This window comes from Sorex fumeus, unplaced genomic scaffold (genome assembly GCF_029834395.1).
Source record: "Sorex fumeus unplaced genomic scaffold, SorFum_2.1 ptg000014l, whole genome shotgun sequence".
In the NCBI taxonomy this organism is placed as follows: domain Eukaryota; kingdom Metazoa; phylum Chordata; class Mammalia; order Eulipotyphla; family Soricidae; genus Sorex; species Sorex fumeus.
The window spans coordinates 37,107,900-37,177,888 of record NW_026606071.1 but is presented as its reverse complement, the minus strand read 5'-3'; the positions used below and the strand labels follow the sequence as shown (position 1 = coordinate 37,177,888).

Here is a 69,989-nt window from a genome sequence, read left to right as displayed (position 1 = left end):
CGGACCTTCCAGGGCAAAATAGTAGAGCTGGTGTGCTACGTCGGACACCTGGTCCCCCGTGGCGCTGTCCACCCGCAACTGGCCCAGCCGCACCATGAAGTCGTCGATGACCTCGTTCAGTGCGTCCGTGTAGAGCGCGGCCTCTCCGGGCTTCAGGAGCCGCTGGTTCAGGGCTTGCCGCAGCTGGTGCCACTCGTGGCCCTCCCTGAGTCACACAGATGGAAGGATGCAAGGGGGTGGGAGTGGGAGGGGTCAAGCCAAACTCCAGAGCCACCATCCTGACGAGGCCACAGGACCCAGAATCAGTCTAATGCTGTTCCCCTCAAGGACAGCTTATCGGAAAGTAAATGAGTAAATGAAGCCGTGATTGAGACTTGTCTTTTGTGTGTGTGTGTGGGGGGGACTCTCCTAGGAGTGCTCAGGGCTTACTCCCAGCTCTGTGCCTAGGGAGCACTCCTGGCTGGTCCAGGAGACCACGGATGCAAAGGTTCGAACCCAGGTCAGTCAGTCATATGCAAGGCCAGCACCCTACCAAATTGTTCTATTGCTCTGCCCCCTCCCCCAAGTCTTTTTTTTTTTTTTTGCTTTTGGGTCACACCCCGCGATGCACAGGGGTTACTCCTGGCTCATGCACTCAGCAATTACTCCTGGCAGTGCTCGGGGAGACCATATGGGATGCTGGGAATCAAACTCGGGTCGGCTTTGTGCAAGGCAAATGCCCTGCCCGCTGTGCTATCGCTACAGCCCCGCCATCCAAGTCTTGAGATTTTTTCAAAAAGAAATCAATGGGAGAGATCAGCCTGACCCCTAGCAGCTCCTAAAGACAGAGTTGTCATTGTTAAATGCCTGACCCGCTACTTGGTGGCCCAGGACCAATATTACTGCCTCCCCGCCTCCCCCCCACCACCACCAAAAAGTGACCAAAATACAGATTCTAAATAAGGAAGAAAAAAACAAAGCCACTCATTGTTTGGGGGATTCAGTCACATGCTACAGCAAAAGAGACCAGAGCCAGACCCCCTGGGGAGAGCATGCCCAGGAGCTGGGGTTAATTCCCTCTGCTTGTGTGTTGACGGGCTTGAGCGATAGCACAGCGGGTAGGGCATTTGCCTTTCATGCAGCCAACATGGCCAACCTGAGTTCGATTCCTCTGCCCCTCTCGGAGAGCCTGGCAAGCTACTGAGAGTATCTCGCCCGCACGGCAAAGTCTGGCAAGCTCCCAGTGATGTATTCGATATGCCAAAAAACAGTAACAACAAGTCTCACAATTTGTTGTGAGATGTTACTAGTGCCTGCTCAAGCAAATCAATGAACAACAGGAGGACAGTGTGTGTGTTGACATACTCAACTGTGTGTGTGTGATATACTCAGCCCATCCTTCAATTCGCACAATATCACCTTGGTCTCGAGGCCAGCCTTCGGGGCTGAAGCCTCCACGTGTCTCTGGCCACAGCACATACATGAGAGTCCTATGGGACAACATGTGCTCAACAAAGAATCTGAGAGAGATTTTTTTTTCCCAGCACGGTGGCAATGTTGCTTCCATCAGAAATAGGTATGTCCCCTTATGATTCAAGTTGGGATCTTTGCAACCAGGATGTAGAAAAATGGACTTGGAAAGATCCTAGAGGAAGCCTTGGAGATACTCCAGTCTAAACTTTCTGTCTCCCATGTGATAGACACAAGGCGCAGAGGGTAAATATTCTTTTGTCTGAAGCTGTACAGTCTAGGGACTGGAGTGCTAGCACAGCAGGTAGGGAATTTGCCTTGCACGCAGCCGACCCCGGGTTCGATTCCCAGCATCCCCTATGGTCCCCGGAGCAACGCCGGGAATAATTCCTGAGTGCAGAGCCACGAGTAACCCCTGAGCATCGTTGGGTGTGACCCCCCACCAAAAAAAAGAAAAAAAAAGCTGTACAGTCTATGCTGGGGAAAGTCCATGAACAGACTCTGGGCTTCCCCCCAGCCCCACCTTCATCGTCTAGACTGAAAATCAGGCTCGGGGCTGGAGTGATAGCACAGCAGGTAGGGCGTTTGCCTTGCATGGGGCCGACCCAGGTTTGATTCCCAGCATCCCATATGGTTCCCTGACACTGCCAGGGATAATTCCTGAGTGCAGAGCCAGGAGTGACCCCTGTGCATCGCCGGGTGTGACCCAAAAAGCAAATAAGTAAATAAATAAATAAATAAATGCCTGATATTAAAAAAGAAAGAAAGAAAGAAAGAAAGAAAAGAAAATCAGGCTCAGAGGAAATCTAAGAGATTTTTCTCTACCATGACCCCCAGGAGGCACCACCCCTCCCCCCCCGGCTGATCTCTGGGGGTCCCTGGTCCTGACCATCCACGCCCAGCTCACGTGGTGAAAGGCCCGTAGGCCAGGCCATTCAGGTTGCGATGTTCCTTCCACAGCTCCATGTCATTTCGCACTGGGTACTTGCCCTCCTGCCGCATCACCTGCTCCACGAGCGGAGCGCTGGCCAGGTTCACGTGGACCTGAGGGCCGACCTGAGTCAGCCACATTGGGCCATACTCAGCCTTGTTCAGCACCTGTGAAGTTCAACCAAAGGAGAATGATTAAGGCCCAGCCAGGCCAGCAACTTCCGGGGAGGAGGTGGGAGCAAGTGGGATCTGCTTGGCCATATTCTTGTAGGTGGGATGTGTGGGAGGGTGTTGACAGGGTGGTCCTGTGTTCACAAAGGAGAACAGACTCAAAATGACACAAGGAGCGAGACTTCTGAGAGCAAAGGGGAAACTGAAGCTGGGAGGAAATGCGTTTGTGGAAAGATGAGATGTGTGGCTGGTTGAGATAAAGCTTTCTGGGGTCCAGGGGGTTCTTTTAATTTTTTTGGAGAAATCATGGTTTAGCAGAGCCCTGGAAACTGAAGACCTCTGGTTCCAGCCACAACCATGCTTAAGACCACTCTCCACACGTTTGGACAAGTCCCACGCATGAAGGAACCGGCAGAGGAACTCAGGTGTGCGGGACCCGGGGCATAGATCTCCAAGCCTGCTCGGATTGGGACTGGGCCTCCTCCACTCAGATCCCCCATCTTCCAGTATGTAGGCGTTACACCCACCAACTGCCCCCGGCGCCGTGTAATCCCATCAATGGCCAAGACCCAGAGACTATGAAACCCAGCTCCTGGAAGGGCGCTAGTTCTTACTCTGGAGAACTTGGCAGGCTACCAAAAGTATCCTGCCCACATGGCAGAGTCTGGCAAACTCCCTGTGGCGTATTCAATATGCCAAAAACCAGTAACAATGATGGGTCTCATTCTCCTGACCCTGAAAGAGACTCGAATGTAGCACTTTCTAAAGTCTCAGGGCTAGGACGAAGGTTACTGGTGCCTGCTCAAGGAAACTGATGAACAGGATGACAGTGACAGTGATACAGAGATACATAGTTTAGAACAGTACTGATACTATTGTTTTACACACACACACACACACACACACACACACACACACACACACACACTATAGCAATGATCTATGCCCTACCCAATGCCAGAGTGCCAAGATCCCTCTGCATTACCTGCATTTCTTTCCCGGAAGTCTCTTAGCATTCTCAGATCAAAGTTCTATTTGTTTTGTACCCAGCAGGACTCAAGGCTTGCTCCTGGCTCTGCATTCAGGAATCACTCCTGGTGGTACTCAGATGACCATGTGGGATGCCTGGCATTGAATGCAGGTGAGCTGCATGCAAGGCAAGTGTACTACCCGCTATACTATCTCTTCGGCCCCCGGATCATGGTTCTTTTGACCGCATCTCAGAGTCGTTTCCACTGAGCATGGTCTAATCTCTTGCTTGGTTTCTGTACATTCCCCAAACAAGCGAGATCATCTGGTGTCCGTCTTTCTCTTTCTGACTCACTCTACTCAGCATGACACCCTCCCAATCCGCTCAAGTTGTAACGCAGAACAAGATTTCATCTTTTCTACAGATGAGTAGTATGGCATAGTACAGTGCGTAAGGAACTTTGCTTGTATGTGATCAGCCTGGGTTTGATCTCCGGCACCCTATAGGGTCCCCTGAGTCCACCAGGAGTGATCCCAGAGCGCAGAACCAGGAGTAAGTCCTGAACACCACTGTGTGTGGCAAGGTAAGGCAGAAGAAAAGAAAAACATCTGTATCACTTTGCGGGGGAGAAAGATGTAGAGAAACAGAAGAGTGGGTTTGCCTTGCTTATGGCTGACCCAGTTTCAATCCCTGACACGCCATACAGTTCCTCACCGGGTGTGATCCCAGAGAACTGGTGGTTGTGGCCCAAAAACAAAACAAAACAAGACAAAAAAAAAAAAACCCTCATAACTCCTAGGAGAATACAACAAAACTGCCTCAATATATTACCCACTGTCACAGTCTCTGTCCTCCTGTTGTTCATTGATTTGTTCGAGCGGGCTCAGTAATATTGTTACTGTGTTTGGCATATCGAATACGCCATGGGGAGCTTGCCAGGCTTTGCCGTGTGGGCGAGATACTCTCAGTAGCTTGCCGGGCTCTCCGAGAGGGGTGAAGGAATTGAACCCGGGTCAGCCATGTTGGCTGCGCGCAAGGCAAATGCTTTACCCGCTGTGCTATCATATTACCCAAATGCTTAGAATCCACCTTGAGTGAATTCTACCTCTTCCTAAAAGACAGCCTGGAAGCCCATTTCCACAGGATCTGCACTTTGACCTGCAGAAAATGAAAACTGAGGGTGTGGAGTGATAGGACAGTGAGTAGAGCACTTACCTTGCAGGCAGCCTACCTGGGTTCAATTCCGGCACCCCATCTGATTCCCCCAGGCACCATCAGGAGTGATGCCTGAGTGCCTCTACTCAGGCATCATTCCTGACAGGGCTCAGGGGACCATCTGGGGTACCAGGGATCAAACCTAGGACGGCCGTGTGCAAGGCAAGTGCCCTGCCCTATTTCCTGATGCTTCTAAGAAGATAAGTGTAGACTTTGGTAATGGTTTGGGGATCAGGACGCGCACCTTGCAGTCACAAGGACCCTGGTTCCAACCCCAGTGCCACATGACCCTCCAAATACCACTCAGGGGGCTGAGTTTTGCTGGGCATGATCCCCCAGCCCCCTGAGACTTACTTGAGAGCCCCCATCTCCCCTCCAGGTATATCAGCATTTGCCATTTGCTTTCCTAGAGAACTGCTGATCAGATACTCCTGCGAGTTCCCTGTGAGCTGGTGACCAAGACGGATGGCGGGGCGGGGGGGGGGGGGGACGATACCACAGGACAATCCTGCCCCAATGTGCTGAGGTTTAACTGAGAGGATGCAGTAAGTGGTTTCTGTCTGAAGGCAGGGAGAGATGGGGCCAGAGAGAGAGTCCAGTGGGTAGGTCGCTTGCCTTGCACATGGCTAACCATGCACGGGTTTGATCTCCAGTACCCCAGATGGTCCCCTGAGCCCTGTCAGGAGTGATGTGTGAGTACAGTGTAGAGCCAGGAGTAAAGTATCAGGAAAGAAAGAAAGAAAGAAATAAAGAAAGAAAGAAAGAAAGAAAGAAGAAAGAAAGAAGAAAGAAGAAAAGAAAGGAAGGAAGAAGAAAAAGAAGGAAGAAAGGAAGGAAGAAAGGAGGGAGGGAGGGAGGGAGGAAGGAAGGAAGGAAGGAAGGATGGAAGGAAGGACGGACCTGAGGGAAGGAGGGAAGGGATGGGAAGGGAAGGGAAAGAGGGAGGGAGAAAAAAAGGAAGGAAGGCAAGCAGGAAGGAAGGAAAGAAGGAAGAAAAGAAGGAAGGAAGAAGGAAGGAAACAGGCAGGTAGAGGAAAGTTATTCTGAAACACAAGCCATCTGCCGCTGCTCAGGAGCGTTGGGACGGCGGGTGAGCCTTCCCGAATGTCAGGGTTCATGCACACTCACATCAGTGGTCCCTTGCCATCTGATTTCATTGTTCCTAAAACTTCCATGAAGGAAGGAAGACTAGAGAGAAATAAGGCACTCGGCTTGCATGCGGCCCACCCAGTTCAAACCTACCCACCAAACGGTTCCCCAAGCTTTAAATAGTGAATATTTTACTGGGCGTGTATTATGTTACCTTCACTTTTTTCAGGACTGGGGGTGGCCGGGGGGGGGGGGGGGGGAGGCTCTCATCAGCAATTCTCCACCAACCAGGTCAGCAGTTCAATACAAGGGTCCGAGGATGCTGCATTGTCACCAATGGTGCCCCCCCCCCCGGGGCCTTGCTGATGCTCTGGGCTCCCTGTGGTGTGGGGACTGCACCCGGGCGAGGCGTATAACCACTCTCCTCTCCTTCTGAGAACAGACTCAGAAGGGACCAAGCAGCTAGACTCCTGAGTGCAAGGAGTATCTGGAGGAAACTGAGGCTGCAGGAATGCGTTTGTGGAAAGATGGGTGTATAACTGGCTGAGATATAGCTACTTGGGGTCCAGGGGGGTTCTTTTTGAGGGATTATAGCTTAGAACAGTACTGATATTATTGTTTTACACACATACATACACACATACACACACACAAGTGATTTTTGAAACATAGAACCACCACTGAGCACTGCCAGGTGTGGACACCCCAAAATTTTTCATTAACAGGCCTTACTTACTTAAGGGCTGGAGTGATAGTACAGAGGATAAGGGCATCTACTCTACATGCCGCCAATGTGGGTTGGATCCCCAATATTTTACATGGTCCCCGAGTACCATCAGGAGTGATCCGAGTGGGATCCGGGGTGGGTCGGGTGTAAGCTTGGGGGTGGCCCCCACAAAAGGCTCTCCTCCAATGTCTGACTTCTCTGCTGTGTCCGACGGGCTTCAGGAGCCCCGAGACCTGGCAGAAACCAGAGGCTGGTTCTTCCCTCATTCAGTCCTCACTGCTGTTGCCGGAGGTATTTTGAGGGTCCCCCTGGGCCCCCCGGTATTTCAGGCAGTACAGCATCCTCAGACTCTCGTATTGAACTTCTGGCCTGCTTGGCGAAAAATCACTGGTGAGAGACACCGCCCTCCCCCCTCTAAAAACAACAACAACAACAACAAAGGTAACACACACATGCCCAGTAAAACATTCACTATTTAAAGCTGCCACTGCCATGCAGTTGGCCAGGACTACTCCCAGCTCTGCTGACATTGGGGGCTGGATAATTCTTTGTTGTGATAACTGCTCCGTGCACTGTTGGCTCTTTCTCAGCAGCCCTGGACTCTCCCCATGGGCACCTTCTCTGAATTGTGACAATGAAACTTTAAAAAAAAAAAATCTTTAGGGGCCAGAGCGATAGTACAGCAGGTAGGGCACCTGCCCTATACAGCAGGTAGGGCACCTGACCTGGGTTTGATCCCAGGCATCCCATAGGGTCCTCAGAGCACCATCAAGAGTGATTCCTGAGTGCAGAGCCAGGAGTAATCCTGAATAGCACCGGGTGTGGTTCAAGAAACCAAAAGTAAATAGTTAAATTATAACTCACTGGACACACAAACGAATCTCAGACCCAAGCAACTTGCTGCAGAGACGAACCGGGACTTTGCAATAGGCCTTTTCTGCTGGCTGCTCCGGACGGGGCAGGTGTTGTCCCTCCACCTTCCCTCTAGGGGCTCCAGATCCCACACAGCCATGATCCAGAGACACACAAACGAATCTCAGACCTGAGCAACTTGCTGCAGCGATTCCTTCAGACCCTAATTATGAAAATCTTAGAATTCCTAGAGTGCGGCCGCAATAGCACAGCGGTAGGGCGTTTGCCTTGCGCGCAGCCAGCCCGGCCGATCTGGGTTCGATTCCTCTGCCCCTCTTGGAGAGCCCAGCAAGCTACCGAGAGTATCTCGCCCACACGGCAAAGCCTGGCAAGCTACCTGTGACGTATTCGATATGCCAAACACAGTAACAAGAAGTCTCACAATGAAGACGTTACTGGGCCCGCTCAAGCAAATATTATATCCACACAGCGGTAGGGCGTTTGCCTTGCGTGCAGCCATCCCGGCTGAGCCGGGTTCGATTCCTCCACCCTTCTCGGAGAGCCCGGCAAGCTACTGAGAGTATCTCACCCATATGGCCATACCTGTGACCTATTCAATATGCCAAACATAGTAACAACAAGTCTCAAAATGGAGATGTTACTGGGCCTGCTCGAGCAAAAAATCGATGAACAACGGGAGGGCAGTGCCAGAGGACAACAAGCAATACAAAACACATTGTCTAGCATTGCATTTTCGGCAGGTATGAGGGGTGGTAGGACTGGTTTCGAAATATTGAAGATAACTAAAGCAGGAAAGAGTGTTTTGCAAATTCTCACACAGGCAGGGGGAGGCGTGGAATGGGGCGGGGCGGGGGGAGATACTGGGGATTTCGGTGGTGGCAAATGTGCACTGGTGAAGGGATGGGTGTTTAATGACCATATGATCGAAGCTCAAATATGAAAGTTTTGTTACCGGGCTGAAGAGACAGCACAGAGGGTAGGGCATTTGCCTTGCACGCGGATGACCCGGATTTGATTTCCAGCATCCCATATGGTCCCCTGAGCATCGCCACGAGTAACTCCTGAGTGCAGAGCCAGGAGTAACCCCTGTGCATTGCCAGGTGTGACCCAAAAAGCAAAAAAAAAAAAAGTTTTGTTACTGTACCTCATGGTGAATTAATTAAAAAATAAATAAATTTAAAAAATTATAACTCACAAAGGTGAGTCACTAAAAAGAAAAGGAAGGGGGCTGGAGAGATAGCATAGCGGGTAGGGCGTTTGCCTTGCATGCGGCCAACCCGGGTTCAATTCCCAGCATCCCATATGGTTCCCTGAGCACCGCCAGGAGTAACTCCTGAGTGCAGAGCCAGGAGTAACCCCTGTGCATCGCCAGGTGTGACCCAAAAAGCAAAAAAATTAAAAAAATTAAAAATAAAATAAAAAGAAAAGGAAGGAAGGAAGGAAGGAAGGAAGGAAAGAAGGAGGAAGGAAGGAGAGAAAGAAAGGAAGAATACAGACAGACAGACAGACAGAAAGAAAGAAAGAAAGAAAGAAGACAGGAAGGAAGGAAGGAAGGAAGGAAGGAAGGAAGGAAGGAAGGAAGGAAGAGCCCTTAGGCATTTCCAAAAGGCACCCTGGGGGGTGGGGGGGACCCAACTCACCCCAAGTTGAGAAACTTGGCTATAACCCCACTCTTTTTTTTCCTAATTGTGTTTTATTGACTCACCTTGAGATACAGTTACAAAGTTGTTCATGATTGGGTTTCAGTTTATACAATGTTCCAGCCCCGGCCCTTCACCAGATACATTTCCTGCCACCAATGTCCCAAGTTTCCCTCCTGCCCCCATCAGTCTTCCTCTGTGGCAGCTACTTTTCTCTTTTCGTCTCTCTCTCATTTTCTTTCTACCTTATTTTCCTTTCAGGTACTGTGATAACAACAGCCTCTCAGTTTATGTCTTAATTCTTTCATTTTAAAGAATTCTTTATAAGAAATTATACCTTACTTCAGAGTTTGGTTTAATTTCTCCCTCATTAAGTTCAAATTCCTTTGTAATGTGACCTAAAAAAAAAAAACCCACAAAACTGCAAAGTCATAGTTTATAGAGTTCACTTTCTTCTTTACACAGAAATCGGCTTGTTAGATGTTCCAGGGAACAGAAAAACAGTGTCACACTGTAGCATTCCTGGAATCTGGGACTTCTTGGAACCTGAAAGAAAATTCAGACTCCAGCCAAGCTGGTGCTGGTGGGAGCCCCTGGGGTGGGTCCTTGGGGCGACCCTCACTTCAGCCCTCTCCTCCCATTCCCCATCTCCGTCCGTTCTCTTGGTGGGACTTACCAGGCATCTATTTATGTCAGAACTTATTTTAGAAGGACACCAGAACCCTCGCTGGGAAATGTATAGCGTCTCCGAGCCGCCCATTGAGGCTGTAACCTGAGTTGCACGGAGAGCCCCAGGTTCCTGGCTGAGGTTCCTGGGTGTCACAGCAGAACCGAGCCTGCTGGAGGATGGAGGGGACAGTGGCCTCCGCCAGCTGACTCTGTCCTGAGGAGACATGGCACTGCATTCATTCACCTGCCACCCAAGAGCACTCCTATTGTGTTCTTCCCCACCCCCCGAGGGCCCCCTCCCCACCCCCCCAGGATTAATCTAGGATTGGGGAGTATCTCCCAGAGCACAGCAGGAAAGATCTTTCTGGGAGACTTCTTGGGTTCAGAGACACCGGAGAGAATTTATAACACAGGCTCTAAGTCACTGCGGCATTGTTGGGTGAACGGACATGTCCTCCCCGCTCTGGTGGGCTCCTCATCACCTCCGCCAGGGATCGGATGCACGCCTGAGTGACACAGAGCAGCTCTCAGTCACTGTGAGGGTTGGGGGGCGGGTGGTAAAGGATCGGAGAGCCAGGGACACAACCGACTCTCAAAACTGGGCAGCGTGCAGCCACCGGCACAGACAACAGTCTTCACAAGCCTAGATTAAAGGGCTGGGAAACAACTCCGCGGCCAAGACGTGTGAGGCTTGGTAAGTTCGATCCCCCCCGCCCCATTTCCATGGCAAGCACCAACTAAATAAGAGTCTGGTAACTCTGCTGTGTGTGGTCCCCAGGGCTGCCAACCGTGTCCGGTCACACTGCAGCTACGGGTGCATGAGCTGCACAGCTAAAGGCTGCCACCCCCCGGTGCTCACTGACATTTGCAAAAAAAAAAAAAAATGCAAGCACGGAAGTCGGGGCTGACGCTCAGCAAACACAAGGGCGTGAGTTTGTGGGTGTAGGCTTTGGCGAGCACTGAGTTACGAGCACCACCAGCAGCCCTGTGTGTGACCCTGGTCATCAAAACAACATCGAGAGAAGGAGAGATATGGAGGAATAAAAAATAACCCCTTAAAAAATAATAAGGGCGGGGCGCTGGAGTGATAGCACAGCGGGTAGGGTGTTTGCCTTGCAGGCGGCCCGATCCGGGTTCGATTCCCAGCATCCCATATGGTTCCCCAAACAAGGCCAGGAGTAATTCCTGAGTGCATGAACCAGGAGTAATCCCTGTGCATCGCTGGGTGTGACCCAAAAAGCAAAAAAAAAAATAAATAAAATAAAATAAGGGCATGGGCCGGAGTGATGGTACAACGGGTAGGGTGTTTGCCTTGCACATGACTGATGCAGGTTCGATCCCCAGCATCCCATATGGTCCCCAAGCACTGCCAGGAGTAATTGCTGAATGCAGAGCCAGCAGTAACACCTGTGCATCGCCAGGTGTGACCCAAAAAGCAAAATAAATAAATAATAAAAATCTGGGAAATCTGTTTCACAAATGAAAGTAAGGAGCAGGCTCATTCACAGCAGCATCTGTAGTGAGCTGGCCGTTTGTGCTAGCCAGCGTGTCTAAACGCAAGCCTCTGGGATAGCCGTTAAGATGAAAGGAGTGATTAAGAGGGACTCAGAGTGGAACCCTGATCTGATAGGATGAGTGTCCTTACATGGGCATGTGCAGCCATGTGGTGGCTGTGACGAAGAATCCCATCCAAAACCCAGAAAATCACGAGCTGCAGGAGAGCAGGAGAAGACACTGATTTGGTCATTGCTGGGGATGTGTGGACAGCAGCTGCAGTGGACATTCAGGAGAGTTCCCCAAGGAATGAGACAGAGAATCCCCAGGGACACACCATCGCCACTCCCACGGAGCGATCCCAGAGAGATGGAAGTGTGGGCCACACTGAGAAGGCTCAGGTGTGATGAACAAGACTCCCCCTAACAGGCAGAAGTGGAAACAGCCCAAATGTTCCCAGACGATGAATGGGCAGAGGTAGGGTTAGTATGTACAATAACAGGATAGTATTCAGCCAGGAAAAGGCACAAAGGGAGTGCAGGAGTGACAGCACAGCGGGTAGGGTGTTTGCCTTGCATGCAGCCCACCAGGGTTCAATCCCCATCATCCCATCTGGTCCCCCGAGCACCGCCAGGAGTAATTCCTGAGTGCAGAGCCAGAACTAACCCCTGAGTATCGCCAATGTAACCCAAAAAGCCAAAAAATTGGAGGATATATAAAATAAAAATTATCCTCTCTTGAAAACAAAAAGGCACAAAGGGGACTCGAAAGAGGATAGCAGGTAAGAGACTTGCCTTGCACACGTCTGACCCAAGTTCCATCCCCAGCATCCCGTAGGGTCCCTTGAGACCACCAGGAGTGATCCCTGAGCATAGAGCCAGGAGTAAGCTCTGAGTATCGACAGATGTAGCCCCAAAACAAAAATAAGCAAAGGAAAGGAAAGAATCGTAAGGCAGGACCTTTTGTGTCTGGTCTCCATGTATTTTCAAATCATCCAATTGGGGGGGTTAGAGTGATAGCACAGAGGTAAGGAACAGGGTAACCCTGATTCTATGCCTGGCAGAGTCCCCCAAGCACCACCAGATGATTCTAGAGCACTGAGTAAGGAGTAAGTCCTGAGTGCCACTGGGAGTGTCCCCCCCCCCAACCCAAGACAAAGAAGAAAAGAAAATCTAAAAGAAAAAAGGCACTACACCATGCTCACGTCTGCTGTTCACATGCTTGAATGAGCCTCATCAACCACAAGTGAATCTGCAGGAAAAACCCAGGTATGCGGGACTGGTGACTGAAAACTCCAGGCTCAATGGAACCAGGAATGGGTGACCTCTCCCCCATCTCTCACTATTTCCACTAGCTTGGCAGTCAGGCCCACAAGCTGCCACTGGCACCAGAAAATCTCATTAACAGCCATGATCCAGAGACTCAATATAAATCCCTTGGAAGAGAGCATAGAACGATATGCTATAGCCATGCTGCTGGACCCTGTGCCAGGCGGTTTCATTCTGGGAAACCCGGAGGGGGGCGGGTGAGACCTCTCCTGCCCCAACGGACCCAACCCCAGCAGCCGAAACCTCCAGAACTCAACCGCTGCCCTGCTCACAGCCGCTCTCCACACGCCTCACCCACGAATGAATCTATTCCTGGACAGCTCATACTTGAGTAAAGTAAAAGTAAAGGCCCTCCCGTTGATCATCGATTTGCTCGAGCGGGCCCAGTAACGTCTCCATTGGAGACTTTGTTGTTACTGTGTCTGGCATATCGAATACTCTCGGTAGCTTGCCGGGCTCTCCGAGAGGGGTGGAGGAATCGAACTCGGGTCGGCCATGTTGGCTGCGTGCAAGGCAAACGCCCTACCCGCTGTGCTATCGATACCAAGAGTAGCGCACCACATTTGAGGGTTTTAAAGTAGAAAGCAACCAATCTTAGGAGGAAGTATATTTATACAGATACAGATAAAAATATAGAGATAAGCACACAGGCTCAACCTTTAACAACAAGCTGCTAATCTCTTATCGCACTGTCTTCCCATTGTTCATTGATTTGCTCGAGCGGGCACCAGTAACGTCTCCATTGTGAGACTTGTTGTTGCTGTTCTTGGCATATCGAATACGTCGCGGGTAGCTTGCCAGGCTTTGCCGTGGGGGGCAAATACTCTTGGTAGCTTGCTGGGCTCTCCGAGAGGGCGGAGAAATCAAACCTCAGTCGGCTGTGTTAAGGCAAACGCCCTACCCGTTGTGCGATTGCTCCAGCCAAACCATCATTTATATACATATAAATGTGTATAAATGAATATTAAAAGAAAGAGCTTCTATATTTCAATTATTAGCAATAGCACCTTTATTATTTGTTAGTGGTAAAGGGGGGGTTGGGCGAGCAGCATTCCTGGAGGTGCTGAAGAACTACTGCTGGTTCAGTGCTCAGGAGACCTCAGGGTGCTGGATTTTGAATCAAGGCATCCTGCCTGCATTGCATGTACTGAGTCAGCAATATGCATCCTTTCATTCTGTTTTTTTTTGGGGGGGGGGAGCAGGGCACACCAAAGTGATGCTAAGGGACTACCTAGGCTCTGTATTCCTGGCAGTGTTGGGACTTGAAGCAGGAATAAAAGGCAAGAGCCTTAACACCTCTACTACCTCTCGACTCCAGCAAGACATAGCTCTTAGCAAAAACAAATAAACAAAAAATTCTTGGAAACCAAGAAGCTCAAATGGTTTATGTGGGCCAGTGTGGGTAAGGTAGGACATCTGCCTTGCATGCAGCTGACTCAGGTTCAATCCCTGACCCAGGTTCAATCCCCGGCATCCCATGTGGTCCTCCAAGTACTGCTAGGAGTACTTCCTTAGAGCAGAGCCAGGAGTACTAATCTCTTATAGAAGGGCTTAGTGAGTCCTGCGTCAGGGCTGGAGCAATAGCACAGTGGGTAGGGCCTTTGCCTTGCACGTGGCCAACCCGGGTTCGATTCCCAGCATCCCATATGGTCCCCTAAGCACTTCCAGGGGTAATTCCTGAGCGCAGAGCCAGGAGTAACCCCTGTGCATCACACTCGATGATTGTGACCCAAAAAAAGCAAAAAAAAAAAAGGCTTCTGCGTGAAATACAATACTCTTCACATACTTAACTCTAAGAAACTTTTTTTTTTGGTCTCATTTTTAATGGATTATTCATAACAAGCAATACAAAATAAATTATTTAGGTTCTACTTTTGGGGCAGGGTTTGGGGTTTGGGATGGAAACATGCAAAATATGTACTGGTAGCATTGGTGTTTGAATATTTAATGTAATGTCATCAAAGATTGTGAGCAACTTTATAAAAATAAAACTTTAAAAAGAAAGGAAAAAAGGCACTCAAAATCTAGGAACAGCCCAAGTGTCCAAGAACAGATGGCTGGATAAAGAAATTATGGTGCAGGGTTAGAACAACAGTACAGCTGCCAGGGCTCTTGCCTTGCGTACGGCTGACTTGGGTTCGATCCCCCACATTCCCTATGGTTCCCCAAGCACCACAAACAGTGTTGATCCCGGGTGCAGAGCCAGGAGTAACCCTGGAGCACTGTTGGGTGTAGCCCAAAAACAAAAATTGAAAAACAGAAATGATGGCACATATACACAGTGGAATATTACTCAGCTATAAGAAAAGACAGAGTCGTGCAATTTGCAGCTGCCTGAGAGACTGGAGAGTATCCTGATGAGTGAAGTTAACTCAGAGGGAGACAGACTGACACTGGAGGAGTTCTCATCCACAGCATACAGAGAAACACAGCAGCGGAAGAACAGACACCCAAAGACAGGGGGAGCACAGGACAGGAGAAGTGGTCTTCAGTAGGAAACACACAGCTTGATGGGTTGGAGAAACAGGACGGGGGCAGGGGGGGCAACATCTATGGTGGAGGGATGCGTTCAGCTGGGCGTTGGTGGTGGTGGGTGCATGGTAAAATGTTATGTGTGAAAGCCCATCGGCAACAGTACTGCAAACCACAGTGCAAATGTCATAAAACAAACAACAAAAGCCCTTATCATAGGTAGGAGGCAAATGGCATGAACCCAAGCCACTGACCCAGGCTATGAACACCCACTTCTGGGAACCCACGGTCCAGCACCCAGGACATGCACAAATGCCTCCACTGACCACAGGACAGAGGGGAAGAGTGGGGATGATGCCCAAGGCAGCTGGCACAGGGGAGCTTGACATGGGCAAAGCAAGGGGGTGCCCTGAGGGGCTGGAGTGATAGCACAGTGGGTAGGTCACTTTCCTTGCATGCAGCCAACCTGGGTTCAATTCCTTCCCAGCATCCCATATGGTCCCCTGAGCACTGGCAGGAGTGATTCCTGAGTGCAAAGCCAGGAGTAACCCCTGAGCATCACCAGGTGTGACCCAAAAAGCAAAAAGAAAAAAAAAAACAAAAGGGGGGGAGTGCCCTGAAAGGAGGTGCCCCCTGCTGAGAAACACCCCCCCACACACACACACACACACATGCCAGGAGGGGAAACTGTCCTCCCTGTGAGGTCACTGCATCCAGGCTGGGGCTGTCTGGGGGACCGGACGGCCCAGCGTGGGTGACACAGAGGTCAGCGCGGCCAATGCATTGCCCCAGGTTCTGCGGGGCACTCCAGGCCTCTCCTGCACTGGGCGACTCCAGGAGACCTTTTAGCTCTGGGCCGCAAACACCCCCCAGTGGAAAACCGGACACCAGGCAAGATAAACCCGATGGGCAAAAGGGCATGTCAGAGGCCCAGGGATGGCTCTCCAAATCCAGCAACTGAGCCCCAGAACCCCAGAGCGGGATCTTAGAGACTTATTCATTTGTTTTGTTCGGGGGGGTTGCTCACACCGGCAGTGCTCAGGGGCTACTTCTCACTCTTGGTGGTCCTCGGGGTACCATATGGGATTTCCGGGGATGGAACCCAGGTGTGTTGTGTGAAAGGCAAGTGCTCTCCCCATTGTCCTATTGTTCTGGTCCCTTATTAATTATTGCTCAAAAGGCTCAAAGCCATGCTCATCAAGACCCGGCTTAAGCAGACTGACTCCTGGTTCTGTGCTCAGGGATCCTTGGCCCTCTCTGAAGAATACAGGGACCCTATTTGGTGTTGGAGGTTGGGTCTGTTTTTTTTTAATTTTGTTGAAAAAATAGTAGGTAGGGCATTTGCCTTGCATGCAGCTGACCCAGGTTTGATCCCTGGCATCCCATATTACCCCTCCCCCACCCCACCAGCAGGGATCCCTGAGTGCAGAACCAGAAGTAACCCCTGAGCATCACCAGATATAGCCCCAAACCCTCTGCCTCCCCCCAAAAAAACCCTGTCTTCTGGGACAATGGAGGAGGGAAGTGGACCCTCTTGTGGAGGGTAGGGGACTGGAATGTTTTACGCATTAACAACCCTGACATTAATAGCATTGGAAAACATGAGACCTAAAATAATTTTTTTTTTTACTTTTTCAGGTCACACCCGGTGATGCACAGGGGTTATTCCTGGTTCTGCACTCAGGAATTACTCTTGGCGGTACTTGAGGGACCATATGGGATGCTGAGAATTGAACCTGGGTGGGCTGCGTGCAAGGCAAACACCCTGCCCGCTGTGCTATCGCTCCAGCCCCTAAAATAATTTTTGGGGGTCACACCTGGCAATACACAGGGGTTACTCCTGGCTCTGCACTCAGGAGTTACTCCTGGTGGTGCTCAGGGGACCATATGGGATGCTGGGAATCGAACCCTGGTCAGCCGCGTGCAAGGCAAACGCCCTACCCGCTGTGCTATCTCTCCAGTCCCCCTAAAATAAATTTCTTAAAAAAACTTTTTGTCTTCCATCATGAGCATATCCAGTGGTGCTGGGAGCCTGTTAGGTTTTTAAAATGAACTTGGTCAAGTGTTTGTTTATTGAATAGATCTTGATACCTAGGCTCAAATGTCTCATCCATGTGGCATACAGGCAAGTACGCCCAGTTCTGTCTCGGACAGTGGACAATCTGTACATGCCCACTGACAGAGACTGAGAAAGCTCCAGGCCAGCCCGGTAATGGGAGGCTAAGCTCTAGAAGGCTTTATGGTAACATGAGCACTGCGGATGCAGAATCTACTTCTCAGTGGTATTAGTTAAACTGAAGGAAGAATGTGTTGACAAGAACGAGAGTGGCCCAATGCCTCTTTTGCAGACCGCAACACCCAAAAGGAGAGAGAAAACAAAAGGGAATGCCCTACCACAGAGGCAGGGTGGAATGGGGGGGGGGGGGCGGGAGGGATACTGGGACCCATGGTGGTGGAAAATGGGCACTGGTGGAGGGATGGGTACTTGATCATTGTATAACTGAAACCCAAGCACAAAAATTTGTAAGTCTACAACTGTACCTCATGGTGTCTCACTAATAAAAATAAAAAAATAAAAAATAAAAAGAACGAGAGTGGCTGTTACAAAACACAGGAGGACGTTTTGTTTGTTTTGGTTTTGGTATTTGTTTTGTTTTGGAACCACACCTGACAGTGCTCAGGGGTTAGTCCTGATTCTGCACTCAGGGATCACTCCTGGCAGGGTTTGGGGGGAGGGGATCCTAGGGGGTACCAGGAATTGAACCCAGGTCGGCTACAGGCAAGGAAAGTGTCCTACTTGCTGTTTCCTCTCCCTGGCTCTGAAAGAAGTTAATGAAAAGACAGCTCCTGTTCATGGCTTCGGAAGAATTGTTATCGGTTCCATCACCATACTGCCCCAAGTGACGCACAGTTCAGGGCAATCCCTACCAATATTCCAACAGCAAGGAAAACACAAGTTTAAAAAAAAAAAGGAGACATCCAATGAAAAAGCAACTGTACTGTGAAAGAACCCCCAGTCCACACCCACACTTGTGTCACCCCGACAACATAAAGGCAGCCTGGGGACTGGAAGAGGTACCCGAACATCCAAATCTGACCAGGTTACTATCCCAAATACATCAAGAAGGGCCAGCAACAAAGTAGGTAAAGGGATATTCCTGATAACCTTCCAGAATCTGTACTGCAAACCACAATGCCCAAACGGAGAGAGGAAGGAGAAAGGGAGGGAGGGGGAGAGAGAGAGAGAGAGAGAGAGAAGAAAATCATCTGCCATAGAGGCAGGGGTGGGGGGTGGGGGGTCATGGAGGGAACCTGGGGACACCAGTGCTGGGAAATGTACACTGGTGGAGGGATGGGTGTTGGAACACTATGTGACTGAAACCCAATCATGAACTGCTTTATAAGGGTCTATCGCACAGTGATTCAATTTAAAAAAAAATTAACAACAACAACAAAAAAGAGGGGCTGGAGAGATAGGACAGTGGGTAAGGTTGAGAGTGCTTGCCTTGTAGGCAGCAGACCAAGGTCCGAACCCCAGGATCCCACATGGTCACCAGAGAAACACCAGGAGTGGCCCTGGACCATCTTCAGGTATGGGACACTTACCCAAAATTAATTCTTCTCTTTAAGAATAAATTCAGGTTTTGTCCGGAGCAATAGTACAATAGGTAGGGTTTTTGCTTTGCACACAGCCAACCCAGGTTCGATCCCTGACATCTCATATCGTCTCCCCAATCCTGCCAGGAGTAAGCCCTGAGCATCACCATGTGTGGCCAAGGAAGGAAGGAAGAAATGAAAGGAAGGAGGAAGAAAGGGAGGGAGGGAGGGAGGGAGGGAGGGAGGGACGGATGGACGGAGGGAGGGAGGGAAGGAAGGAAGGAAGGAAGGAAGGAAGGAAGGAAGGGAGGGAGGGAGGGAGGGACGGAGGAAGAATGGGAGGGAGGGAAGAAGGGATGGAGGAAGGAAGGGAGGAAGGAAGGAGGGAAGGAAGGGAGGAAGGAAGGAAGGAAGGAAGAAAGGCAGGCAGAGAAGTGCTTTGAAAAATTAAGAATATGTCCTCTAGCACCACCAGGGGTCACTCCTGAGCACTGAGCCAGGAATAAGGCCAGAGCACCGCTGGGTGTGCTGAAAAAAAAAAAAAAAAAGAAAAAGTTCTGGGAATGCAATTAATAGCAAAGATGACTGCGATTCACAACACTGTGCTGTTTATGTCAAAGTTACTAAAGAGCAGGTAGGGTGTTTGCATTGCACACGACCAACCCGGGTTCGATACTCGGCATCCTACAGGGTCCCCCAAGCACCACCAGGTGTTAATTCCTGAGTGCAGAGCCAAGAGTAACCCCTGAGAGGGTTTTAAAAGTTCTCATCCCAGGGTGGGGGGTGGGGGTGGGGGGCTGGAGTGATAGTAGAGCAGGTAGGGTGTTTGCATTGCACACGACCAACCCGGGTTCGATACTCGGCATCCTACAGGGTCCCCCAAGCACCACCAGGTGTTAATTCCTGAGTGCAGAGCCAAGAGTAACCCCTGAGGTGTGACCCAAAAAAGCAAAGCAAAAAAAAAAAAAAACTTCTCATCCAGGGGTGGAGAGAGTTGAATGCAAGTACAGGCTTTGCACACAGGCGGTCCCTGGCTCGACCCTCCCTGCCCCTCTCAGCACTGCATGGTTTCCTGAGGACCACTCGGAGCAACCCCTGAACACCACCAGGTGTGGCCCCTCCCTCTCAAAATAAGATCTCACCCCACAAAAAGCAGCTGGCCTGAGGAAAGTCACAGGTGACTCAGAAGGTCTCAGCGACCCCAGGATACCCCACCTCCATCCCTGTCAGCGTGAGAGCCCGACCACCCAGCACCTGCACAGGAAACGTCCCAACTTGGCTCCCCCGGGCACAAGGCAGTCTCCGCCGTGCAGAAGAGAGCCTGCCCGAGCAACGCGCTGGCAGACACTAACCCACTAACCTGGTTTGCCTTGGCCAGCAAACCAGGAATTAAGTCCGTGACTCCATAAACGCTTGCGGAGGGAGGCCTTGAACTCCATCCCCAGCACCTCAAATAAACCATCCCAAACAAAACCAATCCCAAATTTGTGAAGATGCACCTATGGCTCAGTCTCCATTGGGAGTAATATTGGGAGTAACGGCTCCCTCTCTGTGATGTTTCTTTGTTTTGGGGTTTTTTTGTTTGTTTGTTTGTTTGTTTGCTTTTGGGTCACACTCAGCGATGCACAGGGGTTACTCCTGACTATGCACTCAGGAATTACTCCTGGCAGTGCTCAGGGGACCACATGGGATCTGGGGATCAAATCCGGGTCAGCTGCGTGCAAGGCAAACGCCCTACCCGCTGTGGTATCGCTCCAGCCACCCATGTTGCTTTCTTAAGGTTAGAGTCTACACCTATCCAAATGAGTGAATATTCTCTATTCTCGCTACGCTTAGCACAGCGCTCTCTCTCTCTCTCTCTCTCTCTCTCTCTCTCTCTCTCTCTCTCTCTCTCTCTCTCTCTCTCTTCCCCTCCCCCCCATTTCTGGTATTTCTCAGTGCCCACATCTGGCGCTGTTCAGGGGCTACTCCCATGTCCATGCAGTGCCAGGGATTGAATCTGGGGCCTCTTGCCTGTAAAGCCGGCGCTCAGCCCTTGGCGCCTCTGCTCCTTGCTTCAGGCTGCAGCAGACTCCTCCTTCTCTCCTTCCCGTGCTTCCTTGTTGTCAAGGCTTTCATCCACAGCCACTCTCTGACCCTTACAAACACTTGAGAGGTGATTTCTCAAGGGGGAAGAGAATCCACTTGTAAAAGAAGAAAAAAAAACCCTCAGAGGGCTGGAGTGATAGCGATAGATAGTACAGCAGGTAAGGCGTTTGCCTTGCACACGGCCAAGCCATGTTCAATCCCCGGCATCCCATATAGTCCCCCGAGCACTGCCAGGAGTAATTCCTGAGTGCAGAGCCAGGAGGAACCCCTGAGCATAGCCAGGTGTAACCAGAAAAAGCAAAACAAAAACAAAAACAAAAAAGCAACATGGGGCTGGAGCGATAGCACAGTGGGTAGGGCATTTGCCTTGCATAGGGCTGACCCGGGTTCAATTTCTGGCATCCCATATGGTCCCCCCAAGCACCGCCAGGAGTAATTCCTGAGTGCAAAGCCAGGAGTAAGCCCTGTGCATCGCCGGGTGTGACCCAAAAAGAAAAAAAAAAAGAAAGAAAGAAAGCAACATGGGGAGAGACACACAAATGAATAATGAATCTCTCGAAACAGAGTGGCAGAAATGCCTCTGGGCTTTGCATTAGGGCCCCTTCACTGGGCCACACCAGAGGGGAGCAGGAGCCATCCCACCACCTGTTCCCTGGGAATCCCAGCAGCTGCCATCTTCCAAAACCCATTGGAAAACCCAGGTACGGACCAGCAGTGATGGCACAAGCCAGGCCTCACGGGGATAGGGGAGGAGCCGTCCTTCTCCTCCCTCGCACCGAAGGGACCCTGAGATGATGCCCATGAATGGCCTCTGGCTACTTATTAAGCACCAGAGCAGCTCTTGATAAAAATCTCTCCAGACCATATTTTTTTTTCTTTTTTGGGTCACACCCACAGACCCTAATTATTAAAATTTTAGTATTTTAGTATTCCAAGACCACACATCCACTCTCTCGACCATGGGATATCATATGCTATTCATAACCAGCAATATAAAATAAATTGTCAAACGTTGCCTCTTTGGCTGGTCTGAGTGTAGGGGGGAAATTCCAAATAATAATGGTGGGACTGGTGTCAAAATATTGAACGTAATCAAAGTAGAGAGAGAGTAATGTGGAAATTATCTGCCACACAGGGTTGGGATGGGGTGTATACTGGGGTTTTTGGCGGTGGAAAATGTGCACTGGTGAAGGGATGGGTGTTTGATCATTGTATGACCGAGACTCAAGCATGAAAGCTTTGTAACTGTTCTACGGTGATTCAACAAATAAATTTAAAAAGAAAGAAAGAAAGAAAGAAAGAAAGAAAGAAAGAAAGAAAGAAAGAAAAAAAAACATGGGGGGTGGGAGGCGGTCCAGAGAGACAGCACAGCAGGTGAGACCCTTGGCCTGCACCCGCCAACCTGAGTTCGACTCCCCAGCCCTGCCAGGAATGATCCCTGAGCACAGAGCCAGCCCTGAGCACTGCTAGGGGTATGGCCCACAAACAAATAAACAAACAAAAAGTAATTGCTTTGTTAGTCTCATTGTGGATTTCAGGATCCAAAACTCAAAAGGATTTGGGGATCTAAACTCAGGGATCACTCCTGGAAGGGGGTCCTAAGTGGATTGAACTCGGGTAGGCCCAGGGTAAGGCAAGCACCTTAGCTTGTTCTGTCTCTCCAGCCCTACAATGCAATAGGGTGCTTTTTTTAAAAAAAGTTTTTAAAATACTGATTGCAGGGGGTTGGAGCAATAGTACAGAAGGCAGGGCATTTGCCTTGCATGCAGCCGACCCGGGTTTGATTCCCAGCATCCCACATGGTCCCCCAAGCACCACTAGGAGTAATTCCTGGGTGCAGAGCCAGGAGCAACCCCTGTGCATTGCCAGGTGTGACCCCAAAAAGCAAAAGAACATATATACTGATTGCAGTTCTGTGATTTCTATTACTGTTGATGATGCAGGGCTGGAGTGATAGCACAGCGGTAGGGCGTTTGCCTTGCACGCAGCCAACATGGCCGACCCGAGTTCGATTCCTCCGCCCCTCTCGGAGAGCCCGGCAAGCTACCGAGAGTATCTCGCCCACATGGCAGAGCCTGGCAAGCTGCCCGTGACGTATTCGATATGCCAAACACAGTAACAACAAGTCTCACGATGGAGACGTTACTGGGCCCACTCGAGCAAATCGATGAACAACAGGAGGACCATGACCATGACCGTGATGCTTCCCCATGCACATAATTCAACACCACACCATTACCAGTGTACCCATCTACCTCCCCCACAGGCACTCCCTTTCAAACACACACACACACACACACACACATACACACACACACACACACACACATACACAGAGAAATTCATTCCTGCAGATTATTTCATCCATCGTGTCACCTCTGACCCTTTGTACAGTGCAACAGTTTTAAGCATGAGGGGAGTCAGAGTAACCTAGCCAGAAAGAAAGTGGATTGTAGGATAACACTGTTTTGTCCTTCCTGCATAGCCCCAGGTAGGTTAGGTATGTTGGGTTGCTCCCATCACAGTGCTCCCATTCCTCTGTATTTATTTGTAACTTCTTTCTTTGTGCTCTGTTGACTTGTAAAAATTGTTTTTCTCTTCTCCCTAAATCCTTTGCATAGTTTATTCAGAGCAATGTCCTTTCTGTATGGACACAAGAAGACAGCATGTGCTATGTTTTGTAATGTAACTCTCAGTGATATTTTCCTCCTGGGCATCTGTTCTCTCACCTAAGCCTCAGCTGCCCTTACTTCCTAGCACCCCCACAAAAGCAGGGTCCCGACAACGGACTGGTCCTGACAACGGACTGGATGGAACCAGGGCAAGCGGTAAACTATGTGCTACCCTGGCATCGAGATGGGCCTGACCAAAGTGCCATAATGCTTAACTGTAAGTTAAGAGCTTGGTCATGGACAAATACTGTCATGATCCAAAAAGTAATAACCAGATTTGGACCCTGCTAGGGTTAGGAATGATTAATCTGGCCTGAGAGCTGTAGTCTGAGTCTGTGGCAAGATGTTCCCAGGAGAGCTTCTCTACAAGCCTCAATGTTACCTCTTACTGTACTGATAAGTCATTAGACTACGGAAAAGAGAAAAATACCTTAAGGGGTATTTTGCCCTTGGGCAGTAAGGAAGGGCTTTGGAACACCTCTTAAGTGGTGTTCCCTTTGAATCTGGTGGGCCCTCAGAAAGGGCTTTCTTTCTTTTTTTTTTTTTTTTAATTTTTATTAGTGAGACACCATGAGGTACAGTTGTAGACTTACAAATTTTTGTGCTTGGGTTTCAGTTATACAATGATCAAATACCCACCCCTCCACCAGTGCCCATTTTCCACCACCACAGATCCCAGTATCCCTCCCACCCACCCATCCCCCCATTCCACCCTGCCTCTGTGGCAGGGCATTCAGGAAGGGCTTTCTTTTTTTTTTTTTTAATTTTCATTTTTTTAATTAAATTATTATTTTTTTTAATTTCGAATACCCATCCCTCCACCAAGGCCCATTTCCCATCACCATGGATCCCAGTATCCCTCCCTCCCCCCATACTCCCCATCCCACCTTGCCTCTATGGCAGGGCATTCCCCTCTGTTCTCTCTCTCCTTTTGAGTATTGTGGTTTGCAAAAGAGTTAAGGTCCCAGATGGGGTAGGTGCTGCATCCCGCCTTCTCCAGATGGAACCCCGGTGACCATGAGTCTACAAGCATAGCTCGGGCATGTGGGAACCAGGACATTTTTTCCATCTCTTTATATATACAAAGTGATCAATGGAAAGTAAATCATCCAACGTTTCTCCCTGAAAATCAGGAAGGGCTTTCTTAAGTTGATTTTGCTACCTGGCTGGGTGCTGTGTCAGCCCAGAGAGAGGAGGACAGCAAGATGGACCACAGAGATACTAGCAAAGGGGGCAGAGAGAGAAGAATGTAGAAGAATACAGGAGCAGGCGCAAGGAGAGAGAAAGCCCAGGCTTCGAGATGGAGCAGAGAGATGAGCGGGAGAGACAGGAGGAGACGGGAATGAGGGGCAGTGTGAGACTAGAATGGGAGGCTCAGGGATACAAGGGCAGGCGCGTGGGGAGAATGGAATAAATGGCATCTGATCAATCAACCAGCTTGATTTCATCCACCGTCTGCCCCATGGCCCGGGCCGCCCTGGCTGCGGGAATGGGCCCATCCCAAACGCGGGCGTCTAGGGGAAGAGCTGTCAGGGGACCCCCTGGCCGCCCTCAAAGATTTTATACAGTGGACCATGTGCTTCCGGGGTAGGGAGGATGTGGAAGGGCTTGTGGAGGCTTCACAGCTGCATAGCATCCTACAAACTGTAGCGAAGAGCAGGAGAGAGCAAAGATATTTTCACAGGCCAAGCAGGTTCATGTCACCTCATGTATTTGCCAGGCAAGGACCAGGGAGATAGTTCAAAGGTCTGGGACACAGGCTTTGGGGGACGCCAGACACGGGCTTTGGGGGACCCCAGCATTTCCAGGAGTAATCTCCATGCACTGAGCTCACCCCTCAAGCCCCCATGCCCCCCCACCACTGCTGGGTGTGACCTCAATCAAACACAATTTAAGGACTGGAGCTAGGGGGACGCCCCTAAATCCTAAAGTTTGAGCGCCCCTTTCAAAGGTCTGCAGTTGGGGCTGGAGCGATAGTACAGTGGGGAGGGTGTTTGCCTTGCGTGCATGGGCGTCCCATATAGTCCCCCAAGCACCACCAGAAGTAATCCTGAGTGCAGAGCCAGGAGGAACCCCTGAGCATCACCAGGTGTAAGCAAAAAAGAAGCAATAAATAAATAAAAATAAATAAAAATAAGAACAATCAAAGGTCTGCGGTTGGAAACTGCAATGAAACTGGGTTTAGGAGACTGACTTGAACAGGAGTTAAAGATTTCCTGGCTGCCACGGCCTAATAATGCTGAACAATTGTACAGCAGGTAGGACTTTTGCCTGAACTGAAAATCTGCAATTCCAGATAATCAATCTATTTTAAACATGCTTAAAGTAGGTTTTGCCGACCTTTTGCAGACTTATTTCTACCTGGTTTAAAGACTGATGTTTTTAAATGGCCAATTAAAAGTTATAAGAAACTACTAAATTCCCCTCTCCCCCCCAAAAAAAATAATATGGGGATTAAGTTTCTTGCTTGACATCGGGCCAACCCAGGTTTGATTCCCAGCACTGGCACAAGGTCCCCTGAGTGCCTTCAGCAGTGACCCATGAGCATTAATGACCCCAAACCAAAACCACCCCCCCCCCAAAAAAGCAAAGCAGTCAGGCCCCCAATGCTCTCGAGTGTGTTCTCTGTCCCAGCTGGGCTGTCTCTGCAGGGAACTGAGAGACTGATGCATTGGAGTCTTTATTCCCGGAGTCCAGTTCCTGGCCCCGAGCTTGCATTCAAAGGCAAGATACCCTGAGCAGTGCCCCTTGGAATTGGCTTCTCAATCAAGCCGGCTCAGAAGCGCCCCCAAGTGGGGCTGGAAAAGTAGTCCAGCAGATAAGGGAACTAGCCTTGCATGTTGCCACTGGGGTTGGATCCCCAGCACCACTCCAGGAGTGACCCCTGAGCACAGGGCCAGGGGTGGTCTCCAAACCCAAACCCAAAACAACAGCAACAAAAAATACACCCCTCCCCCACCCCTGAGCTCTCACAGGAACCAAGTGCTTCCTCTGGCCTTCCAGAACCTTCTCCATGCCCTGTCCCTCACCCAGGGTCAAAGGTCTCCCCCCTCCCTATCTCTGCTCCCAGGATTCCAAGTAGCATTTTCTGAGATTGGCTGCCACACTTCTGTTTGTTTTCTCTCTTGCCCTCCAGTTTTTCCCCAAAAGCTGAAGTTCCAAGGCTGTTATCTCACCGGATAAGCCCTTTTCAAAGAGCTTTCTTTTTCTCTCTTTTTTTTTTCTGCAAGGGTTGTGGGGGAGACCATACCTGGCAATGTTCTGTGGTCAGGGATCATTCCTGATGGAACTCAGGGGACCATACGGGGTGCCATGGATCAAAGCCGGGTCAGCCCATGCAAGGCAAGTGCCTTACTATCTCTCCAGCCCCTTTTTCTTCCTGTCTTTGCTTTTTTCCCCCCTTGGACCTCCGGGGCAGTGCTGGGCTGGGACTATTCCTGCAGTTACTCAACCAGCTGAGTTGAACAATTCAGTGCCCAGGGAAAACTCCACAGTGGATCACTGCCTCTCCAAGTGTGAGTCACTGAGTTTTATCTTTGGCATCATCCTCCCCGCATATCTCAAAAAAAAAAAAAATACTCAGGCAAGAGCTGGAACAATTGTACAGCAGGTAGGACTTTTGCCTGAACATCACAGGGTGTGGCCCCAAAGGAAAAGAAAACAAAAACAAACCAAAACTGGCAACCACCAGTCACGCAGCAGGGCCTCCTGGCCCCTGGCAGAGATGCTTGGGGGGTCTCCCACACTGTATCCTGAGAAGGGGGGGAATGTTGGGATGAGGTCCTGGGTCCCCATGCGCCCCTGACAGTTTAGCTGTCTCCCTCAACTCAGGGACACTGATTTATTCCTAACAAACACGTGGCCTTTCCGAAAAGTCCCTGATCTGGCTTTCAACTCCAGAGACAGAACATCTCCCCCTCCCCCTCCCGAACCCCCCACTTCCCGCGGGGAAATTCACCTGGAAATGAAAGGGGCTCCTTCATCTTCCTTAGAGTGAAGTCTGAGGCTGTGGCCGCTGGTTACGGGATGCCTGAGCATCCCCGGAGAGTCCCAGCTCCCTCCCGCCGCTTCAAGACTCTGCTGGATTTCCCTTCCAAAGGGCTCCGCGTCAGGACTCCCGCGCGCGCCTCTCTCTCTTTCTCCCGAGTTCCAGAGTTCCAGTCCCGTGTCCGTGACTTTGCCCCCTCGGACCCCCCCCCCCCCCACACACACACACCCGCTTGCCCCCCCAGTGCCCGGCTCACCTGGAGTTTGGGCAGGTTCAGCACGTAGCCGCGCACGAAGAGCTGATAGAGGAAGCGCAGCGGTCCCGGGCCGGGCAGCTCCCGCAGGCTCCGCAGTTTGGGGGTGCCGGAGTCTCCCGGGGGCGGCTCGGCCGCCTCGGCCTGCGAGAGGGCAGCGGGCATCGCGGCCTTGGCCCTGGCCCCTGCCGGGCCGAGGCCGGCGCCGGCCCCCCGCGTGCCCAGCAGCAGCGGGCGCAGCCTGGACCAGCCCAGCGCGGCCATGGCTCTGTGCAGGGCGCGCGCGGGCGGGCGCAGCGCTGCCGGGGACGGGGACGGGGACCGGGGGGCGGGCACGGGAGGGCAGGGCGGGCGCCACCTGGCCGCCTCTCCGCTGCGTCCTGGCCGTGCCCGCTGCAGCGTCCAGTCCCGGGGAGGGAGGGAGGGACACGAGGGCGGGGGAGGGGGGTGACCCCGAGCTCGGGCGTGGGCGCGGGAGAGTCCGGCGCAGGCCCACGGGAACCCACGGGGCGGGGGGCTCTAAAGGGGCCACGACACTTCCGCGAACGCTGGAGGAACTGAAGTTGGTTGGCTGGGATCACGGGTACAGAAAGTCAGAGAACTTTCTGGAAGTTTTCCAGGAGGCTTTCCAACGACCCGGGTGACATTGGGCCGGCCCCGGGTGGCCGTGGATCTTCCGCTTGTCCTCACCCCCCATGCCCTCATCCCAGCTGACCTGGAGGCTGTAAATTATAACACCAGGTTTTCCCCCCCAAGGCTCCAGGATTGAGACAGGAGGATCTGATTCGGCAGAGAGAGGTTGAGGGGGAAAAAAAAATTAGACTCAAAAAAAAAAAAACTGTTTAGGGGGCTGGAGACACAGTACAGGGGTTAAAGAGCCTTGCAGGGTCCTACCCAGGTTCAATTCCCAGCACCACATGTGGTCCCTGGGCTCAGAGCCAGACATAAAAAGTGCACAACCGGTGTGGGCTGAAAAAAACAAAAACAAAAACAAAAACAGCTGCCTAGTATCCAAAGTTGTCTCATCAAAACAAAACAAAAAAAGCTGCCTAGTATCCAAAGTTGTCTCATCTCTGGAGTGGAGAAGTCAAGCGAACAAATTCAGATATTAGGGTTTTTTTTTTTTAATGCGATTTTATGTAACACACTCTCTCTCTCTCTCTCTCTCTCTCTCTCTCTCTCTCTCTCTCTCTCACACACACACACACACACACACACATACACACACACACACACACTCCCAAAATCTGAAAATGCTGGTTGTGACTTCTAGTGAGAGTGTCCAGAATTATACTTTAATGAAATAGAAAGGAATAAAATGGTACTTAAAAACATCACAGGAAGTAAAGTTAAAGGGAATATTCCATGAATAATCTGGAATCATCTTTCATGTGGGTTCAAAGTACACCTAGATTAGGAGTGAATTTCTTGTACACATAAATTGAGATCTTATAGTCATAAATATTCCAGGGAGAGAGAAAGGGAGAGAGGGAGAGAGGGAGGGAGAGAGAGAGAGAGAGAGAGAGAGAGAGAGAGAGAGAGAGAGAGAGAGAGAGTCTGCCATCGAAACAGAAATTGGGGACACTGGTGTTGGGAAATGTACAGATATTGGAATATTGCATGACTGAAACCCTATCGTGAACAACTTTGTAACTCTTTGTAACTGTGTACCTCATAAAAAAATAAAACAAACGTTCCAGGATATTTGCTGCAGCTGTTGTTTGTGCTGAGAGAGAAATTGTAGAAAAACTGGCTGGGGATGAATGAGATAAATAAGAGTTTATCATGCACTGCGACCAATGGCCGGCAACTCTTCTTTAAAGCTCAAGCAGTAAGAGTACATTTCACTTGCACTGCTGCGTATCTAACCAATACCCCTGCATACCACACGTGCTCCCACCAGATTTCAAGCTTCCATCCATCACGGAGCTGGACTCCTTCTACCAATCACCCACCCTTTCCTCCCATGGAGTTTGCTTTGGTCTTGTTTCCCTTGTTTTGCTTCCTTCCCTACCAGATCTAATACCATCTAGTCGACACCTCTCACTTATTTCAAGAACAAGAACAGAGCTCTGTGCCCACGAATACATAACCATCTCTAGTGGACTGTGTTTTGATGAAGAGAGGCAGGGCAGGGGCTGAAGAGAGTGTACAGCAGGTAGGGTGCTTGCTTTGTATGGCGTCGACCTGGATTCAGTCGTTGGCACTGCATGTGGTGCCCTGAACCCTGCCAGGAGTAAACTCACAGAACCAGGAGGAAACTCTGAGCACTGCTGAATGTATCCCCCCAAACCAAGAAGGCCAAAAATAAAAAGGGACGGGGGGGGGGGGGGCAGGACATGGGGATATGGGGACAGGGGAGATGGGTCAAAGGGCTGGAGGCAGGTTTTGCAAGCAAATGCCTGTGGTTCCATTCCACATATTTCCCCCAAGTACAGAGTTGGAAATATTCCTTGAACAACATCAGGTATGACCCCAAAGCAAAATTGAATTTGTGGTGTCAGAATCGGTTCAAATGATTAGATTCTTTTAAATCTGATCTAAATGTTTTGGGGCCATGCCTGGTGTTGCTCAGCAGCTCTGCACTCAGGGATCACTCCAAGCAGTGCTTGTAGGACCACATGGGATGCCGGGGATCAAACTAGAAATCAACCCCATGAAAGGCAAGTGATCTCTCTCTCCCTGTACTCTCTCTCTCTCTCTCTCTGGCCCTCAGCATCTTTATTTTTAATTAGCTCATTTTTGTGATGCTGAAAATGAAAATAGGGGTTGGAGAGATAGTACGGCGGGCAGGAAGCTTGCTTTGCAGCTAGGGCTGACCTGGGTTCAATCACCAGCACCCCATATGGTCCCCTGAACCCTGCCAGGAGTGCGGAGCCAGGAGTAAGCCCTGAGCACTATCGGGTGTGTCCAAAATCCAAAACAGAAAATTCCAATGAAAAGTTTGAGACCTCCTGAATTTATGTTTTCATTGCTTTGAAAATTTAAGTTATTAAATTATATGGCAGAGCACATCAAAGTGAGATCACGCAGTCCCCAGTTGAAAAATTCACTGGGAGGGGGCCGGAGCGGGTAGGGCGTTTGCCTTGCGGCCGATTCGGGTTTGATCTCCGGCATCCCATATGGTCCCCGAGCACCAACAGCTGTGGTTCCCGAGTGCAGTGCCAGGAGTGACCCCTGAGCAGCGCTGGGTGTGAACCAAAAAGGAAAAAAAAATTCACAGGACGGTGCAGAGACAAAGGTACTAAGGGAGCATGAGTTGTGTGTGTGCCCAGATGCCTGGAACAGCCCCAGAGCATTCCAGCTGTGGCCACCGCTCCCCCAGCAAGAAAAAAAATGTGCAAGAAAATGACAGACCTTGTCCTGCAGTTCCCAGGCACAAAGGGGAAGGGACCCAGCTCCACGGTTCTCTGGGCCACACCTAGTGTGCTACGTGAACTACAGTGGCAGGAGGGAGACAGAGAGACAGGGGCTGGAGCAATAGCACAGCAGGTAGGGCTTTTGCCTTGCACACGGCCGACCCGGGTTCAATTCCCAGCATCCCATATGGTCCCCTGAGCACCGGCAGGAGTAATTCCTGAATGCAGAGCCAGGAGTAATCCCTATGCATCACCAGTGTGACCCAAAAAGAAAAAAAAAAAAAGGAGAGACAGATGTTTTTCTAAATCCCAGTGGAGGAGAGGAAGATTTAAAAAAAAAAGGGTTAAGGTGCTTGCGTTGCATGCAGCTGACTCCAGTTTGATCCAGGGTTCCCTGGGCCCTGGCAGGAGTAATCTCTGAGCACAGAGCGGGGAGTAAGCCCCGAGTACCAGAGTACCACCAGGTGTGACTCTCAAAGAGCAAACAAAAATAAAGTCAGACTTGGGTGGGGTCAGATTCATGGAGCAGGGTGCGTCCCTTGTGTGGCCAACCCAGATTCCATCCCCCAGGCCCCACATGGTCCCAATAGCCCTCCCAGGAGTGACCCCTGAGCATAGAGCCAGGAGGAAGTCTTGAGCACTGCTGGGTGTGCCCCCAAAACCAATAACAAAGTCAGATAAGGAAACATACATGGGAAACACTCAGCAGGCAATCTGTGGGGATTGTCATTTCTGCCGATTGTCAGCACAGGTATGTGCTTGTAGTCTAGCTTCTCTCTCAAACAAGCCTCAATTGGGTGCAGAGAGACTCAATCCTGAGCCCCAAGCGAATATGGACAGGATCCCTGCCAAGCGAGAGAAAACTCCCAGTTCCAAGATAAAGGGTGGAACCAGAGGAAGGAGGAAGCTCAGAACAGAGATCAGATTCCTGTGGGGGTGCTCCTCTTGGATAACCCCCACCTCTGCCCTAAGAGCAGTCGCTTTCACTTTCTCGGATACAGGCCTGATTCGCCTTCTGACAGTCTCAGAAATGCCAAGAACGCAGTGCTTCCTGCCGCCAGAGCCAGTTCTTGCTTCTAGCGTCCCGGTCCTCGACTCGAGCTCTTATCTCCTGCCCTGAGCCCAAGAATCAGGCCTCTGGCTTCTGGGAAGCCTCGGAGGAGGAGCCAGGCCTGTTCTCCAAGCAACTCCACTTGCAGGCTCGCCCGAGGCCACTTTCCCCTTCAAATCGGAGAGTTAGGCTCTGGGTACCTGTGTCCTCTTCCCAGGTGGCAGACCTCCAGGGGTGTGAGGGAAGCTGATCAGAGACCGGAGAAGTGGAGGGGTGGGAACTGGGTCAAGTGTATGAACGCATCCCCCACCCACCCACCCAGATGTCCAGCCTGGTGGGCAGGGCTGCCCCGTGGCAAGCACAGACCTGTCGCAGTTAAGAGTTTTGAGTTTTGGGGGCTGGAGCAGTAGCACAGCGGGTAGGGCGTTTGCCTTGCATGCGGCCAAACCGGGTTCGATTCCCAGCATCCCATAATTACCCCTGAGCACCACCAGGGGTAATTCCTGAGTGCAGAGCGAGGAGTAACCCCTGTGCATTGCCAGGTGTGACCCCCCCAAAAAAAAAAGTTTTGAGTTTTTGAAGGGAGGGAGGATCTAGATTTCTACAAGAAAACAGCTGTTCATCGTCTTTGGTTTTTCTGTTTTTGTTTTTGGGGCACATCTGTGCTTAGGACTCACTCTTGGCTCTGTGCTCAGGGATCACTCCTGGGGTCAGGGGAGGGGGGAACGGACACATCAGGGGACCATAGGTGGTGCCAGGGGTTGTACCCACGTTGCTCTTTATCTCCAGCCCCAAAGGTTGATCATCTTAAAGTCAGATTCCTAGCAAAGTCAGCTTACAAAGTGGGGGTCCCAGCGGTTATGAGTACCCAGGCCGCCTCTCCTCCCTCCCTCTGCAGTACCCCGCCCTCCCCACTTCACCAAGTAAAAGCTGTGTAAAGCAGAGAATTCCGGGCCTCTGGCATCGACATTTTCTCAAAATATCCTCTGAACTTCTTTGGCAAAGCACATGACTGACTCTTTTGTTCTCTGCTGTGTCTCCTTTCCCCAAAGGACTGGACATGAAGTGCGCTCCCCCCCACCCCCCCTCCCGCCCCCGCCCCGGTTCCTGGGGGAGGGGAGTCATTCCCTGGACACTCCAATGAGGTGTCCTGTCTTGAACTCCAAGGCCTTTATTGCACCCTGGCAGCAGGATATGTGAAAAGAACATGGGTTTTATGAAAATGCTTTCGTAATGAAATAAAAAAGCAGTTCTGTCCTTTTTGTTGTTGTTGTTTGTTTGGATTGAGTTTTGTTTTATAGGTTCCATCAGGCATTTCTTTTTTTATTTTTCTCTTTGGGTCACACCCAGCGATGCTCAGGGGTTACTCCTGGCTCTGCACTCAAGACTCACTCCTGGCAGTGCTCGGGGGACCCTATGAGATACCGGGTATTGAACCCGGGTTGGCCGTGTGCAAGGCAAACGCACTCCCCGATGTACTATCGCTCCAGCCCCAGTCAGGCATTTCTGAGAGTTTACTCCTGACTCTGTGCTCCAAGCACTGTTTGGAGGGGACCCTATGCAATGCCAGAAACTGACCTCTGGGATCAGCTGCCTGCAAAGCAAGAGACTTACCCATTGTACCATCTGGACACCCCAGCCCAGAAAGTAATTTCATTCAGGACAAACAAACACAGGGTCAAAGACGACGGTACAGGGGTTAGGGCACTTGCCCTGTACGTGGCCAACTCTGGTTCAATCCACATATGGTCTCCGGAGTCGCACCAACAGTGAGCCCCGTGCAGAGCTAGGAGAAGCCCCCGGTGCCCTGTGAGAAGCCTGAAAAAACCAAAACCTAAAAGAGATGCTCTTACGTGTTGTTTCCTTTGTTTAAGCAGTGCTGGCAAAAAAGCGCAAAGCACAACCTTACCTTTCTAGATTCTTTCGCGGGTGGGTGCTCCGGGAAGCAGCAATATTGTCTATATCAGTTTACTTCGATTGCATCTACGTACTATCAAACAGAGATCACAATGCTTATCATTCATTAGCTGTTAGTCATCTGGGTTGCGTCCAAATTTCTTCTCTTATTAAGAAAGATGCTGGGAATCTGGGGGCTGGAGCGATAGTACAGTGGGGAGGCGCTTGGCTTGCACTCAGCCAAGCTGGGTTCAATCCCCGACATCCCATATGGTCCCTGAGCATTGCCAGGAGTGATTTCTGAGTGCAGAGCCAGGAGGAACCCCTGAGCACTGCTGTGGCCCCCAAGCAAAAGCAAAAGAAGGTTGCTTGGAATCAAAACACTGTCACTGTCACTGTCCTCCCGTTGTTCATTGATTTTCTCGAGCAGGCCCAGTAATGTCTCCATTGTGAGACTTTGTTGTTACTGTGTTTGGCATATCGAATACGTCACGTGGAGCTTGCCAGACTTTGCTGTGTGGGCGAGATACTCTTGGTAGCTTGTCGGGCTCTCTGAAAGGGGCGGAGGAATTGAAATCGGGTTGGCTACCCGCTGTGCTATCAAAACAACAGTGAGACATTACCTAACCCAGAGAGCCTGGCACACATCAGAGAGAACAAGAACAACCAGTGCTGGCGAGGACTGGCAGGCTGGAGGGATGTAGGGGGACTCTCATCATTCACTGCTTGATGGAAACGTTGACTGGTCCAGCCTTTTTGGAAATTAAAAATGGACACTCTGGGCTGGAGTGATAGCACAGTGGGTAGAGCGTTTGCCTTGCACGCGGCCAACCCGGGTTCAATTCCCAGCATCCCAAAAAGAAAAAAAGGACACTCTTCAAAAAACTAAGAATCGAGTTTCCACCTGACCCAGCAAATCCGCTTCTCAGAGTATGCTCAAAGTGCCCAGAAAAACACAAAGCAGAAGAGATCTTTGCTCTCGGATGCTTTTTGTTGCACTATTCACAATAGTAAACATCTGGGAAAAACCCAAGTGCAAAAAACATGGAATGGATGGATGCAGAAACTCTGATACACATAGATGCACTTTTCTACAGCTGTAAGAAAAGATGGCAGCATGTGATTCGTGATGATGGATCTGGAGAAAATCATGCTGAATGAAGCTAGTCAGAGGGAAAAATCCACACAGAAAGATGGCTCTCACATGTGGGATACAAAAAAACATCTGTCACTGTCCTCCCATTGTTCATCAATTTGCTCTGAGTGGCCCAAAGGTAAAAGAAATGAAGGGGGGCTGGAGCGATAGCACAGCGGGTAGGGTGTTTGTCTTGCATGCGGCCGACCTGGGTTCGATTCCCAGCATCCCATAGGGTCCCCCAAGCACCACCAGGAGTAATTCCTGAGGCAAAGCCAGGAGTAACCCCTGAGCATTGCCGGGTGTGACCCAAAAAAGCAAAAAAAAAAAAAAAAAAAAAAAAGAAATGAAGACCATGGTAACTGGTCATCAGCAGGAAGGGGGACAGATAGGGGATACAGGACAGCGGGGACAATGATGGGGGGAAGGAAGAGAGTGGCCACTTGGGAAAGGAGCCCCGACAGGCAGTAAATGTGACATGCGTGAAACCCTCTCAATTTTAGAAAAATGCCTGAAAAAAATTTTTTTTTGTGTGTCACACCCGGCTGTAATCAGGGGTTACCCCTGGTGGTGCTCAGGGGACCAAATGGGATGCTGGGGATCGAACTCGGGTTAGCCAGATGCACAGGAAATGCCCTACCCGCTATACTATAGCTCCAGCCCCCTAAAAATATTTCAAAAAGTGCCTATCCTGGAGTGAGCCGAGGGATGGGAGGGAAACGGGGGATATTGGGGGAGGGAAGTTGGACACTGGTGAAGGGACTGGTGTTGGGACACTGTATGCCTGGGACCTATGCATGAAACATGTGAATTCACGGTGACTGAATAGGAAAGAAGAAAAAAGGGGTGAACTGCTGGACGCTGGAGGGCCGAGATGTCGCTGACCTTCGAGACTGCCCGGCTTTCACTGAGTCACTCTATGGAACTGGTGTCTCGAAAGCTTCTTGTGTTTTTTAGGTCTTTCTCTGCTCCGCAAACCATTGCGTCGGGGGCTGACCAGCAGGATGGCAGTGCAGGCGCTATTGAGCTACTGAGGCCGTGTCTAAGCACAGAACTTTGGCAGAAGCCGGCCAGGGAGACGGCTCAAAGGTCCGCAGTGCCTGCCTCTGTGTAAGAAACCCGATTTGATCCCCAATGCCACTGGGAGCCAAAGCCCTCTGCGCAGCACCAGAAGTCACCCCAACAACACTACACGTGAACCCCAACTAGGCCTGGAGACAGTACAGAGGGTGGGGCACTTGTCCTGCATATGGCTGACTGGGTTCGAGTCTTGGCACCCCAGTCTCCTGAGCTCTACCAGGAGAGAAGCCATGAGCTCTGCTGGGTGTGAACCAATCCCCCCCCCACACACACACATTCCCTCAACCCCGTTGGCTAATATTGGGTTGTCCTTGCTCCTCCCGCAGGGAGTTTAGGTTTACTGAGCTACTCCCACAACAGTGCCCCTGAGTTCCATCAATCACTTTTTTTTTTTAAAGGCCCTCCCGTTGATCATCGATTTGCTCGAGCGGGCCCAGTAATGTCTCCATTGGAGACTTTGTTGTTACTGTGTTTGGCATATCAAATACTCTCGGTAGCTTGCCGGGCTCTCCGAGAGGGGCGGAGGAATTGATCACTAATAATCCTGTATTGCTTTTCTCTTGCTTTTATGTCACTTGCATGGTTTAGCAACGACCTTTTTGTATAGACACAGGAAGACAGATGATGCTATGCTTTTGTAATAGGGGAATTAACTGATTCCAAATGACATTTACTCCTGGGCATCTGTCATATTTACCTAAGTCTCAGTTGCCCAACACCCTCAAAAGGAGGGTCCTGATGAAGGGACTGGATGGACCCAGGGCAAGCTGTGAGCTACCCTGGCATCGAAAGGGGACAAGCTAAGCACCATAAGTAGAGTAAGCTAAAAGCATGGTCATGGTACAAACTGTCATGACCCAGAAAGAAGTAACTGAATAAGGACCCTGCTGGGGTTAAGAAAGATTAACCTGGCTTGAGGACTGTGGTCTGGAATGTACAGCGAGATGTCCCCAGGAAGAGCCAACCTTTAAGCTTAATATATTTCTTACTGTGTTCATACAAAATGACCAGAAATATCAGTAAGAAGTAAATTTACTGTGCTTGTTTAAATGAATTACTTGCTGAGGAAAGGAGAAAGCAATGCGCCCTAGATGGAATCCTGCCCGTGAGCGGATCTCCTCGTAATCAAGAGTGCTGAACCCTCAGATGAGATTTTGTCCTTCAGTTAATCTCCTAGAACTTCCCCTGAAGGAGTGGCTTTACCTGTTTGTTGTTATGACAATGTTCAACCCCACCTATGTGTCCCCCGACCCTTCATGATTTCTAGGTAACTAGGGGAGAGTGGGGATTATGATGAAGATAAGGACTAGAGTAGGATTGGAAGCCCTCTCTGATCTCCTGCCCCTCTCCCAAATCCTTAGTCCACCCCCCAGAACCCCCGCACCCCCACTGTGTCCCCCACTTAACAGGGGCTCTCTTCTTACCAAGGAACTCCGCAGCCAAGTCCCAAACAAGCCACTTCCTGACTACCCGCAGATGGAAAGGTTCCCAGACCCCCATCAACGCTGCCAGGTGCCTTTTCCACCAGCCCCTGATCTGCAAAACCTGAAGGCTTTTGTAAGCAGGGGAGTGCCTTGTCCGGGGTGCAAGTGAAATGTGGGTTCTGAGCCCTTCTCCCACTTGCAAAGGTGACAGAGATGAAGCACAGGGCTGGGTCGGGGGTAGGGGGGATGGCGCCGAGGTTCAGACACTCGTCTCGCTCGTGGCCGACCCTGATTCGATCCCCCACACCACAGATGGTCCCCCGGGCAGGTGGAGTGAGCCCTGCACAGAGGCAGGTGTGGTCCCCGCTCCCGAGCAAGACACAGAAGGCGTTTCCAACCTGCTTCCAACCCCCGAGGAAGCTGTTCCCGTGACCCGCTTCATTTCAGAAGGCCTCCATAGCTCCTGCAAGGCTGGAAACGGACTGGCTGTGCAGTGTGTGTGTGTGTGTGTGTGTGTGTGTGTGTGTGTAGGGGCAGTTCTTGGCGGGGGGGGGGGGGGAGATGGGGAGAAGTGAGAAGTGGGGGCAAGTCCAGGGAACAGGGATGCGCGGCCTCCCGGGCTCAGGCCCACACCTCAGCCCGTTGGCTATATTGGGGGTGTCCACTGCCCCGGGTTCACGGGGGGCGCTGGGCTAGGAAACTGCGTCCGACTAGAGATGGGCAAGGTCTAGCAGCCCCTTCCCCCACGACAGGTTTCTGGAAATCCTGACCTTGTTTTGTTTTCGGGCTCAGAGTCACTCCGGGCTCTGTGCTCAGGAGCATTGGCGGTGGCCCCAGGACTTTGACACCAGCCTTCCCCCACAGCTGGTCAATATGGCCTTTGGACTGGCTGGGGCAGGCGGCGTGGCCCTGAACTCTCTTCCCTTGGGCCCGGAGATGGGGTCACCCAGGGCTGGGTGGGCAGTATGCGGGAAGTGGCCGGGCAGGACGGGGCAGGGCTCAAGATCGAGGGCGAGCACAAAGGCACCTGTCTAGCCTGCGGCTGCGACCCTCCCCCAGCTCAGATCCCAGCCCCGCAGGGTCTAACACTCCTTCCTACCTCCCCCCTACCCCCAACAAAGACACCCTCTGCTCTGGGAAACCCCTCCCCAATGCACATGCACTGCCAGAGCTTTTTCGCCTCTTTCCCTCGCGAGACCCCTCTTCACAGAGAACGGCCACCTGGGTGGCCACTGCCAGCAGCACCTTGGATTGGGGCAGGGGAAGGGGGAGTTGATTTGGGGTTTTTGTTTGGGGCCACACTGGGCAGCGCTCAGGGGTCCAACGTGGGTTGGACACATGCAAGGCAAGTGCCTTACCCACTGTACCATCTCTCGATTCTGAGTTAAGGATTTCTGGGGGTTCCGTGTTCGGCAGCTGTAATGGCTGCCCCAGCCCTTCAATTGATGCGGTTCCATGGCCCTGTGCGGGGGGGGGGGGGGGGGGGGGGGCGTGAACCCAGGCCGAGGTGGCAGGCGCTGTTCCTGGCACCGCTCGCTAGGGAGATCCGCCCGCCAGGTCCCAGGCTGGCCGGGCGCCCCCTCAGCAGAGACCTGGGGCCGAGCCCAGAAGCCCAAAAGAGAGGAGGCAAGGAGCGTCAGCAGGCCAAAGGTGCTGAGGGAGCCCCCAATTCCCTCATCACCCCCCCACCTCCTTATCCCCTGGATGCCCTCACCCCGATTCCCTTTCCCTCGCCCCCTCCTCTGCCCACGTTCCCAGGTCTGAGGGCACAGCCAAGAGCAAAAGGGTAACGAGGGTTCCTCGGTGGGGTGAGAGGGTGGGCCCAGGAGGGGGTGGTCAGTCAGTGTCTCACAGAGAGGCAGGGGCTCCGCAGGGAGCACCAGAAGGGAGCAGCCCCGTGTCGCCGGGGGCTGCTATCTGGGATGGAGAAAGGAGCCGGGTCCCCCCTCCCCTCATCACATGGCCTCTCCCCGCCCGTCCCTTGTCTGTAGAAATCGGGGGGGGGGGGGGGGAAACGGACGGAGTCAGACTGACAGAACGGGGCTCTCCGGGGGGGGCCTTCTTGTCCCCGGGGACGCCCCACAAATCACACACAGCAATATAGAGGTAGAAACCGAATCCCGCTTTATAAGGCTGAGTGGGCCATCGCTGGCTTCTCTGCTCAAGCGTGAGGTGCAAGCTGGGCGGAGGTGGCGAGGGGGACCCCTTCCCCCCCTTCCTCACCTCCTCCCCGGCCCCGGCACCCCTCTGGCGACCCGCCTCTGCGCTTCCTCTGCTTCCAAAAAATACTCTTGCGGAGGGGCGGGCTGAGGGGCGAGGCTCTGGCTGGCTGGCCGGCCGGCCGGCCGCTCCCGTGAGGTAGCTAGCGCTGGGGCTCCCGGGCAGGGAGCGCGGCCGGGGGCCGGTCAGGGGCTGGCCGTGGCCAGGAGGCGGTCGCCGCCGGGCTGCGAGGCAGGGACGAACGCGAAGTGCGTGGCCTGCCTGGAGAAGCGGATGTCGGGCAGCAGGGGGCCGGCCTCTCTGCTGGCCTCCTCCGTCTTCCTGGGCTTGGGAGAGGCGCCCGCTTCGGCGGCGGGTGGCAGGAGTTCCCCGGAGGAGCTGTGTTTTCTGAGGAGGGGCCAGGGGCCGGGAGAGGAAGGGATGAATGAGACTCTGGGTGGCGGAGTCGCTGCCCTGTGATCCGCCTCCTGCCTCCGGACCCGGCCCTCTGAGCCCACTGTGACCCGAGGACCAAGTGGCCGCAAACGGTATCTGATGCTCTCCAGGGCAAGGGAGGAGGCGACGAAAGACGGCCGAGCCAGAGGGCAGGGCTGCCCGCTCTGCTTTCTGCCAGGCATCCCTGGCTAGGGTGCACGGCGAGGAGGAGGGGGAGGAAGAGGAGGAAAGGGAGGAAGAGGGAAAGATGGGGGAGAGGGAGAGAAGGAAGAGGAAGGGGAGAGGAGGATGAGGAGGGGGGAGGAGGATGAAGAGGAGGGGGAGGAAGAGGAAAAGGAGGCTGGAGGAAGAGGGAGAGGAGGGAGAAGGAGGGGCAGGGTGGGGGAGAGCAGGGGGCCCACTCTGCTATTCTCCCTGAGGAGCTGGTCGCCTCCCAAGGCCACCCCTGGCTCGGCGGCACTCACTCACCCTGGTCTGCCGGCCTCAGATCTGCATAAGAGACTGTACGTCAAGTCGCCTTTGGGGGCGGTCAGGATGGATGCCGGTAGGGACCACTAGGGGGCAAAGCAACCCATAAGCCCCAAGGGGCTCTAGCGAGGTTAGGTCGGGGGAGGGGGGCTTGGGCTGGAGGTCTCTTCCCTGGCCCCAGCTGAGCTCCCTAGCCTCATGGGCCCCTCCAGGGGCCATGCCCCAGGGGCCCCTCCACGCCCCCCTCCCCACCACCGCCACCATTTAGAACCGCATCCAGTACTTTTGATCCAGTACTTTTGATCACCGGGAGAAAGCACTCCAGGGAGCCTGCTGCAGTGACTCCCCGGGAGGGTCATGCTGCCCCCGCCCGCCCTTACCATGGGGGCAGAGTCCGAGATGGCGCCCGTGTGGTACCCTTTATAGCACCAACTGCGAAGCAGGTCTACGCCTGGAACACAAGATGGGGGTGGGACCTGCTTAAGAGAGGGGAGTCTGGGGCCGCCAGACAGGGGAGCGGGCGGCCAGCAAGTAGCAAGTGTGTCTGTCACCTTTGAGCTTGTTGCCATGGTACTTCTGCTCCCACTGGGTGGTGAGAATGTTGAAGTAGCGCGGCTGCTCGAAGAAGCGCAGATAGCGGGAGGAGATGCGGGAAGGGAAGATCCGCTCAAACTGCCCGCGCCGGGAAAACTCGTCCTCCATCTCCACCAGAACGCGGACGTCGTCCGGAGTCAGGACGTCCAGCACGGAGGCGTAGAAGTCCTGGGCCACAGAAGGCGGGGACAGACCGGCTGAGGGGAGGGGGCTGGCGGCAGAGGGGGGGGGGGGACAATCTGCGGCAACCTGGTAGCCCCCACCCCACTCGGGCCCTGCCGATGTTAAGTGGCTGGAAGGGCCCAGACCACAGCCCAGCAAACTCAGACTTGGCTTCCCAGCCCGGGAAAGGACACCCACCTCCGCCTCCTCCCAGGGGTAAGCGCAGCCCTGGGAGCAACGGGACGTGCCTGTCCCCACCCCTGCCCACCCGAGGGGCTTACAGAACCTGGGAAGCAGGGGACGGGGCTGAAGTGGGGACAAGTCACCCCGGAGAGGAAACGGAGGGGGACGGGGGTGGGGTTTTTAGGTCTCCTACCGGATCGGGAATTTTCTGGTTCAGGTAATACGCTTTCTTCAGCCTCTGTGCGGCGAACTGCTCGGGGGTCATTCGGCACTTCTCCCTGGAGCCCGGGAGGCTGAGGAGGTGGGGGCAGGAGGGGCGGCAGTGAGGTCTGAGCAGCCCATGTCGAGGACAGGTGCGGGCCCACCCAGGCAGTCGCCTTTCCCCAAGCATGGGGGAGGGGGCAGGGGACCAGAGGGGGATGGGGGGTACATGAAGGTCTGGTAGGCCCTGGGCAGTCAGAGATAGGGCACTTTGGCAGAGCAGCAGGGCATGGGACAGCACAGCATGGGAGGCCATGCAGGGCACCTGGACAGCTGGGAGACACTGTGGGCCCTCCCGGCAGCTAATAACCCACAGACTCCTCCCCAGCTGTCCCTCATCCAGGCAGGGTATCCCCCACCCCCCCCCCCAGCCCAGGGCATTTATGCCCTCCCGGCCCCTCAGTTTCTCTGGGACCAACAGAAAAACAGCTCCGAGGAGCTCCCGGTAGGGGGGAGGCGCTGCAAAGGCCAAACCCCGGAGTAGCGAGGCCTGAAGTGGAACACCTGGGTGGGCCACTGCCCAAAGGACCATCCCTTCTAATTCTGCTGGCTCGCAAAGACCTGGCCAGTTCCTGAAGCCCAGGGATTTTCCGTTTCCTCCTCTGCAAACTGAGGGTGCTCATCCCAACCTCTGGAGGCTGCAGGGAGAGGATGGGGACACACACACACACACAAACCCACACTCCACCACCACCACCACCACACGGCCACTGGTTCCCCCTCACACAGAGCGACTGAGTAACAACTAGTTTCCTCCTCTCTGAGTAGCTCTAAGACCCGGGGTGAGGGCTGGGCTCCGGGAGGTCACAGCGGAAAGGTCAGGCGAGGGGGCTCTCCAGGAGGAAGGAACCCCGAGAGCAGGGACAGGACGTCCCCGGTGCCACAGAGGGAGAGACGAGCCCCGTTCCCGAGAGCAAAGTGGGCAGCCGAGGTCGCAGCCGGAGTCCCAGTTGTCCCAGCTCAGGACACCTGGGAGAGGGCAGGCGGGGAAACCCGAAGCCCCAGGTCCTGAGCAGGGAGCCACGCCAAGCGGTGTGTGTGTCTGTGGGGGGGGGGGTGGGGGGGTGGTGCCGAACCTGAGGCCAGAGCTGCTGCTGGAGCCGCTGGAGCTGCTGGACAGAAGCTCCTCGGTGCTGGGCAGCACGAAGCCCGCCAGGTTGAGCAGGTCCCGGATCATCTGGCCCTTGATGCTGATGTCCAGGGGCGAGTTGGAGTGGAGGCTGCGGGAGGGGGCGCCAGGGTCAGGGTCCGGCTCCCAACAGGCCCCTAGACCCCAGAGCCAGGCAGGACGTGCTCCACGGGCTCCCTCGGCACGGGGGGTGTTGGGGGCCATCCCGCTGGATGCCGGGCCCGGGCGGCGTGAGTGACCTCGCTCTTGACCTGTCTCCTGGGGAATGGGAAGGCCCCAACACTCACCCGCACTTCCAAGGACACTTCCAGGAGTGTGTGTGTGTGTGTGTGTGTGTGTGTGTGTGTGTGTGTGTATGTGTGTGTACAGACAGACTGGCGAGAGGGGGGGACGCAAGAGGGCGAGGGGTTACGTGCTGCTGCCAAGGCAAGGAGAAGACCCCAACCTGGGGGAAATGTTGACTTCCAAGACCCAAGGCTTGAGGTTCTCGTCCAGCATGATGTCGAAGCCGAAGAGCTCGTGGCAGCTGTAGGGCCGCCGCACGTACATCTTCAGCAGGCTCGTCACATACGGCTCCGACCTGGCCCAGGCGAGAGGCAGCGCTCAGCACCCCGCCCCCTGCAGCAGCACACCCCCCTGCCCCCCACCCTAGAAAACCAAGGTGGTGGGGCCTGCTGGGCAAGTGTGAGGGAGGCAAAGTTCATGAATTCATCTCTCCTAACAGCTGTATAGTATTCCATTGTGTCATGTACCAAAGTTTCTTTAGCAAGTCATCTGTTCTAGGGCATTTGGGTTGTTTCCAGATTTTTGGCTACTGTGAACAGTGCTGCAACGAACATATAGGTACATGCATAGACATGAAGAGTATCATGCTAAGTGAAATGAGTCGGAAAGAGAGGAACAGACATAGAAGGACTGCACTCCTTTGTGGAGTATCAAACGACATAACATGAGGCTGACACCTAAGGATAGTAGACACACGGGACAGATAGATTGCTCCATAGCTGGAAGTCTGCCTCATGAGCGAAGGTGAGAAGGCAGCTGGAATAGAGAAGGGCTTGCTAAAAAAAAGATGGCTGGAGGAATTGGCCGGGATGGGAGATGTGTGCAGAAAGTGGATAAAGGATCAAACATGGTAACCTCTCAGGATCTGTATTGCAAACCATAATGCCCAAAAGAAGAGAGAGAGTATGGGGAATATTGTCTGCCATGGAGGCAGGGGGAGGGTGGGAAAGGGGGGGTATACCAGGAATATTGGTGTTGGGGACTGTGCACTGGTGGAGGGATGGGTGTGTGATCATTGTGTGATTGTAACCCAAGCATGAAAGCTTGTAACTATCTCATGGAAATTCAATAAAATTAAAAAAAAAAAAAGTGTGAGGGAGGCAGGGCCGCAGGACTCACGAGATGATGGTTTTGACGACGACATCCTTGATCTTCTCCCAGATGGCATCACTGTTGATGCCCTTCTGGCTCAGGTAGTTCCATAAGGCCTTGAGTGCCCTGTGGGGAGGGGCGAGGCGGGGAGGGCCAGGGCTGAGGCTGGGCGGGACCAAAGTGCTTCTCTTCCCAGCAACTCAGCTCCAAGGTATACAGACCAGAGTATGCTGGGGGGGAGAGGGGGGGTTCAGAGCTTCTCTGGGTCCTGGATCAATCCTCGCTGTGCTCCGCACCCCCCAACCACAACTGGCAGCTCTCAGGACAGGGACCCAGTCCAGAGGAACATCTGTGGTCCTGGCAGGGGTTCCCTGATACCCCCCAACAGCCCAGGTACCATTTGTGGCCCTGGCAGGCAGTCTCGTCCTCGTTGGACTGGTACTCGGCGTTCTTCTTATTGACGCTGTAGTTGGTCAGGTGCATGAACTTGTTGCCCAGGCTCTTCATGGAAGAGGAGTACCTGGAGCCACAGGGACAGGCAGGGGGGCGGTGGGTTGAGCAGACAGGACAGCAGACCTGGACGCCCTGTGCACGGGCACAGACCTTCCCAGTCGCGGAGCAGTTCCAGGACACCACCACCAGATTATTCTTTTTTTTGGGGGGGGAGGGCACACCCAGGGATGCTCAGCGGTTACTCCTGGCTCTGTGCTCAGGAATCACTCCTGGTGGTGCTCGGGGGACTCTTTGGGATGCCGGGGATGGAAAGCATGCAAGGCAAGTGCCCTCCCTGCTGTCCTGTTGCACCGGTCCCTGGCCTCTCTCTATCCCACGTCAGTCCTGCGGAGAGGCTCCCAGGACTCGGGGCCAGCGGGGAGCCTTACTCCACGCCCCCTGGCCACTGTCGCTTCCGCGCAGAAACATGCAGAGCGGAGGAGCATGAGGAGAGGCGCTGACTTGCATCCAGCCACCCCTGGGTCCCCTGAGCACCACCAGGGGTGACTCCCGAGCACAGAGCCAGGCACAGCAGGGTGTGGGGCTCCCCCACCTCTCCCCATAAAGAAAAACATATTGACCTATGGCCTCAGTCCCTGGCACAGAGCTACAAGGGGCATCCCTGTCAATTCCCAAGAATGACGGAGCAAAAGAGCCCCAGGAGGGCCACAGTGAGGGTACAGTAGGCAAGGCACTTCCCTTGCATGCCCAGCACCACACAGGGTGTGCCCCAAGCCCTGCCAGGGGTGAGCCCTGAGCACAGAGCCAAGAGTCTGCCCTAAGCACTGCCAGGTGTGTCCACCCTCCCCCAGAGCCCAAAGAGCACCTTTCACTATTTATTTTTGCTATTTTTTTTTGGGGGGGGGGGGTCATACCCAGCCATGCTCAAGGGTTACTCCTGGCTCTGTACTTAGGAATTACTTCTGGTGGTGCTCGGGAGACGATATAGGATGCTGGGAATCGAACCCAGGTTGGCCGCGTGCAAGCGTGCAAGGCAAACGCCCTACCTGCCGTACTACCACTCCGGCCCACCTTTCGCTCTTTACTTGCTCTCGGGCCCCAATTCCTCCCAGAGGACCCCCCGAAACCTAGGCCACCTCCTGGGTGAGGGGGTTGCTCGACAGAGAGGAGTCTGGTGGCTGCGGGTGGGGCTGGTCACAGGGCACACAGAGAAGCAGAGAGGAGTTCCGGCCCGGCCCCACCCACCCGTCCCACGTGACTAAGTCTCCGATCTCGGAGACGTCTGAGTGCTGGGCAGAGGGTCGGGCCTGGCCCCGGAAGTACCAGGGATGACGTGCGCCCTGGAGGAGTCCAGGAGATGGAGGAGGGCAGGAACAAGGGGGCTTCCCCAAACGCACCCCGCGTTCTACTCGGCTAACCAAACTCCCCCCAGCCTGGCCGTTCGGCTGTGTGGGGGTCCCGGGTTTGCCTGCCCCGGGGAGCCGAAGCCCCCTGAAAGTAGTGCATGCACCCCCCCTCCCCCCAGACACACACACACACGCAGACGCACACACACACACACAAACACACACGCAGACACACACACACACACATACTTGCAACTGGCGAAGCGGACGAGCCCATCAGAGAAGAGGTAAATGCGCAGAGGATCGTAGCAGGTGACGTACACGTAGATGCGCAGGTCGAACTTGCTGCCGCTGATGAGGTAGGGCTTGTGCAGATACCTGGGGGGGAGGGGGGTGGCTGGGTAAAGGCCGGCCCAGCTCAGGGCGGTTGTGCGGGGATGCTGGGAGTGGGGGGGTGGCTTGGCGCGGGCACTCACCTCTGCACCAGCAGGGGTCGACGCTTGGGGAGCTGGCTCCACTTGTGGATCACCTGGATGCCGATGCCCCGTGCCGACGCTGGCTGCAAGGGGAGGGCAGGGCAGGGCACATCGGGATGCGCCCTGGCCCCAGAGCCGGCCAGCGAGGGAGGGACCCCCACCCCGCCCCCCTCCACTGTCCCCGGCGCGCCGCCCAACTCACTGGCTTGACGATCCACTTCTGGCGGCTGCTGCTCTCCCAGGCCTTGCGCAGGAGTTTGGCGTCCTGCGGCAGGATGAAGGACTGCGGGAAGAAGCTGAACTCCTTCTTCCCGAAGCGGCTCTGCATGCGCGACAGGTTCCGCCACAGCCGGTCCTTCCGCCCGATCTGGAAGGAGCCTGGGAAGTGGTTGAGCTATGGAGAGGGAGAGGGAGAGGGAGAGGGAGAGGGAGAGGGAAGAAAGAGAAGGAGGAGAGAGAGCCGGAGGTAAGATGCTGGCCCCTGACGAAGCTGCCCCTGGCTGGGTCCCTGACACCGCAAGGACCCCAAGCACTGCAGGAATAGCCCCTGACCGCCGCCAAAAAAAACACCCTCCCCCCCTCAAAAAAAACTCAAAACAAAATCAGAAATAGAAACAAAGGGGGAGGGCAGTTAGGAAAGAGAAGGGACCACCGTGATCGTGAGAGTCAGAAATGATCCCTCTGGACAAGAACTGGGTGCAGAGAGGAAGGAAAAGGGAGATGCACCGTACCCAGTACTGCAAACACAGTGCTGAAAGGGGCGGGGGGTGGAGGGGAGAGGAGACAGACAGATGAGGGGGGGGGAGGGGGGAGAGAGAGGACAGAGGCAGAAGCCCGGAAGCGGGTGGCCACGCCGCCTCCCCCTGAGACCACCCAAGCTCTGGCTTCAGCCAATGTAAAGGGTCAGCTGCAGAGAGACTCCCCTGGAGATTAAGGCACAAACCCTGGCCCCCACAACAAGACCGAGTGTCCTCTAGGAGCTGGCAGCCTGGGAGCTTCGGGCGGACTAAGCTGTGGGTCACCTTAGGTGCGAAGGGGACGCAGTTCCGTCCCCTGCTTTGGGCCGCAGGCAGGAAGGGCGTGCTGGGCCGTGGCTGAGTTCAGAGCCCTCCCACACACATGCGCGGTTAGCACTGACCAAGTGTCAAGAAAGGCCGCAGCTGCCCTCCCCCTTTGCCCACCTCCCCGCCCAAGAGACCAGCCCGCTTTCTCAAGGTCAGCCCTACTCCCCACCCTTCCCGATGTCCATCTCCTCTGCCTGGCCGGGAGTCTGGGGAAGGGGGGGTGATGGAACCTGAGATAGGGGCTCCTGGGGCGTGGAGACAGCTCAAGAGGGGGAACACGTCACGCGCCTCAGCTGGGCAACCCACAGCCACGCCCAGCAGCACCCAGACCATTAGGCCTGGAGGGCGGGTCAAGCAGGGCTGGGTGCTGCCCCTTGAAGAAAGATAAGAGGGGGGGCAGGAACAGGGCTCGGTGGGTCTGATCCCCAACACCACCTGGGCCCTTAAGCACCACTGGGAGCAGCCCAAGTATGGCCGGGAGAGCCTGACCCTTCGATAAAAAGCAAAACCAGGGCATTTGCCTCGCATATGGCTGACCCGGGTTTGATACCCGGCATCCCATATGGTCCCCTGAGCACCGCCAGAGTAATCCCTGAGTGCACAGCCAGGAGGAACCCCTGAGCATCGCCGGGTGTGACCCAAAAAGCAAATAAATAAATACTTATGGGGTGGTGGAGGGGGGTTGCCCACCTTCTGGTACTCTCGGATGGTCCGGAAGCTGGGCGACTTCATATGGTGGCCCCAGCAGCCCAGCCAATCATCGCTCCCTAGGAGAGGCACAGCAGGGTGGGCGCCCGTCAGCCCTGGCGCAGGACGCGCCCGCCGAGGTCTCTCCCCCCGCCCCCCAGCGCTGGGCACACCGCCACCACTTACGCTTGCTGAGTTTGAAGTGGGACCGCCCGATGGTCTGCTTGACGATGTTGGGGGTCACCGTGCTCATCTTCCACCGCAGCAGCTTCCTCTGCTCCCAGGGAAGCTTCTCCACTGCGGGGAGGAGGACGGGAGAGGGGAGAGAGCAGGCTGTAACGTGAGGGCCCGTTTAAGGTGGGACGAGGACAGCCCCCCACTCCCATCCCACCCCGGCTCCAGCTGCCAGCTCCAGCTGCCGCCTTCCGGGGCTTGGATGCGGGCCGGGCTTACCTTTCTCGTCCCGGGTGCCAAAGTAGATGGTGGGGGGCACATTGGGGAAGAGACTGTAGACGAGAGCCGGCTGCACCACCTTCTCACCGGGAAAGGACTTGGCGAGAATCTCCGTGCAGTTCCTGCGGTCGGACGGACAGACAGACCCACACACCATCAGAGGAAGGACAGGACGCTCACTGGCGGGGGTTGTCTGCCCCTCCGGGGGTGTCTTCCCAGTTCGGATGGACAGAGACAAGTGCCCGGCCAGGACCACAGACAGTGACCCATGAGGTGCCAGGACACGACCACCGGCAGGTGCCACCTACAGGCCCGTGACCTGCCAGTGCTGCACTCTGGGATGGGGCGCCAGAATGCTCCACCCCCCGCGCAGGCTGGCAGACCGTGGCCGTCCAGGGGCTTTTGGGGTGGGGTGTGGTGGGGGGTTCAAGGAACTTGGGTGGAGGAAGAGGCTCCGTTACAGCCAAGGGAGAAATGCGGAGAAATCAAGTGTGAGTCACGAGAGAGCCGAAGCGGGAAAGCTCAGATCGGGTGTGGGACACTTCAGGGGGTTCTGCATGGGCTGCCGTCCCCCAACCCGGCTCCTTTTGGCGACTATCTTCTCCTTGGGGGAGGGATCAGTCAGTCAAGGCCCTGCAGCTGCCTGGATCCCTCCCTCCCCCCTGCCTGCCCCCGATCCCCAGCCGCAGGCCACTGGCCAACACTCACCGAGAGATCACCATGAGGGACTCGCCACGGGACGCGGTGGAGGAGGAGGAACAGTCCGAGTCTCCTGGGGGGGTTGGGGGAGGCGACAGAGAGAGTCCAGTGGGTGGTGACCCCCAGACACCAGCAGCGGGAAGAGGCAGGCTGAGGTGGAGGCGGAGGCCGGGGGGAGGAGAGACCCCAGCTCCCCACCCTGCCCCCAAGCTGAGAAGCCCGCTGTGGCCCGGGCAGAGCTGAGGGGCCCCATCGCCTCACCCTCCTCTTCATCCTCGTCATGGCTACAGGAATCCTCCAGGCCATCCACGAGCTCTTCCTCCAGGTCTTCCCCCTCCACCGGGGTGAGCTGGAGATCAGCGGCTGAGCTACGGGGCAAGGACAGACCCTCTGGCAGGGGCCATGGGGCTCCCGCCTCCTCGGCCCTCGGCCCTTGCCTTGTTCTCAAGAGTCCCGCAGCACTGCAAGGACAACTCCCGCCCCCAGGCACCGTGTCTGGGTGTCTGACCACGGGGGCCTCTCAGGAATTCAACCCCCCGCATCCCAAGAGGGAGCAGGAGGGAGATGGGGGGCTGGGCACGCGACCACCCCGAGTCTCCAACCACTGCAGGTGCAGGAGGGACCCAGGACGCCATCCTTTTTGGGAATTAAGTAGCCCAGGCACAGTGGCCCCAGAAACAGTGGCGTGGAGTGGGGGGTCTCTCTGGGGGTCTGGTTGGCTTGGTGCTTGGTTCTGGCTTCTGGGCCTCCCCAGGTAAGGCTCCGGTGCTACTCCCAGCGCAGTGCTCGGGGAAGTGTGTGGAGCCAGGGATGGGACCTGAGCCCCTGCAAGTCTTGAGTTTTGCCCCTGGCAAGCCCCCAAAGCAGGGGTGCGGTGGAGCCAAATGAGGAGAGGCCAGACAAGGGGTCTCACACAGGGTTTCTGGGAGCCATCCCGCAGACGCCCCCCCTGCCCAACCCGGCGTGAGGAGGAGAGAGGCTTTGGCAAGCAGCAAGGCCAGTCCAGGCCCCCTGGAGGAGGGGGGACACCTGGCAAATCCATCAGCGAGGGCACTGGGCCTGCAGGCTGGGGCACGCCCCCGCCCCCCTCCCAAGGGCGGTCCTCATTTCCGCAGCCCCCCAGGAAGGCCCCCACCCCCCTCACCCAGCAGGCGAGTCCAGCTCCCTGCCTTCCGCGGGCCCCGGATTCGCCGGCTGGTCCAGGTGGACCGAGGAGAGGTGCGCAGTCACGCCGGTGATGTCGGGCAGCAGCTGAGGTGGGGAAGGCAGGACCAGAGTTTGGTCTTCTCCGAGGGGCAGGGGTGGGGGACTGGCCCCAGCCCCACAGGACGGGCCAGGGCTGAGTCCGCTGGTGGCGGCGGCAGCAGCAGCAGAAGTGTGGGAGGCAAGGAGGTGGATGCTGATGCGCTTGGTGCAGAAGACCTGGGTGTCGCTGGCACCGTTGGCCGCGGCCGTCTCCTGCAACTCGCCGGGGGCCTTCCACGACGGGCTTCCGCCGCACAGCAGGCTCGGCGTCAGGAACCTGGGCTGCTCGGGTTCGCAGCTGCCCTCCCGGAGGCTCTGGTCAAAGCCCCCGGCGGTCAGCTTCCGCACGGCCTCGGTGAGCTGCACGTCCCTGGCCTGGGCCGGGGGAGTGGGGGCGCGGTCCTCGGGGGCTGGCAGGGTCTCGGGGAGCGGGCCAGAGCCGTCGTCGTCGTCGTCGTCATCATCGTCGCCGCCGCCGCTGCCGAGCAGCTTGGGCTCCAGGGGCTGGATGGCACAGTCGCCGGTGCCCCCGGGGGGATGCCAGGAGACCAGCTGGATCTTGGCGGGCACGAGCGGCTTCAGGGTCTCGGGGGCCGGCAGCAAAGGCACTTTGGTGCTGCTTGGTCGCAGGAAGGCGTTGTTGTTGAGCACGGGCTTGTAGGCGGGCGGCGGGGTGAGCGGCGCCGGGGTCTTGCCCGCGGTGGTGGGGGCCACCAGGCCCTTGGCCGCAGCGTGCTCCCCGGCCGCCCCCTGCAGGGAGAGGTAGGGCCCCGGGGGCGAGGGGGCCAGTGGCAGGGCCATGGTGGAGGCCGAGGCCGAGGAGGCCTGCCTGGCAGTGAGGCCGGCGGCAAGGCTACCGTGTGGGAAGGAGAAGGGTCTTCGCTCGGACGGGACGGAGCGCAGGCAGAAGGACTCCAGCTGCTGGTAGGGCCGGAGCCGCGTGCTGGAGCGCCGGTACAGCAGGCTGTTGCCGAAGAGGCCCGGCAGCGACTGCAGGGAGCACGAGCTGGCACGGCCGCCACCGCCACCGCCACCGTTGTTGCTGCTGCTGCCGCCGCCGCCGCTGCTGCCACCACTGATGACCGCAGCACTCCCTGCCCGGCACAGAGTCCGGGGGCAGAAGAAGTAGGCGGGCTGCGGTGTGACCCCCAGGAGGCCAGGGCCCGGCCCTGCCCACAGCGCCCCCACGTGCTTCTTCTCCAGCTTCCAGATCGGCTTCACCTGCTGGTGGGCCTGAACCCAGCCTGGGCCCTCAGCGGCTCTCTCGGGGGCCGTGGGGGGCCCGCCCTGCTGGAAGCCGCTCTGCCGGCGGAGGCCGATTCGGAAGTGCTCGGTTCCGGCGGAGGCCATGAGGGTCCCGCATCATGACCGCACGGCCGCACGGCCCGGCTGGGGGGAGGCGCCGCGCACCTCCAGCGGCAGCTCCTGCATCCTCACGTGCATCAGCCTGCAGGGGAGAGAGAGATGGGGGGCAGGGAGGTCACTAACCTGGGGGGGGGCCCGGGGGGTGGGGGACGCTGGGGAGCAGGAGGGCCGGGTCTTGAGGCAGCCGCTGGGGCCCCGTCCTCTCTCCTGAGACTCCATCCCCCATCAGACACTCTGTTTGTTTGGGGTTTGGGGGGCTTTTTGTGGGGACGGGGAAGCACGCCCGTGATGCTCAGGGATTACTCCTGGCTCTGGGCTCAGGATTCATTCCTGGTGGTGCTGAGGGGAGAGTGTGGGTCGGCCGTTAGGCGAGCTCCCAAGCCGCTGCCTATTGCTCTACAACTCTCAGTGGTGGGTTTCTGTGTGATTTTTTGATGCACAGGGGTTACTCCTGGCTTTGCACTCAAGAGTTACTCCCGGCTTTGCACAGGGGTTACTCCTGGCTCATGCACTCAGGAATTACTCCTGGCGGTGCTCGGGGGACCATATGGGATGCTGGGGATAGAACCTGGTTCGGTCACGTGCAAGGCAAACGCCCTCCCCGCTGTACTGTCGCTCCAGCCCTTCTGTGTGATTTTTTTGAATTTGGGGCTACACCTGGCAGTGCTCAGGGCTGACGCCTGGCTCTGTATGTAGACATCAATCCTGGCAGTGCTTGGGGGACCATGTGGGGTGACAGGGATTGCCCCCAGGCGGCCCAACTACCATGCAAGCGCCCAACCGCTGTCCTGCCTCTCTTGGCCCCTGTGGTTGGTTTGGAGGGCCACCATCAGCAGAGGTGCGGGGTGGGACGGGGGGAAGCAGGAAGTCACAGGGTCAAACCCAGGCCCTCACAGGGGAAAGACATGCAGGACACCACTGTCCCCCGTGAGCCGTGTCCACCACCACCACCATCACGACTCTGTCCAAGTGGCTTTCGTCTCCCCTGGAACCTCCAGGAGAATGAGTGAGACATGTCCCAGGTCTGCAGGGAAGCGGCCCGCTTCTTCCTCACCACCCACCCAGCCTGAACCGACAAAGGCCATTTGAGAAACAGCTCCCCCTGGCGCAGCCCCATGGGAGTGGAGAGTAACTGCATCCGAGGGCACTGAGAGTCACTGTCCTCAGGAGACTTTTCCAACCGCGGGGACCCAAAGTCCTCAACCAAAGTCCTCAGGAGTCTTTGCCAACCACTGGGACCCAAAAGTGGGAGGCGGGTGGAGAGGCGGGCGGGCTGCAGGGAGGAAACGGCCTTTCTTCTCTATTTCTGCGTCTACAGATCTGGGCCCTATAGGAGTTTGCTCTGGGTCAGCATTGGCTCCCAAGGCCCAGACACCCTCCGCTGCTTGCCACCGTGGGCTGGACACAAGCAGGGCCAGGCTGGCAGCGTGTCAGGCGGGGCACCACTCTACAAGGCAATCTTCTGCAGCACTCAGAAGGGAAACCCGGTGACTCTGACAAGTTTTTTCGGAGCACCAGGGTCGGGGGGTGGAATGGACAGACAGCTGTTTAGCTAGGATTCTGCATTTCGTGAGGATGATGGCCTGGGAAGACCCGTGGACGCCGACGGTAGCCGGGCAGACCTCGGGGAAGTCTCTCAAGAGGACACCAGCCAAAGTCCCTTAGTTAGAAGGTAAGAGAGCTAGGGGCTAGAGAGACAGGGCAGCGGGAAGGGCGTTTGCCTTGTATGCGTATGGCTGAGCCTTGAGCACAGAGCCAGGAGTCAACCCTCCATACCACTGAGGGCACTGAGAGTCACTGTCCTTAGGAGTCTTGGCCAACCACTGGGACCCAAAAGTGGGAGGCGAGTGGAGAGTCCAGGCGGGCTGCAGGGAGGAAACAGCCCCTGGGTGTGGCCCCAAAACCAAAACAAACAAACAAACAAACAAAAGAATGAAGGGATTCACCTGACTCTTCCTAGGGACACTCTGCTATAGAAGCTGAACCATAAAGGGGGCCAGGGCAGGGCCCTTCAGCATCCCTCCCACAACAAAGCAGCAAAAAGGCTGAAGAACACTGGGTGCCGCCAAATGGCAGGCTGGAGCAAGCTCAAAGGACACCACACAAATCGGCGGGGTCGCTCCCACAAGTATGGCCGGGAGTGGCACCTCAACAACAATATGCCCCCCCCCAAAAAAAACAAACCAACAAAGAACTCAGTTGTGGCACTGTATGACTCTCTGAAACCTTTCTTTTTCTTTTTATTGTTTTTTTGGGGGCCATATCCAGTGGTGCTCAGAATTGACTCCTGGCTCAGTGCTCCGGGATCAGTGCCTCAGGCAGGGTGAGGAGAGAACACCAGGATAATGTGGGAAGGAAGGCTGCGGGGGCCGGGGCAGGGTGGAAGGGAAACTGAGGACACTGGGGGAGTCTAGGACGGGGAGTCTAGGTGAAGGGATGCGTCTTGGAACAATATACACCTGAAACTCAGTCATAAATATCTTTGTAATTCTCGGTGATTCAATTTAAAAATAAAACAACTTCAGAGGGCAAACAGCATTTGGCATCTGGACCCCAGGGCCCCCCCATTGCGGGCACACACCTGGCCCTGCGTCTGGGCCTTAGCATCTGGGAACAGGGCCCTGCCCCAGGGTCCGTGTATGGATGAGACACCGGAGGAAAGAGTGAGGGAAAAGTCATTTAGATACTTGGGCGGGTCCCCGCAGATGAAACTCAGGGGCACCGAGGTCTTTGGGCTGAAAACTCTGAGGACCCCTCAGGCAAAGGGTGGGCTGAGAACAACCCTGGTTCTACAACTCCCGGAGCTCCAGGACACCTCCAAACTCCACAGCACTGACAGCTCAGCAGGAGCACAGCAAATCAGATGGCAAAGGAGGAGAAGCCTGCTAAGGTCAGGAGTGGGGGGCACTGGGGTCCAGATGCCAAATGCTGCTTGCCCGCTTGTAGCACAGAAGGCAACAAGCAGCTCGGGAAAGCCCGGGACAATGACTTCAATAGCCCCATTGTGAGATGCAAGAATTTTCACAGATATTTTTTTTTTTTTTACTATTTTCCTGTTTTTTTTTTTCTCACCACCAATGCCCCCCTTTTCCATCCCACCATCCTCCAACACCCCCCACCCCACTCCAGCCTGCCTCTATGGCAGGCCCTTTCCTGCTTTCTCTCTCTCCTTTTGTGCATTATGGTTTGTGATTACAGGTGCTCAGAGGCCACGGTGTTTCTTCAGGGCATTCAGTATTCTTATCAGGAAGACAAGGCGGGAGGAAGCTTTTTAACTGAGTGACAGCTCTGGGGTGCGGATGTGACTGCTGAGGTTTCCGGAAGTACAAGGAGGTGTGTGGGAGGATGTAGCCCATCCAGACCCCAAGAAAGCCTGGAGATTTCAGTCACAAAACCCACACACCCAGATTCTCAGCATATTATATCTCGGTGAGGTCTGTCCTGAGACAGTGGAGTCCGGCCAGGGGCACGGAAGTGATTCTGGATTGTGGGAGTAAGCAGCTGCTGGGGGCTCTGCTTGGGTGGGCACCCGCTGACCTGCCCCCCACCTCCAATTTACTCTGGTCTGTTTAGGCTTGTGCGGGCCTGAGACTAACTGCAGCTTTTGATCTCTTTTCAGATTTATTTATGGGCCCCTGAAGCAAGGGCACTAGTAGAGTTACATGGTGGTGCTGGAGTTGGTTCATGGGGTGACTGCCAGTGCTTCCCTGAGTATAGGGAAGTGGGGCAAGGTGGCCCATCTCAACCCCGGGAAAGCCTGGAGATTGCAGTTACAAAACCCTCACATCCAAATTTTCAACAGGCTAATGTCTTGGTGAGGTTCTGAGACAGTGGATTCTGGACAGAGGTGGGGGGTGGGGGGGCATGGCGCTAATTTTGGATTGTGGGGGCAAGCAGCTGCCGCCAGAGGCTCTGCTTGGGCGGGCACCAGGCTGACTCGCCCCCCATCCCCCGATTTACCTTTGTCTGTTCAGCCTAGCACAGGTCAGAGATTAACTGTGACTTTTGATCTCTTGAGATTTATTTATGGGTTTCTGAAGCAAGGACAATAAGTGAGCATTTATGGCTGAGCTGGAGGTGGGCGTGGCTCCCACATACCTAACTTTTTCATTTCTTGGGAAATTCGGTCCTGGGTTTTTGGGATCCAGCCAGTCACAGTGGTGATCTGGTGGTATCAGGAAACCTGGAGGCATCATCAGGCTGCTGATGCACTCACCCCTCAGGTAGGGTTGACCTGCTGGCGATGCTGCGCCCCCTGAATTATTTTTTTATATTTTTGATAATTCCATTTGCCATTTTGTTGTAATAAGCAATATAAACAAATTATTTTGTGCCTGCCAAGCGGGCAGACATAGAGGGAGGGCAGGAAACTGGGGACAATGGTGGAGGTGGGAAGGTCACACTGGTGCTATGTTTGGTATTAGAATACTGAATGCCCCAAACAACTGCATTATGAACAACTTTGTAAACCAGTGTTTAAATAGTTAAAAGAAATAAATAAATATGTGGGCGGCAACACCCAACTTAAACTTAAACCTGAGTAATTAGCATGCAGATTCTAAAGGACTCCCAAGTTTCGTTGTTTTTATCACTTCATGTACTTTGTCTAATACCCCCTCCCCGCCCCCACACACACACATACACTGCAAAGGCCAGCAAAGTCATTCCTACTTACTCTCAGTCTAAAGGACCAGACAACAAGAACTTGCCAGGAAACTCCCTTTAGCAGCCAATTAACTGACTTCCTCTGGAAAACAACATTCTGAATAATCTAAGGCATTTTACAGAACTACTAATCTCTGCTTTCTGGCTCTGACCCGGTATCCCAGGGGACCAGGCAGGCATGTGGGAACAGGGAGTACAAGCATGAAGCAAGAGCCTCTCCACCTCCAGTTTAGAAACAAACACGCCTGTCCCGTGGCTTAAGTCCCTTAACCAAGGTCCAGACAAGAAAAAAGAAAGGAAGGAGCAGAGAGATGAGAGCACAGGGCTCAAGGCACTGGCCTGCCAGGCAGGTGTCCCCAGCTCAGGATCCCCCGAGCACCACCAGGAATAAACTCTGGGCACCACCACCACCACCAAATAACCCATGGAAAAGCAAAACAGCAAATGAAAAGTGCCCTGGGTCAGGAGAAAGACCCCGTTTTCCCTTGACCTAGTCCCAAACCTGGTTTTAAAGCGGTGTTTGTCAATGAAACAAGGAACAAGAAAGCATCTGAAAATAAACGGATGGTGAGGAAAAACACCAGAGGCGCCTGGAACAGCTTATCTTAGGAAGAGACAGGAAGTGCTCAAGACTGAAGGGAGATGATGGCAGCGACCAACACTGGACCGTGAACCGTGGGGGTCCAGGGACGTGGCTCAGCGGGAGAGTCCCACCCTCTCTGCCTGGGCTCCATTCCCAACATAGAGTCATGGGCCAGAGTAGCTCCACCTGGCACCACTTCATCAAAGAAGAAAAAAAATTCACCATGGGACAAGCTCTGCATGCTAGAAATCAGGGTTCGATCCCCACCACCACCACCACCACCACCACCACAGGGAGCAACCCCAGCACAGGGTCAGGAGCTGCCTCTGAGCGTCTCCAGCACCATGCCCTTGCCCCAATCCCCCCCCCCCCAAAAAGCATCACTTACGCTAAGCCTCAAAGCAGACTCAACCTCGAACCCGATTACAGTTTCCACTTTAATGGGATTCTAAAAGATCCCAAAACCAATCTGGGATCACCCAGTTGGTAGTTAGTTAAAAAGTTATTTGTGGGGGCCAGAGCGATGATAGTACAGCAGGCAGGGTGTTTGCCTTGCACGCGGCCGAACTGGGTTCGATCCCTGGCATCCCATATGGTCCCCTAAGTACTGCCAGGAGTAATTCCTGGGTGCAGAGCCAGGAGTAACCCCTGAGCATCGCTGGGTATGAACCCCCCCCAACCAAAAAAAAAGCAAAAAAAAAAAAAGTTACTTGTGGACTTCGGGTATGATTCAGTATGCAGGTTGTACTCCCAGGATTCTCTGGAAGATGGACATCTCGATGGTAAGGGAAGAGATCAGCATGGGCCTGCCTTGGGGACCAGCTCTCTAAGAAGCGTTCCGCTCTTCCTAATTCTTGTCCTACAGACGCTTTCCAAACCTCACTCAAACAGGACTTGATCAAACACTGGCCGTGCAGGGCCAGGGACAGTCCAGGGACTAAGGCACTTCCCCTTAAGGCCTGAGGACAGCCTCGCTTCAATCCCCAGCATGCCTATGATCCCCTGAGCACATCTAAGAGCGGATGTCTGAGCAGAGCCCAGAACAGCCCCTGAGCAGCGCCAGGTGTGATCCAAAATACAGGAAAGGGGTCTCGGGAACCCTCCCAGAAGCCCTGCAGCCACCTGCATCAAAAGAACTTGGGATAGCAGAGGGGGGAGGGTGTCTGCCAGGTTCGATCCCCGGAATCCCCCATAGCGTCCCCCAAGTATCACCAGGAGCGATTCTTGAGTGCAAGAGCCAGGAGTCAGCCCTGGGCTGGGCCAGGTATGACACAAAAAGCAACAAAACCAAACAACAAAACTTGAGGGGTGGAATCAGAGAGGATTTGGCGGGGCCTAGGGTAGGGCCCTGCTAGCATCTCTGCTCCCCTTCCCTGCCCTTCTGTTGTAGGTGTGCAGGGATCCCACCTGGCTGTGAAGCTATGGGGCCGGTGCCCACCGGGCATCAAATCTGAGGCCTCACATTGGCCAGACAGGCACTTTGCCTCGGAGCCCCTAAACTCAGGGGCCCCTAAACATTTGGCTTGTTTGTCTGGGTGTGGTTTGGAAGGGTCCTGCTCTTCCTAATTCTTGTCCTACAGAGCTCTCCAAAACTTGGCTAGGAAGACCCCACCGTGTGGCCTAAGTCTGCGGTTCTAGGCCAAAGTCCATTTCCTTTAACTGCAGTGGTGCTAAGGGACCCAGGCTGCTTTACTGCGCCGGCTGGAATACACCTTTCAAGCTGTCTGGGCCTTTACTAGAAAGCTGTTGCGGGCTGCGGTCTGGAATCATCCCTGGGCCGAGCCCGGGGTGATGTGGACCAGGGATCTATTTCCACAGAAAGCAATTATTCATTACCCGCTCATTAGAGGCCTCACTGGCTCAGGGCACCTGGCTCCAGGGAGCTGTGGTTTCCTCGTCTCCTCCAGCTAGGGGTTTCCCTAGGTGACCAGGGGAACTCAGGACAGCAGGAGAGCAGCGTGCAGTGCACAGGAGCTCTGAGAGGACAGCGCGCAGGCAAGCTGCAAAGGGAACCATCTTACCTAGAGCCAGACAGAAGGAAGAGAGACAAGAACAGGCGCTAGTTCTCCTAGGAGACTGGAGTTCCAACCTACGCTCCCTGGGGCTAGAGCGACAGGACAGCAGGGAGGCCGTCTGCCCCCCCCACACAGCAACCCCGGTTTGATCCCTGGCACTTCACATGGTCCCTTGAGCACCGCCCCAAAGTGATCCCTGAGCAATGAGCCAGGAGTAAGCCCTGAGCACCACTCGATGCGCCCCCTCCCAATCCCAAAAAATACAGAGTCGGAGGAATGATACATCCTGTGGGGTGGCGGGTGGGTGGGTGGGGGTTGTGCTAGAGACGGAGCGGGAAAGAGCCCGAGGAGCCAGAAAGGGCGGGCGGGAGGGCCCGGAGCCCTGTTCTTGGGGTTTGGCCACACCTGGGAATGCTCAGGAGTTGCTCCTGCCTCTGCACTCCTGGGGACACCAGATGGGACGCAGGGCTAGAGCTCTGGGCAGCAGCTGTGTTCTTACAGGCGTTGGCCAACCAGGAGGGTCAAAGTCAGGACAACAGGCAAGGGCTTCACTTGGGAGTGACAAGCTCCTGGAGGCCACCTAGAGGCCACCAAGACACCTGCATGCCCCCAACTCCCCGACATTCCCTGGGGGCAACCGGGGGAGCCTAGCAGGAAACTCTTCAGAACAAAATGAAGGTGGGACCTGTGGTCTCAAGGAAGATGCTGGTGTGAGGGTTGGTGATGGCACTGGAGTTGCAAGGCAGACTTACTTGGCAGCGGGAGGACACGACACACGACACGCGGGGGACGTTCCTGAGGCTGGGGTCTGGCACAATTTCTAGAAAGTGGGACAAAGCCGAACCTCCCTCTTCGGGGGCAACACAATGGGTGGGGTTTGGTGCCGCTGACCACACCGAGTGTCCGAGAGAAAAACGAGAATTTCGGGGAAACTGCATCTGCCACCCTGTTTCTGATGAGTGTGGCGAGCACGGGAGGAAACGGGCCTGCAGCTTTTGTTCAGACAGGATCATGAAAGGAAGCAACATTTGGAGAGGGCGCCTAACTCAGCAAACTGGAACTTGCCAAACAACCCCAACCACATGATGCCAGGAATGGGCAAAAGATGGGTCGAGCGAGACAACAGCTCCCTCCCACCTTCCTCTCCCTTCCCCTCCCTCTCAAAGAGAAAAGAACGTGAGAGAACAATCAGTGGCATTGCAATGGGATGGGTGTGTGGGGGCCGGTGTCAACCTGGCGGTGCTTAGGGACCACTCCTGACACCATGCCTGGGTTGGCAGGGACCAGGGGGACTGAACCTGCTGCTCCCTCAGACCAAACACAAGCACTCCAGCTCCGTGTCACCTGGGAGCTGCAGATCAATGGGCTATGACCCTGCACAACATTCCACTGATGGGGTCGGAGGGACGGTACAGACGAAGGCACTTGTATGAGGCTGACCCAGGTTCCATCCCCAGCACTCAGGGATCCCTGACCCCGTCCAGGAATAATCCCTGTATGGCCCAAAAACCCAAATGAGAGAGAGATATAAATGGTTGATTTGCTACACTGCTACTCATCGTACAAATATTGAGAGTGCGGACTGTTGGGGTGCACTCAGCAGTGCTCGAGGGTTGCTCTCCTGGGTCTATGCTCAGGAGGGACCCTGCTGGTGCTCAGGGGTCCGTATGTGGTGCAGGGGATGGTAAGAGGGTCTGCTGCTGGGACTTACCTTCCTGTACTCTCGCTCTGGCCCCACACAAAGATTTCTGCAAACACAGACATTTTTATTACAAATGCTAATAATGGTGGGGCCAGAGTGATAGCACAGTGGGTAGGGTAGCATGATTGCCTTGCACGAGGCTGATCTGGGTTGGAGCCTCCAGCATTCCATATGGTCCCCAGAGCCCCATCAGGAGTAATTTCTGAGTGCAGAGGTGGGAGTAACACCCCCCAACACACACATACACACACCAGCATCACTGGGTGTGACTCCAAAACAAAAAACAACAACAACAACAAAAACCTGCTAAAGATTGGCCAGTGTCAGTTACCGGTAACAGGCTAAGTGCATATTCTCAGCGTGCTGGGTCTGACCCCCACCACTTGGTCTACAACAGAATCAGGAGGAACCCCTGAGCAGTGGCACCAATGGCCCCCACACCAGCAAAAAAGTAAATCAATCCACTGAGGTGGAAGCATCATTTTAGAGAAAATAAAACTAAGAGGCTAAGTATGATTGAGAGTTCGCTCCCAGGCACTGAGCGTGATTCTGGCAGCTGTGCCTTGGACCCTCAGCACGGAGCTAAAACCAGCAACAGCAATTAAAAGTGATTTGTACCTCCATACGCACTGAACATGTGGAAAGGCCAGAGAGACAGTACATCCAGTCAGGTGCTTTTCTGGCATGTGGCTACCTGGTTTAATGCCCGTAAGCAAGCCCTGGGCACAGTGGTGTGTAGCCCAAAAGCTGAAATCGTGCCCATATAGAAACACACTGAAGACTCCAAAGAGCATTCAAGTTCCTCAGGAGTTGAGACAGAAAGGTCTAGAATACCACACCTGTCCGGGATTCCTACAAGGTTTCTCAGAACAGGGTCCACGGAGTTTCAGAACCTAGTGGAAGAGGCACGCTCAGAATCTGTTCCCCAATGCCGGGTCTGACTGCCCAGTTCTGCCAGGGTTGGTGAGAAAGGTCTGAGCACAAAAGAAAAAGTTTCCTCTGCATTGCACCGATCTTTAAAACACAGCGCAGTTCGCCACGGGGCTAAAACCCAAAGCGCCAGTGGCCAGGCCCGGAATCTCAACTGAGTTCAGTCCGGGAAGATGAACTCAATTCCAAATCGGGAGTGCTGGAGCAAAAGGACTTCTTTGATCTATCACCCCTTTCCAGAAAAAAGCAAAATCACTCGGCATCCCCACGGAAAGCTCTTTTCTTGGAGCATACATACAGACACACACACACACACACACACACGCAACTGCTGGTGTTGCCTTACCCAGAGCAACTCCACTCACCATCCCGCCCCCTCTCCTTTCCACTCAACTCTCCAGCATCCTTGCACCTCAGGCTCTAGCCAAGTGACTCCCTCAATCATTCCACCCCTCCTCAGCCCCTGCAGAAAGGCACTGTCCACTTTGTTCTGGGGGCCACACCTGGCATTGCTCAAGGTTTACTCCTGGCTCTGCGCTCAGGAGATGCTCAAGGGACCTCACCCCTGGAGGTGCTCAAGGGACTCTATGGGAGCCAGGGATCCAACCCTGGTTGGCCGTGTGCAAGGCAAGCGCCCACCCCGATGTCCTATTGCTCCAGTCCCACTGTATGTTGCTCATTTTGGAAAACACTGAGCTAGATCTGAGTTAGATAGACCAGGGCACAGGCTTCACACTCGGGAGGACCCAGTACGTACTCCCCCCCCAACAAAGAAACAAACAAACAAAACACTAGGCTTCATCAGGCCTCTCCTCTCTCGCAGTCAGGGGCTGCACCATGGGAGCCGTGTACAGCACACAACACACAGCTGGCCAGAGATCATTCCACAACATTCCCCTGATTCCCTCCCGTCTGCCCTGGGGCACAGATTCCCTTTCCCTCTGCCCGCCCCTTTCCATGTCAGCATAATTGAGCTCAGTCACCTCACTCAGGAAGGCTTGGAGTCATTCCTTGACAGAAGGCAGCTACGACCCCACTCACCCATGCCATCACCTCTGCTACCTCCTCTAGCCTCAATGCCTGAGCTCCAAACCCCATCACCCTCCGGTCCTTTGTGTGTGTGTGTGCGTGTGTGTGTAGGGGTGGAGGCCGAGCCCAGCACAGGCCTGGTGTAGGTCCCGGATCTTTCTCTTCACAGCAGCCTTTCGGGCAGTGCTTTGTAGGGCTGGCTGGCTGTGAAAGCCAGCTCAACTTTCAGGCACTGAGGCTGGAGTGATGGTCCGCTCAGAGGTTAAAGTAGCTGCCTTGCCAGGGGATGGCTTGTGATACCCCATAACACACAGTCCCCCAGAGGGCCGAGCCCAGCGAGGTGAGCACTGCAAAAGGTAGCCCAGGAAACCCCCAACTGCAGGGTCCAAGCAGCACCACCTCCTCAGGAACCCTGGGGTCGAACCCCTTGGCAAAGCTGGCCCACTACTGTCCTCCAAAAGATAGGAAATAGGGGGCCAGAGAGTTCAGTGAGAAGGGCGCTGGCCTTGCATATGGCCAACTGGGATGCAATCCCCAACATCCTATTGGTGCCCTGAGCCCACCAAGATGAGAGAGATCAAGTACAGAGCCAGAAGCCCTGTGCATTGCTGGGTATGACCCAAAAAGAAAAAAAAAAAACATAAAAAAAAGAATAAATAAAAAAGGAAAGCAATATTGGGCCAAGGAGCTAGCTCGTCAACTAGAGCAGGCTTGAATAGCACAGCGGGTAGGGCCGTTTGCCTTGCATGCGGCCAACCCGGGTTCGATTCCCAGCATCCCATATGGTCCCCTGAGCACTGCCAGGAGTAATTCCTGAGCGCAGAGCCAGGAGTAACCCCTGTGCATCGCCGGATGTGACCCAAAAAGCAAAAAAAAAAAAAAAAAAAAAAAAAAAGGGGCAGGTTTTACACACAGGGACCCCCAGTTTGATGTCTGGAACTGCAAGCTGGAGTGCTGCAGGATGTGGTCCTCATCCCACCCCACCCCACCCCACCCTCCCACTGCCCAAACAAACAAACTAGAGTTTATGCAGGGCTGGGATCATGACACTGCAGGCTATTGTCCCCAAAGTCACAAAAAACGAACAATAACAACAAAAAAGTTTATGTACTTTTTGTTGGGGGGCAGGGGGTATTCATACCTGGTGGTGCTCAGGATGAATTACTTCTGGCTCTGCACTCAGGGATTACTTCCTGGTGAGCCTTGGGGAACCACACGAGGTATCAGGGATCAAACCCGGGTTGGCCATGTGCAAGGCAAACGTCCTACCCACTTCACTGTACCACAAAGTTTACACGATTTTTTGAAACAAAGCAACTTGAAAACCCAGTCCCATTAAACTACTGCATATGGGGCTGGAGTGATAGCACAGCCGGTAGGGCGTTTGCCTTGCACGAGGCCGACCCGGGTTCAATTCCCAGCATCCCATATGGTCCCCCGAGTACTGCCAGGAGTAATTCCTGAGTGCATGAGCCAGGAGTAACCCCTGTGCATTGCCGGGTGTGACCCAAAAAGCAAAAAAAATTAATAAACTGCCGCATACTGTGTGTTCAGTGTACTTTCCCAGAAGACACTAGCTACCAGCTTCAGCAATATATACACTACTCAGGGGCAACCTTCTGAATTTGCAATGGACCCACAGAAGCCCCCACCGCTCCAAACACCCTCAACCCCCCCCCCCCAAACACACACACACACACACACACGCATCAGTATTTCCAAAGACTTCTTTGGCAACTGGAATTTTTTACATTCAGGACAAGAGGAAGCGTAAGCTTTGGTAGTCCTGGGGGCTATGCCCCGACTCTTTTTGTTTTAGCAAGAAATTCATGGAGAAACCAAAGATCCAGACTCCTCTGAGGTTCTGTGTGAGGCTCTCTGCCTTGGAACCCTTGAGTTACCATTTCCCACTGCTCTGGGGGACTAGCCAGTAAGAGATCCCTCAGAACGGAGCCAGAAGCTCTGAGCACCACCAAGTGTGACAAGCCCTCCCTTCCCTGCTGAGTGCACAAGCGCACATGCGCGCGCACACAGAGAGAGAGAGAGACAGAGAGAGACAGAGACAGAGAGAGAGAGAGAGAGAGAGAGAGAGAGAGATCACACTATTTCTAACTCCTGAGCAAAGCCCCCAGTGATTGATCCGGCCCCGATTAATTTCTCTCTTCTACAGTTCTCTTTTCAGACTTTGCTGCCTTTTATTAATTTTTTTTTTGGGGGGGGGGCTGAAGCGGGCAGATGAATCCTTTGGAGCGGGCCTGAACTCAGGGCCTCACACCCAGGAGTGGTGGGCTCCAGCAGAGAGCCTTCCCCTAAGCACAGGGAGCCCCGGCCTCCCGCAGTATCTTTTCTAAAGCTACTTTGTATCTAGAACGTATTTTTCAATTTCCCTAGTTGTAGCATAATCTGTCCGTGGTTCCGTTAGGTCCCGTCAAGAAGTCGGGAGTGGTGAGGGGGTACAGAAAAGGGATGGGGGACAGAAGATAAGGTGCATGTCATGTCCCTCCTCCACCCCATCCGTCCAGGGGGGAATCCCAGGTCACAGAGCCAGGAGTAAGCCCTGATCAAGGAGGGGCGCCCCAACCGCCCCCCCCCCTCCCCTCCTCCCGGAAAAGCAGCAGCAGAGGCTGCTCGCGGGCCACCGAGGGATGGTCTTTATGCCAAGCGGCTCGGTATTTCGTGCAAGAAAAGGACCCGACCCTGTTAAGAAGGATTGCCCCCCTCCCCCCCAGCTGCTTGCTAACTGGCTCCATCAACAGGTGCTGAGGTTTAAGGAAAAGACCCGCAGCACCGGAGCGTGGGAACGACTCCGGGACGGGTTCGGAAGAGCCGACTGTGAGCGAAGTCTGGGGAACGGGGTTCGGGTCCGCCAGGCTGGCCTGTAAGGGCAGAGAGCTTCCCCCCAGGTTTCTGCCGGGGCGTGGGGGGGGGGGGGGTCAGGGGGGAAGCCCGTACGGTGGGAGAGACCAGCGCTTTGTTTACGTGGTTGGAACGAGCCAACCAGACTGCCCAAGACGACAGGCGCCGGCGCCTTTCCTGGGGGCTTCCTGCGCCCCGCGGGTGCCCCGGCCCGCGCCTTCCGGGGTCCTGCGGCCCGAGTCCGGCCGACGCTGCTGCCAACGTCGTTGACCCCCCGCAAGACAGAACCGGAGGGACCCGAGGAGACTTTGAAGTTCCACCCATCCCGGACGCAGCTGAGCGCTCCAGTTGGGGGGGGGGGGGGGGGCTAGAAAAGTAACATTTTTCGCGGCGCCCCTCCGGGTGGGTCTCCCCAGCCCGAGCCCGCCCGGCGCCAAATTCAAGCCCGGCGCGGCGGGAAGCGGGACTGGAGGCGGGGTGAGGGGGTAGGGGGGTGGAGGGTCGCCGCGGTCGCCGCAGGCTCGGGCGGTCGGGACGCGGCGGCTTCGGGGACGGGTTCCGCGCCCCCCGCGGCCCGGCCCCGGCCCCGGCTCCCGCGCTCGCACTCACCCCCAGCCAGACCGAGCTTCGCCCGGGCTCGGCGCCGGCTCCGCGCTGCTTCCTCCCTCGGCCTGCGGGTCGAGCGGGCGGCCTCAGGCGCCCCTAGCAACCACGCCGCGCCACGCGACCCGCGCTCTCAGCCGCCGCCGGCCTCGCGCTGCGCGCGCCCCCAGCGGACGCTCCGAGGCCTGGAAGGCCGAGCCGGGACGGAGGGAGGGAGGCGGGCGGGCGCGCGCCGACGCGCCGAGGGTGCGGGGCGCCGGCTAGGCCGGGGCACGCTCTGCGCGTGCGCGGCCCCGCCTCGCGCGCGGGGGGTGTGGTGGTGGCTGGAGCGCAGGATTCTGGGAGTTGTAGTTTCTGAGGCTGAAAATACACGGTCCGTGCTACCTCGCCTGCCACACACACGCACAACACCCCATTGCCTCACACTCACAACCACCCCCATGCCCCCCTCACACACATGCCCATGCTGTCTCACGCACACACACACAACCACCCCCATGCCTCCTCTCACACACATACATGCCCATACTACCTCTCTCACACACACAAAACACCCGCATGCCCCCCCGCCACACACACACACACACACACACACACACCACCCCACTCCCCCCATACACACATGCCCATGCTATCTTGCGCGCGCACACACACACACACAACCACACCCATGCCTTCCCTCACACACATACACACACGTCCATGCTACCTCTCTCTCTCTCATACACACACAAAACACCCTCATGCCCCCCACACCACCCCCATGCCCCCCTCATACACACGTCCATGCTATCTCGCACACACACACACCACCCCATCCTCATACATACGCCCATGCTACCTCGCCCACGCACACACACACACCACCCCCATGCTACCTCACCCCCCACACACACCACCCCGATGCCCCCCTCACATACGTGCCCATGCTACCTCGCCCTCATACACACACCACCCCCACACCCCCCACATGCCCATGCTACCTTACACACACACACATACACACACAAACACACACAACCACCACACTTATGCCCCCCCCCCCACACACACACACATACACACACGTTCGCCAATGCTACCTCATCCCCTCCGAGGCACCAAGCAAATTCACACACACCACCCCCATCCTCCCCCAAAGGCTTGATACTGAGACTTCAACCCTGATTTCTCCTAAGATCTGTGGCCTTTTCCCACCTCACCCCGAGGCAGCAGTAGCTTAATTTCTCATCTATAATCAAAGAGCTCAAGCTTCGTAGAACAGCTCTACCTCTGCGATCTAGAGGAAGCCCTCCACATAAGGGTTTGTAAACACACACACACACACACACACACACACACACACACACAAACTTTTCCTTTTAAAAGAAAGAGAAACAGATTCTGAGCACCGTGGGTGTGACCCCATCTTCTACCCTATTCCAATGAAACTTTTTTTTTAAGTTAAGGGGAACAAGGAGGAAAAAACAAAAATATTAACAAAAAAAAAATAAGCAAAGAGCCCCAATAAGAAAAATTTTTACTTGTTATTTGCAACACTTGATTTATTGTTTGCTTCCTTTAGTTACTAGTTATTTCCAAAGACTTGATTTCTTTTTGTTTTGTTTTGCGGCCACACCTGATGATGCTCAGGGCTTACTCCGGACCTTGCACTCAGGAATTACTCCTGGCTGTGCTCAAGGGGTACCAGATGGGATACTTTGTGATCAAACCCAGGTCAGTGGCATGCAAGGCAAGCACCCTATGCCCTGTACTACCGCTCCAGACCCTGAGCATGGCTGGATGGGACCCTCCCCAACCCCTCCAAAAATCAAACTCTCTCCTGCATACCCTTTGTCTTCGCCTTCCTGCCACGTGTGTGCTGTTTATGGAGGGAATGTGTATATAGGATGTTTCATCCCATCGGATGTCACCTGCATCTCCATGTTCTCACTGGACAAGCATTTGTTGCTCTGTGTGCTAGCAGAGGAGCTGAAGAATGTATGATTCTTTACAGGACAAATTCAGAAACAGTCATGAACCCAGAAGAGTGTAGTGGCTCTGGCCACAAGAGAAGGAGGCACAAGGCAAAGAAATACTGGGGGCCGGGGTAGAGGTATAGGGCGGGGACACGGTGCCGCCCAGATAGTACAGTGGGTAGGGTGCTTACCTTGCAAACTGGATGACCTGGGTTCAGTACCCAGCACTGGGCATGGTTCCTGGAGACCGCTGTGTGTGGGGAAGAGGAGGAAGAAGAGGAGAAAGAACTGAGATGTCCTAAATGTGCAGGAGTGTCTGTTTTGGGTCCATGGACTTCTCTAGTTATTTGTGCTATTTCTGTTTTTATTTCTCCATTGCCCCGCTACCCCTCAGATTTTTTTATTTACATTTTTTTTATTTTCCCCTTAATACTTTATATAAACTCTAAAGCTTATAAAGTTGTTCCTGTTGATTTTGATGTAGGCAGGTAGATTAGGGAAGGACCCTCCTCCCCCAATTATGACAACGAAATTCCTGGGAAATAATAAAGCCACCAGTCCTAAGTCTGACCCACCTTGTGGATATAGAAAGCAAGATCTGATAAGACCGTCTCCAGCAGCAGACCACGAGGAGACTGGAGCCCTCTCTACAGAAAGGGCCTGCAGGAAATTACTGGAGAACCTCAATTCCTTCCTTTAATCCGACAAACCCTCAGCTACCCCACAGCAGAGAAGGCTGGACCCACCCTCTGAGAGAAAGATCCAGCAGGAACAAAGGTCAAGAAAAGGAGTTTCAAAGATGATCACTACCCACTTTGCAATAACGCTAGCAATGGACTCTTATCTAGCTAGAAAGCCCCATGTGGGGTCGCCTTAGAAAAACCCTATAAAAGTCACCTTGAACAAAGGGAGGGTATGCATATGCTGCCCATGTGCTGCTTGTGCTCACATGGCCAAGCATATGTGTCACCTGAGCACACAAAATTCACATACCAGAGTTTTTCAGCAGATTAATTTCTGGATGAGTCTCGACCCAAGCACCCCCCAGCTTTTCTAGATAGCAAGAGACCTAAAGTTAACTTAAATATAATGAGTGGCTTTGTTGCTTGGGTCAGATATTCAAACCACTGGCTGCAAAAGACTATTTTTGAGAGGAAGGGGAAATCCTGGAGACAATAACTAGCCAATGTCTGCTCTGTGGAGAGCAGTGAGAATTCAGCGATGGAGCACCTGCCTGGCAGATTTTTTTTCTATTCCCTTCTTTTTACTGTGCCCAGATCAGATTCAGGTCTCAGAGGCATTAAAAAAAAAATTCCTCTCGGGGCCAGAGCAATGATGGTGCAGTGGGTAAGATGCTTGCCTTGCACTCAGTCGACCCAGGTTCGATACCCAGCAGCCTATATGGTCCCCTGTGCACCACCAGGAGTAACTTCTGAGCATCACTGTATGTGGCCCAAAAGT

The 69,989-nt window shown here is 54.3% G+C and overlaps 2 protein-coding genes across 2 annotated transcripts in view; both read right to left on the bottom strand.

Moving 5' to 3' along the window:
- LOC130021006 (sterol 26-hydroxylase, mitochondrial) overlaps positions 1 to 27,998 on the bottom strand; it is a 35,591-nt gene extending 7,593 nt beyond the window's left edge. Inside the window, exons 1-3 of the mRNA XM_056111747.1 lie at positions 27,629 to 27,998; positions 2,357 to 2,547; positions 6 to 205 (exon numbers count right to left, since the gene is read on the bottom strand). Of these exons, the coding sequence (XP_055967722.1) occupies positions 6 to 205; positions 2,357 to 2,547; positions 27,629 to 27,889 (652 nt within the window). The 5' untranslated portion in view covers positions 27,890 to 27,998. The remainder of the gene's footprint in view (positions 1 to 5; positions 206 to 2,356; positions 2,548 to 27,628) is intronic.
- Positions 27,999 to 39,807: 11,809 nt separating this feature from the next.
- Positions 39,808 to 66,740, bottom strand: TTLL4 (tubulin tyrosine ligase like 4). The gene is made up of 19 exons (XM_056111667.1): positions 66,577 to 66,740; positions 50,722 to 52,269; positions 49,839 to 49,945; positions 49,587 to 49,650; positions 48,879 to 49,000; positions 48,612 to 48,722; positions 48,429 to 48,505; positions 46,877 to 47,068; positions 46,675 to 46,757; positions 46,448 to 46,576; positions 44,797 to 44,919; positions 44,427 to 44,525; positions 43,468 to 43,602; positions 42,970 to 43,113; positions 41,826 to 41,925; positions 41,245 to 41,455; positions 41,074 to 41,144; positions 40,694 to 40,779; positions 39,808 to 40,177 (listed from the first exon to the last, which is right to left on the bottom strand). The coding sequence occupies exons 2-19, from the start codon at positions 52,170 to 52,172 to the stop codon at positions 39,976 to 39,978; spliced, it is 3,507 nt and encodes a 1,168-aa protein (XP_055967642.1). The 5' UTR covers positions 52,173 to 52,269; positions 66,577 to 66,740; the 3' UTR covers positions 39,808 to 39,975.
- Positions 66,741 to 69,989: the final 3,249 nt, after the last annotated feature.

Excerpts from the sequence above, each read along its gene's own strand:
- TTLL4 (XM_056111667.1), bottom strand. The coding sequence starts at position 52,172 with ATGGCCTCCGCCGGAACCGAGCACTTCCGAATCGGCCTCCGCCGGCAG. Across the intron at positions 43,603-44,426 it reads GTCGTCAAAACCATCATCTC|GTCGGAGCCGTATGTGACGA; the intron begins GTGAGTCCTGCG and ends CGCCTGGGCCAG. Across the intron at positions 43,114-43,467 it reads GAAGTCAACATTTCCCCCAG|CCTCCACTCCAACTCGCCCC; the intron begins GTTGGGGTCTTC and ends CCCCTCCCGCAG.